The sequence below is a fragment of the Rhinoraja longicauda genome, chromosome 9 (genome assembly GCF_053455715.1).
Source record: "Rhinoraja longicauda isolate Sanriku21f chromosome 9, sRhiLon1.1, whole genome shotgun sequence".
Lineage (NCBI taxonomy): Eukaryota > Metazoa > Chordata > Chondrichthyes > Rajiformes > Arhynchobatidae > Rhinoraja > Rhinoraja longicauda.
Window position 1 is genome coordinate 53027226 of NC_135961.1, and position 72089 is coordinate 53099314.

A 72089-nucleotide genomic window follows, 5' to 3' on the forward strand; every position below is an offset into this window, starting at 1 on the left:
GCTAGGAGGCTGCAGAGTGACTTGGATAGATTAGGCGATTGGGCAAATGCATGGCAGATGCAATATAATGTGGATAAATGTAAGGTTATCCACTTTGGCGGCAAGAACAGGAAAGCAGAGTATGAATGGTGGCCAATTAGGAAAAGGGGAGGTGCACCAGTCATTGAAAGCAAGCGTGCAGGTGCAGCAGGCAGTGAAGAAAGCGAATGGTATGTTAGCATTCATAGCAAGAGGATTTGAGTATAGGAGCAGGGAGGTTCTGCTGCAGTTGTACAGGGCCTTGGTGAGACTGCACCTGGAGTATTGTGTGCAGTTTTGGTCTCCTAATCTGAGGAAAGACATTCTAGCCTTAGAGGGAGTACAGAGAAGGTTCACCAGATTGATCCCTGGGATGGCAGGACTTTCATATGAAGAAAGACTGGATAGACTAGGCTTATACTCACTGGAATTTAGAAGACTGAGGGGGGATCTTATAGAAACATATAAAATTCTTAAGGGGTTGGAGAGGCTAGATGCGGGAAGATTGTTCCCGATGTTGGGGAAGTCCAGAACCAGGGGTCACAGCTTAAGGATAAGGGGGAAGTCTTTTAGGACCGAGATGAGAAAACATTTCTTCACACAGAGTGTGGCGAGTCTGTGGAATTCTCTGCCACAGAAGGTAGTTGAGGCCAGTTCATTGGCTATATTTAAGAGGGAGTTAGATGTGGCCCTTGTGGCTAAAGGGATCAGGGGGTATGGAGAGAAGGCAGGTACAGGTTACTGAGCTGGATGATCAGCCATGATCATATTGAATGGCGGTGCAGGCTCGAAGGGCAGAATGGCCTACTCCTGCACCTATTTTCTATGTTTCTATGTTTCTCTGCACCCTATCCTCCCCCCATCCCCCTCTAACCCCTCCCCCCCCCCCCACCCCCCCTTATCTTCCTTCCTCCCCCTCCCTCCCTCCATCCCCCTCCCCCCACCCTCCCTTGGAAATAGATTTTAACTTTAAAATGTGAATAACTTTAAAAATATAACACCGATTTCAATGAAACTTCTCCCATTATCACCAAAGGGACGACGGTGAGTAAGGTGGGCCTAAAATTGTGTGCCGTTTTGGCTGTAGTTCAGGAACAAACAAACAAGAGTTTTAGTATATAGATGTCATTAAGACACATTGGTGATCTTAAAGGAATTATCAATGAATGTGAGAAAATTCAAGGATTTGGTCAAACACCTCATCAAGCATAAACAGTTTATTGAAAAGTTAATGCGAAAAATTGAACATATTCTGGGATATCTTTAGCAAATTACAAACAGCTTAATCTCAGGCAAATGTGATCCTCGTCATAAGTCTCAATTAAAGCAATTCAAAACAATTCTATTCTAATAAACAAATAATAAATCAGAAATGCAAGATGTTTTACTGAATCACAGAATTAGTAGCACAGGAGGAGGGCAATTGGGTGATTGAGTTAATGTTAGGTGTCTGGCAAGAAATCTATTCAACCTCATCCTTCCACTTTACACAGAGCCCTATAATTTATTTATATGGAGCTTCAATTTATTTAGCTTACATGCCTTCCCAAATCTCCTTGGAAAGCTACAATCAATTATATTTCCATCATCTTTAGAAACAGCAAGTTCCAGATTATAACCACTTTCTGGACGAGTCCTTTCACTCCCAGATCACGTGCCATTTGTCTATTATTTAAAATCAGTGTCTACTGGACTTGCTAATGAGAACAGTTTTATTCTATTTAATTAATCCTGCTGTAACTATTCCTTCACTCTCTCCAGAATCATCAAATCATTCACTACAACACTGGTGAATATTTCAGTTGTGACTTAACCTTAGAAAGGTTCAGACTCAGTGCCTCTGCTTCTGAGGCTCCAGATCCCATTTCGCTCACCACGTTCTTCCACTGTAATAAATTTACGTGAAAATGTTTTGATTCTTAGAGTCAAAGTGTCATACAGCATGGGAGCAAGCCCATCGGCCAAATTCATCCATGTTAACCAAGTTGCCCATCTAAGCTAGTTCCATTGGCCTCGTTTGTGGCATAACTATCTAAACCTTTCCTATCCATGTACCTGTTGAAATATTTTATAAATGTTACTATACCTGCCTCTATGACATCTTTTGACAGCGCATTCCATGTACCCACAAGCCTTTGTGTAAAACATTGCAGCTCGGGCTCCAATTAAATCTTTCCCTTCTTACTTTCAACATATATACTCTCGTTCTTGACTCCCTTGCCCTTGGAAAATGACTACGTGCATTCAATATTTTGTCTATTGTCTAAGATGCTGTTTTTCATGTAACCTGCTGCCCCCTTCACAAAAAAAAGCAACACCCTCTTTATTAAAATATAATGAAGATAGAAATGATAAACTGCATTGATCTTTGGGAAGTGGAAGTGAGGTCTGTGAAGGAGCAGACGATTACTAAAAATCATCAATGACATCCTCTGCTATTTCCACATATCCCTCATGGATGCCTCCTTGCACGGCATTTTGAATTTCTTGAATTTCTTCTGGAGTGGCTGGGGCTAGCAAGGCCTTCATACTGTTATTCATCCTATCTATTCTCGCCTGCACACGTTCTTTATACTGGTCTTTGTTCCTCTGAACAAGATCCTCTATGGCTTTTGATGCTTCATTGCAGTCTGATCCAAACTTCTCATGTTCCCGATCAAACTTAATTATGTCCAGTTTTGGGTCGAGTCCCAGTAATTTCCCCAGGCTGTTGACTCGGTCCATCAGGTGGTGGGTGGAGACTTGCACATAGGTTTCAGCAATCATGTGGACAAGGCTCGCAATGTTAGTGGCCTGAGAGATCTGTGTGTACAGTAGATCCTGTGTCAGCTGGTTCGGTGAATAGCCGGAAATCTTTTCACTGTACTCCGTGAATTTGAGAAGTGATGGGTTCAGAGAGCTTTCGATCAGGTTTGACATCATGGTGAAGAAGAGCACCATCTTCCCCCATTGTTCCTTCACACGGCCTAAAGCATCCAATCCCTTCAAGAGCATCGTCACAGTATTTTTAAAGTCTATTTCATGAACATTACAATGCTGCAGAGTTTCCAGGATCTGTTGGAGCTCTTGGTTATTCTCCTTTACATTCTCAAAGCTTCTTTCGTACATCTCCTGTGAGGTTCGCAGCTGTGCTGCAGACTGCTCCACTTTGACCCTGGCATTGAGACTGGCCATCTGTACACCGCTGTTTCCCCCTGCTGGCTGAGCTGTGGCAATGTTTGGTGGACTGGCAGTTAACCCCATGGACCCTGTCTTTCCCTTGCTACGAGAGGTGAATGTAATTGAATCCTGCATCACTTGTTTGAACTTCGCAGCTGTATCAGCCATTTTCTTTTTGTCAGCCTGTGTAGATTTTCGCATTGTTTCCAGCTCCTCACATATTCCAATTCCTGCATGACAGATCCTCAATGCTGTGTGCTTATCTTTGCAGTCCACTCCATCTGTTGCTTTCTGTTGAAAACCATCCAATCTACTTTTGCAAAAGCTTAAAATATCAGCTGCGCCCGCACTTTTCAACTTATGCAAGTTATTATATTTATCCTTGCTCAGGAAAGAATGAAGGTCTGTTATAACATTTTGTAGAGCCTCCGCTTTATAAATGATATCATTCTCAACTTCTTCAGCAGAATTCGGATTGGAGTTATGATCACTGGAATTATGACATTTTTTACTGCTTTCATTAGAGAAAATAGCCCTGAAGATGCTTCCACTGATGCATTCACTGACACTATTCACAAGTGTTTCTGCTATAGCCATGCGCACAGCATCCCAGCCAACTGGTATAGAATCCATGCTGGCTTTGTAATCTTCCTTTGCTTCCTTCATTTGGGTTTCCATTTTTTTATGATTTTCTTCCATCATGGCTTTTCTTTCTTTCGCTGCTTTCTCCTGCATTTCAGCACGTTCCTTTTCAAATTGTATTTCCTGTAATTGTTCCTCATATACTCCTTTGGAGCTTGTGCAGGCCTCCAGTAGTTCATTGATCAGACGGATGACTGCGTTAAATTTCTCCTCCACAGCCGTGGAAAGCTTCAAGCATTTATCTGCAGAAGATTTGATGTTCTTCAGAGGGATCGGGAGGAAGTCTTCAGTGATCTTTGGATTCTTCTGCATGAGGAACTTCACAACATCCCTCATGTCAGTCGGGACTGTCATGGAGAGAAGCCGGATTTGGTCCATGTTCTTGTGAGCTATCTGAAAAGCCTCCCAGCCCTCATTGCTCACTTGCACTAAAGAGGTACGGAATGATTTGGGATATTTTATGAACTTGAATCCTTCCTTGGGCATACCCTTGTCAATTGCAAAGTCTTCTCTTGCAGAAAGGAATATTATTTCACCTAAAATGGCTACAGAAAGTGGGCCAGGCATCAGGAATTGTTCCCAGTTACTGTATGGCTGCAAGAACAAAGCATTGTCTTCCCTGACATCAGATGCTTTGGTGATGCTCCTCACCGCCGTCTTTATGGGAGCAACAGTTTTACATTCCTCGCTGGCCATGGTGACTCTTCTCCTGCAAGGGAAATAGTTGCAGTAAACACCAAGGATGTTTGAGTACCTAATATTAAAGAGGTAAACCTCTAGGGCAGCACAGTGGCACAGCGGTAGAATTACTGCCTTATTGTGTTTGCAGCGCCAGAGACCCAGGTTCGATCCTGACCACTTTTTTTTTTTTTTAAATATATAAAAGTTTTATTCCAAAGAAAAACATACAAACATACTAAGCAAAATGTGATCAAACAAAAGCCGCCTGTATCGGCAGTTTACAAATTAAACAATTATCACATTAAAATCCCTCCATCTCTGTCAACAATACATTCAACCCCCCACGGCGACCAGCGTTCCCGGAAGGCCTCCAGAGTCCCCGTGGACACCGCGTGTTCCCTCTCCAGGGACACGCGGGCACGGACGTAAGCCCGGAACAGGGGTAGGCAGACGACTTCTGTGAGGCCGTCGACTGCCCGCTGCCTGGACCCGCGGATGGCCATCTTGGCCAGGCCCAGGAGCAGACCGACAGGGAGACCCCCTCCTCCCTCCTGACCCTCCCCCTTCTGTACCGGGTGCCCAAAAATTAAAAGCGTAGGGCTAAAATGGAGCCAGAACTTGAGGAGCAGCCCCTTCAGATACTGGAACAGGGGCTGTAACCTCACGCACTCTGTATACAAATGGTACACGGTCTCCTCCTCACCGCAGAAGCGACAGGCGGCAGACGAGACCGTGAACCGGCTCAAGTACCTGTTACAGGCTATAGCCTTATGCAACACTCTCCACCCCAGGTCCCCGATGTAAAGCGGGAGGACCCCCTTATAGAGAGACCTCCACTGGGGACCGCTCCCGCCGTCAGGTGGTAACACGGACCGCCAGGGCGTGTCCGGACGGAAGACGAGAGCGAGGAAGTGGAGAGTGTGCAGGAGCAGCCTGTACAAAACGCGCCTCTCCGCATCACGGAACGGCACGCTGGGCATCTGGGAAAGGCGGCTCATATTGCGTGGGGCCGGCTCTCGGGAAGGGACCCATGCCGTGGGCCCGATGAGCAATTCCGACGGAGCGGAGGTAAGCCCGGTCGGAATCGCTCCACGCACACGCCTCTCCTCGACACCCACCGTGACAGGGTGAGGACCGGCCCCCCTCACAACCACAGCACCCCCCTCCCCCTGAGGAGCAGCGCCCTGGCTGAAGGTGACCAAATTCCTGGCTCTCAGGAGATCACGGTAAAAACCAGGCAACTCCCGCCTAGCGCGCTGACTCATGCCCGCTACCGGGAGCCGTGATCCCTCCTGGAGGCAGCGCCCCTGGCAGAAAAAGTACGTGGCCAGCGAGTGCCATCTGGGAGGGCACTCGGAGTACACGTACCTCTGCAAGGTCCTGAGTCGGAGGGCTGCCACCTGAGTGCGGACACAGACCAGCGCCTGACCGCCCTCCTCCAACGGGAGACTCAGAACCCCAGCAGAGACCCAGTGGTTCCTCTCACCCCAGAAGAAGTTAACTAACCTCCTCTGTATCATGGCGATGAAACGAGAGGACGGGACCAGAGTGGCCAGCCGGTACCACAGCAGAGAGGCCACCAGCTGGTTTATGACCAAAGCCCTACCCCGATATGATAACACACCAAGGAGGCCTGACCAGCGCCCCACACGGGCGACCACCTTCGTCTCCAGCTCCTGCCAATTCGCCTGCCAAGCCCCCTCAGTGGGACTCAGGTAGATCCCCAGATAGAGGAGGTGCGTGGTGCTCCACGCAAAAACTGCCATCTCCTCCGGCAGGGAGTCTACCTGCCACTGACCCACCAAGAGCCCAGCACACTTCCCCCAGTTGATCCTGGCGGAGGATGCGGCTGAGAACAACCGCTGGCACTCACGCATCCTCCGCAGGTCAACCGGGTCGGTGAACATTAGTAGCACATCGTCGGCGTAGGCCGAGAAAACCACCTCCACCCCCGGCCCCGGCAAAGCCAAACCTGCCAGCCGCCTCCGTAGGAGGCACAGGAATGGCTCCACACAGAGGGAATAAAGCTGGCCGGACATGGGGCATCCCTGACGAACCCCCCTCCCAAAGTGAATGGGAGCCAACAAAGAGCCATTGACCTTGACCAGGCACTCTGCGGCAGCGTATAGGAGCCGGACCCGGGCCACAAAATGGGGTCCGAATCCAAACGCCCGCAGAGTCCCGAGAAGGTAGTCGTGTCCCACCCGGTCAAACGCTTTCTCCTGGTCAAGGGAGAGAAAGGCAACGGACTGACCAGCCCTCTGGCACAGATGGATCAGGTCCCGGACCAGATGGATATTGTCCTGGATGGACCGGCCCGGGACTGTGTAGGACTGGTCAGGGTGGATCACATGGGACAGCATGGGCCCATGGGACAGCATGGGCCCCAGGCGATTGGCCAATGCCCGTGCAAAGACTTTGTAACCCATACTGAGAAGAGAGACCGGGCGCCAGTTCTTCAAGAGGCGGAGATCGCCCTTCTTGGGCAGCAGGACGACGACTGCCCAGCGCCACGAGAAGGGCATCTCCCCGGTCGCTAGGCTCTCCCCCAACACCTTCACATAGTCGCCCCCCAGGACACCCCAGAAGGCTCGAAGAAACTCCACAGTCAGCCCATCCAGCCCCGGAGACTTGCCCCTACTGAGCTGGTGCAGGGCACCAGTCAACTCCTCCAGAGTTAGGGGATCATCGAGGCGCTCGGCCACCTCCCTGCACACTACGGGTAGGCCCTCCCACAGCACCCCTTGTGCCTCCCCACTAGATGTTCCCTCGGAGAACAGAGTGTCATAGAATGACCAAACTGAGGCACCGATCCTCTCCGGATCCGTGACGGGGGAGCCATCGTCCACAAGCAACTCGACAAACTGCCTGCGGGCACGTCGGCACTTTTCCAGGGAGAAGAAAAAGGGGGAGGCGCGGTCCAGATCGTGCAACATCTGGACTCGCGACCTCACATACGCGCCCCGGGACCTCTTCAGCTGCAAGTCCCTCAGTGCCCCTTTTTTCTCCTGGTACTCCTCCCACTCACACGAGTCCCCCTCCGTCTGACCCAGGCGAGACTCCGAGTCGAGCAACTCTCTCTCAAGCCGTCCGATCTCGGAGTCCCGCCCCTTGGTCGACCCCCTCGTGTAGTCCTGGCAAAACAGACGGACGTAAGCCTTCCCTACATCCCACCACTGCCTTAGGGAAGGGAAACGCCCCTGCCTTTCCCTCCACTCCGCCCAGAACTGCTTGAATGAATCCCGGAACCGGCGCTCCTCCAGCAGCCGGTTGTTGAAGTGCCAGTACGCGGACCCTGCCCGTGTGCGCGTCGGGATAAAGTCCACTCGCACCAGGCAGTGGTCCGAGCACGGCTCCAACCGCATGGAGGCTGCCGAGACACAGGACACATAAGCCTTAGACACATATACACGGTCAATACGGGAACCACCCCCCTTAAACCTGTACGAGAAGGCGCCGGAGTTGGGATGGAAATTCCTCCAAGCATCTACTAGCTCAAAAGAATCCACCAACTCCCTTAATGTCTTGACCGCTGCCGGATCGCGCTGAATGCCAGAGCGATCTCTCGCCTCAAGGGTACAATTAAAATCACCGCCCAGGAAAACACACTCCCCCGATCGATGGTGTTCAACAGCGCGGTCACTTCTTGTGTTAACCGCGTCTGCATAGCACCGCTCTTGGGGGCGTACACATTAATAAAATGTAACGGCACGCCATCCAGGCGCACGGCCAGATACAACAACCGGCCTGGTACAATGTCCTGCACCTTGACAATCTCCGGCTGGAAAGATGGGGCCAACAGGAAGGCCACTCCACTCAAAATGGAGGTGAGATGGCTCATGTAGACCCCCCCTTCCCACTCCAGGAGCCAGGTGGGCTCGTCACTAGCCACAGTGTGTGTTTCCTGCAGGAAGCTCACCGCGTACCTCCCGTCCCTCAGCACTGAGAGATGGTGAAACCTACGGAGAGACCCCCTGGCCCCATTAATATTCAGGCTGGTTATAGTGAGCTTCATTTTGAAAGCGCACAAGAACTTTTACCAGCCCCCCGTGACGGAGTGGAGCCTCCCCGAGCCCTCTGCCCTTTCTTTAGGGACTTAAAAAGCTCTTGGAGCTGGCGCCGCTCATTTTTCAATACACCTGCCTCGTTCTCCTCCTCCTGAAGGATGGCATAAATGGACTGCAAGGGTACTGTCAGGTCCGACCAGCGGTCAACAGCCAGATCTGCCTTATTCCTCTTCCCTCTGCTGTCCTTCAGAAAGCTCCGGAGTTCCCCGATATCAACAAGCCGACACACGGGGCTGCGGGTGGGACAGTCCATCAACTCACTGTCGCTGGACTCCACGTCCCCCTCCTCCTCCCACTCAATGTCTGAGCCCGAGTCTGGATAGTTCTGACTCCCAGCCGCCTCGCTCACCCCTCCCTGTGAGGTGGGCGGGTCGGCCACATCACCCGGTCCCTCCTCCGTCACCATCCCACCCCCAGGATCAGTGACGGGGGCAGGTACCGGTACCTCTAACTGTGGCAAGCTGCCTGGTAAATGGCCAGGCTCCTGCACACCCCCACCGCCCTCTGTAACCGGATTGGGGGCCGTGATGTCAGAGGAAGTCTCCGGGGCGGGCAGTGAGAGGGTACGTCTGGAGTCCGACCGAAGGACACGATCCGAAACGGCCCTGTCCTCCTTCGTACCCAGGGCACCCGGCCCAGCACCGTCACCCAGAGAGTCCCTGTCCCCCACCACCAGGGGAACCACCTCGCTCTGGCCCTCAGGGGGCGATGTTCCCGGAGTCTCCCCTGCTCCCTCAGCCGATGGGGCAGCACACCCCTCAATAGGACTCGTAGCCTCAACGGGGAGCATGGGCTGGGGACCCACCCCCACACTCAAGTCCCCCCCATCAATCTTCCCCTGGTCACCCTCTAAGCCAGCGGACGCAATCCCTGGGGGAACAGCCCCCTGGGGTAGTGTGTCACCACTCTCAGGTGGTCCCTGCACTACAGAGGCATCCTCCTGCCCAGAGGAAGCCTGTACTGGGTACTCTGCCTCAACAGGGGAGAAACACCTCCCTTCAGGTCGCCCCTGACCTTCAGGGCCGTTCTCCGTGTCAGAGGACCCATGCCTCCTCTTATAACCACTAGCGTGCGGTGGTACAGTCAGCTCCATTGCTGAAGCCTGTTCCTCCGCCCCGCCATCTACCTGCTCATCCTCTCCAGCCTTCAGACCCTCAGGCTCAGAGGCGAGCTCGATAATATCTACTGCCGGGGGACCCTCATTAAGGTGACCTTCTGCCTGGCGTCCCGCTTGAACGTTCTTCTTCTTCCATTTAGCTTTCTTACTCTTCTGTCTCTCCCAGTGCCCCTCATCCACCCCCCACACTGCACCGGCATCCTCCGCCACAGGTACGGGACATGGGGGTGGTGGGGGAATGGAGGTTGGGGGCAAGGGAACAAAGTCATCACGGGCCACCGTGGCAGAACCAGCAGCCCCAGATGGGCCAGCACTGCCTTCCTGGGCCACCTTGGTAGAGCTGGCAGCCTGGTGCTTGGGACAATTCCTGCGGAAATGCCCCACCTCTTTGCATGCATGGCAGCGTGCTTGGCCCGTGTTCCAAAACACGCGATAGCAGAATCCTTCCCATTCAACCTCAAAACTCCCCTCCATATCAATCCCCTGTGCCAGCTGTATGTACACACGGCGATTGAACGTTAATACATGCTGCATTTCGGGATCATCCAACCTATGCAACAGTTTGGTGGGCCCAGACCGCACCTCCCCCAGCTTAGTTACATGTGGGAGCAGGAGCGCGTCCGGAACATAAGGGGGAACGTTGGACAGCATGACCGGCAGCACGGGCCGTCCCCATGGGTCCACCGCCATGTAAATCCCAGCCACCGTGATCCCCCTTTCCAATGCGGTAGCCACCGACTGCTCAGTCTTTAGGATGACAACAGCCTTCCCACTGACCACCGCGCCTGCGATTATGGCCTTCTTGCCAACAGTCTCCCCCAGCGCGGTTAGCACAGCCTTGAAGGTAATGTTGCCCTGCAAGGTCACTTTCACCCCGTGTATACGCCCCAACAACTCATGGCCCTTAGTCACGGAGACTGCCGACTGAACGGCAGCTGCATAATTCTTGGGGGCCGCCATCTTTAGGGCGTGGAGCAAAACAAAACGTCTCCGTTTTTTATAAGTCAAAGCAGTCTTTCTGCTATTGCTGCACCTCCACGCATTTGCAGCAGTTTAAAGTCGTGAAGGCTTTCCTGGCAAAGCAACAGAAGCAGTCTCCTCCTGATAAGATAGGGAAAAGTCCGTGCCAATCCTCCCGTCGTAGAAAATGGAGCTTCCGGAGGCTTCTTCCCCAGGTCTCGGTCGCCCTCCCGGCTTCAACGAAAATCCAATGCACTGTTGCCGTACTTACCCGGCACACCTGGACCGGGCAAAGTCGGTGTGGGAGGGAGCTTTCCGATGCTACAGACCACAAACACCGGTCCAGACTCATCTCCCACCAGTTCAAGTGCAACTTGGCCTTCCGCCAGCCACTGCCGCTCCTACGACTTTCAGAAAACACGAACAAATCCTCCCCAATTAGAGGACTCTTTCAACAAAGAGAGTCTCTGCTTTCCGACAGAAGTCCAAAAAGCAAATTCTGACTGCTTTCGTTTGTCCTCGCCAAACAAATCCTTCAAAAATAATCAAATCCTCACAGCCAGCGCCACACACCCACATCCGATCCTGACCTCGGGTGCTGTCTACTATGGGTATTGTCTGTTTGGAGTTTGTACGTTCTCCACATGACCTGCATGGGTTTTCTCCGAGATCTTCGGTTTCCTCCCACACTCCAAAGACGTACAGGTTTGTAGGTAAATTGGCTTGGTACACGTGAAAATTGTCGCTAGCGTGTGCAGGAGAGTGTTATTATGCGGGGATCGCTGGTCGGCGCGGACCCGGTGGGCTGAAGAACCTGTTTTCCCTCTGTATCTCTCAACCATGTGACACCGCTCCCCCCAAAATGATAGTGATTCGCAGACAGGAGTATCTCACATCATCCCGATATCCTGTGGAAGTGTCTTCTTGGTGACTGGGATCCCAACAGCTCAATCTGGAGGATGGACTGTGTGCAGAGTCAAATGAGAGATGGGAAACAGCTCACTGCCATTTTTGGGCATCTTTTAAATATTAAACTTATTTCCAGCATCTCGCTGCATTATTAAAATTTTGATGATGGTTTTGACATATTGGAGTACATGGAAGCAATATAACTCCTAAAGTCTGTTGGTGCATTAAATGTGAAGGAGGGTTAATCCGCGCCTTTGCTCCATCCACACACCCATGTTATGTACCCCACGAAACCTTAATGTGTGTCTGTAAATTAAGGACCTGACAGTGTCAAGAATGCGAGGTTGACTTCAGGGATTTGTGGCCTCTAGCTAGTGTCACTGGAGGCATTGTGAGGGGGCATCAGAGTTCTGTACTTTGGTAGAAATAGGTGTTCTGTACTTAGAAGGGTGCTGGCAATCGAGGTGTTAATGTGCTGAAGTCTGATGGATACATTGACGGGAGTTGCGGTCAGGTGTTGCCGAAGAGGCCTGAAACTTGGCGAGTTATGAGAAGTAGTGGGAGAGATGGCGGCAAGAGCAAATTTGGAGATTTATGGAAGTAAGGTGAAGTGACTGGGAATGTGATACACAGAAAGACTTATCAGATTCTAAATTATTTCTAAAATTTAGTTTGGGGTTTTGCAAATCCAATTTTACTTAATTCTGAACTATTAGAATCTGTTACATTGCTTGCTAAATCATTGAATCAAGGAAATTTTAGCCAGAAGTGGTCCTGCTGCTCCTTGTCTCTATCTTGCCCAATAATAGACTTTAGACTTCCCGGCTCAGTGTATAGTCTGGCACATCATGGTTCTTCAAGATGTCATCCGGGTATGTTCTCTCAAGCACCAGCCCACAAGTCAAAGTTCTGAATTGGGGCAAGGCCAGCTTTGATGATATTGGACAGGAACGTGACAAAATTGTTAGAATAGCTTGTCCACCAGCTAGGCCTCAGCTCGTCATTATGTGACTGGATCCTGGACTTCCTGCTGGAACGACCGCAGGCAGTGAGAATGGGCCCGCACCTGTCCTCCACTATCACCCTGAGTACCGGCACACCACAGGGCTGTGTTCTGAGCCCCATGCTCTACTCCCTCTTCACACACGACTGTGTTCCTGCATTCGACACCAACACCATTGTCAAGTTTGCAGACGACACAACGATGATCGGGCTTATCACCAAAGGGGATGAAACAAACTATAGAGCGGAGGTGCAGAACCTGGCGGACTGGTGCTCGGATAACAACCTGTCCCTAAATACCACCAAGACCAAGGAGCTGATCATCAACTTCCGTAGGTCACATAACGGGGAATATGCCCCGATCTCTATCAACGGGGACAGTGTGGAGAGAGTGTCCAGCTTCAAGTTTCTGGGCACTCACATTTCGGAGGACCTAACATGGTCGAATAACACTGCTGCGCTGGTCAAGAAGGCACAACAAAGACCGTTCTACTTAAGAACACTGAAAAAGTCTGGTCTACCCCAACAGCTGCTGACGACCTTCTACCGCTGCACCATAGAGAGCATCCTAACGCATGGCATCCCTGTGTGGTACCTCAGCTGCACGGAGGCAGAAAGGAAAGCTCTACAGCGGGTAGTCCATAGAGCTCAGAGGGCCATCGGAACACAGCTACCAGACTTGGAGGGCATCTACAACACACGATGCCTCAGAATAGCCACCAGCATCCACAAAGACTCTTCACACCCCTGCAACAGTCTGTTCGAACTCCTTCCATCGGGCAGACGATACAAGGCCTTCTACGCCCGCACCTCCAGACTCAGGAACAGCTTCATCCCCAGGGCCATAGCTGCTATGAACCGGTCCTGCTGAGCCGGATGGCCACAACGCATAGATCAACTTGTACTTTACCCTGTCTAAAAACTGTTACAATTGTTTCGTTTCGTTGGGTTGCTGTTAATTACTTAAATTATTGCATCGTATGGGAGGCACATTCCCAATCTCGTTGTACCCCTGGGTACAATGACAATAAAGATATATTGTATTGTATTGTATTGTATTGTATTTGTGGGCAAAGGGACATCTGCAAAATGGGATGCTTTTAATAGTGTGCTGGTGAAAGTTCAAGGCACGCATGTTCCTGATTGAGTGAAAGACAAGGCAGGAGTGAGTAGGGAGGCTGGATGTTGAGAAGGATAAAGAAGGTGTCGGTTAGATATAGGCAGCTGAGATCAAGTTTTTGCCTGGTGGCATTTAGGGGACTGAAGAGCATACTTAAGAGAGAAATTAGGAGGATAAAAAGGAGGCAGGAAATAACTCTGGCAGACAAGATTAAGGAGAATTCAAAAAGATTCTACACCCATTAAGGGAAAGAGGGGATAAGCAGAGACAAAATAGGGCCCCTTAAACTTGAAGTGGTCATCTATGTGTGGAGTCACGGGAGAAAGGCAAGATCCTCGGTGAGTGTTTTTTCTCTGCTTTGACCATGGTGATGAGGGAATTTGGGATCGTTATTAGAGATGTCTTGAGGGCAGTCCACATTATGGTTGAGGAGGTGCTGGGTTTCCTAAGGCATATAAAGGTTCCTGGGCCTGATCAGAAATATCCAAGGACACTACAGGAAGCTGAAACATAAATTGTAGGAGTCCTGTCTGAAATATGTAAATCATCATTACACAAGGGCATAGTGAGGTGACTAGAGGATGACTAATGTTTTCCCTCTGTATGAGAAGGTTTACAAGAAAAAGCCTGGGAACTATAGACCAGTGAGCCTAACATATGTGGTGATAGTTACTTGAGAGGATTCTGAGCAAAAAGATATATTGGCATTTGAGTAGACATGGACTGATTAGGGATAGGCAGCATGGTTTTGAATGTGGCAGAAAGTGTCTTACAAATTTGCTTGAGATTTTTGAAGAAGTAACCAAGAAGGTTGACAAGGCCAAGGCCATCGATGTTGTTTATATGGACTTCAGCGAATCCTTTACCGATGTTCCACAAGTTAAACTGCTCTGGATGGTTAGATTGCATGGGATCCAAAGAGAGCAAGTTAACAGGACATGGAATTAGCTTCATGGAAAGAAACAGAGGATGGTGGTGGAATGTTTTTTGGTCTGGAGGCAAAGGACCCATTGCTTTATGTGGTTTATATCAACAATGTGTATGAGAATGCACAAGGCATAATTATTAAATATACAGATGATATTAAAGTAGGTGGTATCGTGCACAGTGAAGATGTTTATCAAAAATTGCAGGAACTTAATCAGCAGGGCAAGTGGGGTGAGGAATAGCTAATGTAGCTTAATGCAGATAAGTGCGAGGTGTTGCACTTTGGGAAGTCAAACCAGGCCAGGACCTTCAGGGTGAGTGGTAGGTCCCTAGAGAGTATTGTATAGCAGGGGGATCTGGGAGTTCCCTGAAAGTGGCATGACTGGTAGATAGTGTGGGGAAGAAAGCTTTTCTTCATCAGTTAGGGTATAGGGTATAGAGGTTGGGACATTACGTTGTACTTGTTCAAGGCATTGGTAAAGGTTTGGGGGATATGGGCAAATGGATCTAGCTTGCATGGGGCATCTAGGTTACCATGGACAAATGGCTGAAGGGCTTGTTCCCATTCTCTATGACTTTTTATTCCTTTGTCTCGGTCTCCTTTCTTTCAAATAAAATAATCACAGCCTGGATAGTTTCTTTTTATAGCTTTCTCCATCCTGCCAATATCTTTGTAAATCATCTCAGCAACTTACTGGTACTATCACATATGTGGAGTGTGGTGACCAGAATTGTGCACAGTATGTTTCCTGTGACTTAACTAATGTTTTGTACTATCCCAGCATGAGCTCTCTACACTAGCATTCTGTGCCTTGGTCAATAGGACAAGTCTTCCATATACCTTCCCGACCACTTCACCCACATCTCCTGTTACTTTCAGGATAACATGCACCTCTACACATGATATCCTGCCATTTATTACATTCCCTTGCCTTCTTTTCCCTCTGGAATTTGGAAAGAGATACAGTGTGGAAACAGGCCCTTTGGCCCACTCCGAGTCCACTCCAACCACCAATTACCCATACATCAGTATTATGCTATCTCATTTTTGCATGCTACACATTTGGGACAATTTACAGAAGCTAATTAAGCTACAAACCTGCACGACTTTCGAATGTGCGAGGAAACTGGAGCACCCAGATAAAAATCCACGCAGTCACAGGGAGAACATGCACACTCCCCCAGAATCCAACCTGGGTCTCTGGCGTTGTGTGGCATCAGCTCTACCGCTGTGCCACTGTGCTACCCAAGAATGATGATAGGATTGAAGACCATTTATCACCAGATATATGGCATCTTTATGTAGCTTGAATTGTCTTCATAATAGACAATAGACAATAGGTGCAGGAGGAGGCCATTCGGCCATTCGAGCCAGCACCGCCAATGTGATCATGGCTGATCATTCTCAATCAGGACCCCGTTCCTGCCTTCTCTCCATACCCCATGACTCTGCTATCCTTAAGAGCTCTATCTAGCTCTCTCTTGAATGCATTCAGAGAATTGGCCTCCACTGCCTTCTGAGGCAGAGAATTCCACAGATTCACAACTCTCTGACTGAAAAAGAGAGGGCCCCTTGTTGGGGCCCCTTGTTCTGGACTCCCCCAACATTGGGAACATGTTTCCTGCCTCTAACTTGTCCAACCCCTTAATAATCTTATACGTTTCGATAAGATCTCCTCTCATCCTTCTAAATTCCAGTGTATACAAGCCTAGTCGCTCCAGTCTTTCAACATATGATAGTCCCGCCATTCCGGGAATTAACCTAGTAAACCTACGCTGCACACCCTCAATAGCAAGAATATCCTTCCTCAAATTTGGAGACCAAAACTGCACAGAGTACTCCAGGTGCGGTCTCACTAGGGCCCTGTGTGAGGACCTCTTTGCAGAAGGACCTCTTTGCTCCTATACTCAACTCCTCTTGTTATGAAGGCCAACATTCCATTGGCTTTCTTCACTGCCTACTGTACCTGCATGCTTCCTTTCAGTGACTGATGCACTAGGACACCCAGATCTCGTTGTACGCCCCCTGTTCCTAACTTGACACCATTCAGATAATCAACCATACTAGCAGTACTTGGGACTAAGTTACTTTTTGTGCTATGAATTAAGCTTTGTAGAGCCCCACTATACATAGTCATCCATTCACTACAATGGACACTATGTCTTCAGGCACATAAAAATGAACTTACCCCCAGGGCGTGACCATGTATACCTTTGGACATTGTGAGAAGCGAGGGAAGAAACTGCTAGGGTTTCGTTGGAGACTGGTGTATCTTTCTTCACCACAGTTGTGATGCTGGAAAGACTGGAATGTGCAGAATGCTGTGTCATTTTAGAAAGGTTGCAAGGACAAACCCACATCCTGCAAGAAGGGCATACAATTGCCCTAACTGCCATCTCCACAGCATAAAGACCAAGGAAGTGTCACACACACAAAAGAAAAACTGACCATCCTTTCTCCTGCTATCACTCTCTCCTCCGCCTCCTCCATGAAGCCTCATGAGGCAAAGTTTCATCGCTTGCCCTGAGCACAGCATTTGTACCTTAACACACAGCCTCTCGTAACATGCTACTTTCAAAAGGATGCTCTGCTAGTCAATAGGCTGCTGCACTAATTAATTAGTTGTAGGACCTCACGAGGTGTATCATAGGACATTGTGAGAAGCTAGCGAAGAAATTCCTGGGGTTCTGGCTGTGACTTTTGTATCTTTGTTTGCCACGGTTGTGGTACCGGAAGACTTAAAGGTGCACAATGCTCTGCCTTTATTTTAGAAGATTTGTGAGGACAACTATGGAACGACAAGCCAGTGAACCTGGCATCAGTGAAAGGTAAATTATTCAAGGGAATTGTGAGGGATAGATAGGATCTACAAGCATTTGGATAGACAATGGCTGATTAGGGATAGTCAACATGGCTTTATGCATGGAAAATTGTGTCGCGCCATTTAAAATTTATATTTAAAGAGGCGACCAAAAGTAATAGACAATAGGTTGAGGAGCAGGCCATTCGGCCCTTCGAGCCAGCACCGCCATTCAATGTGATCATGGCTGATCATTCACAATCAGTACCCCGTTCCTGCATTCTCCCCATACTCCCTGACTCCGCTATCTATAAGAGCTCTATCTAGCTCTCTCTTCAAAGCATCCAGAGAATTGGCCTCCACTGCCTTCTGAGACAGAGAGTTCCACAGATTTACAACTCTCTGACTGAATTTTTTTTTCCCCATCTCCGTTCTAAATGGCCTACCCCTTATTCTTAAACTGTGGCCCCTGGTTGTGCACTCCCCTAACATTGGGAACATGTTTCCTACCTCTAATGTGTCCAATCCCTTAATAATCTTTTATGTTTCAATAAGATCCCCTTTCATCCTTCTGAATTCCAGCGTATACAAGCTTAGTCGCTTCAGTCTTTCCACATAACACAGTCCCGCCATTCCGGGAATTAACCTCGTGAACCTACGCTGCACGCCCTCAATAGCAAGAATATCCTTCCTCAAATTTGGAGACCAAACCTGCACACAGTACTCCAGGTGCGGTCTCACTAGGGCACTGTACAACTGCAGAAGGACCTCTTTGCTCCTATACTCAACTCCTCTTGTCAAAAAGGCCAACATGCCATTAGCTTTCTTCAGAGCCTGCTGTACCTGCATGATAACTTTAAGTGACTGATGAACAAGGACACTCAGATCTCTTTGTACTTCCCCATTTCCTAACTTGACACCATTCAGATAATAATCTGCCTTCCTGTTCTTTCCACCAAAGTGGATAACCTCACATTTATCCACATTAAACTGCATCAGCCATGCATCTACCCACTCACACAACCTGTCCAAGTCACCCTGCATCCTCATCACAGTTCACCCTGCATCCTCATCACAGTTCACACTGCCACCCACTTTATGTCATCCGCAAATTTGCTAATGTTACTTTAAATCCCTTCATCTAAGTCATTAATGTATATTGTAAATAGCTGCGGTCCCAGCACCGAGCCTTGCGTGACCCCACTAGTCACTGCCTGCCATTCTGAAAGGGACCCGTTAATCCCTACTCTTTGTTTCCTGTCTGCCAACCAATCAAATAACAAGGGCAAAGTCACAAATGTTTCCTCTATAGACCAATATACTGGTAACCAGTGCCTCAAAGTCACAATGTGTAGGAAGGAACTGCAGATGCTGGTTTAAATCAAAGAAAGACACAACATGCTTGAGTAACTCAGCAGGCCAGGCAGCATATCTGGAGAGGAATGGGTGGCATTTCGGGTCGAGACCCTTCTTCAGACAAAGTCACGGGAAAGACAAACGAGAGATATAGACAATGATGCAGAGAGATAGAGAACAAATGAAAGATAGGCAAAAAAAATAATATGATAAAGGAATGTAGAACTCATGGACTTCATTAAAACAGGTCTCACAATTCACTCCCAAGCCTACAAAGACCACATACAGCACTATAAAGATGCCCTCTCCCATGCCCACTCCACCTACTACTCTCAAATAATTCACTCTGGCTCCGGAAACCCCAAAACACTCTTCTCTACAATAAACAAACTCCTCAGCCCCCTGGACACCATCTCCCAATCATTCACAGTTGACAAATGCACCACTTTCCTTTCATTCTTCCAAAGCAAAATAGACAACATCTACAGCACCTTAACCACCAACGCACCTGCTCCCCCTCAAACCACCTGCCCCCCCTTATCCTGTCAGCCCCTGCCTCAGTTCTCCCCAATCTCCACCACCGACCTCTCTGACCTCTTCACAGGAATAAAAACTGCCACCTGCTCTCTGGACCCCATCCCCTCCAGCTTTGTCAAGGCCTGCCTTCCTGCTCTCTCTCCACTTATCACTGCAACAATAAACTCCTCCCTGTCCACTGGCATCGTCCCGCCATCCCTCAAAATCGCTGCTGTCACCCCCATTCTGAAAAAACCTGGTCTAAACCCTGACACCCCAAACAACTTCAGACCAATCTCCAACCTACCCTTTCTGTCCAAAGTTTTGGAACGTGCTGTAGCTTCCCAACTAAAATACCACCTCTCTACCAATAACCTGTATGAAACTTTCCAATCTGGATTCCGCTCAAACCACTGTACTGAAACTGCGCTCCTCAAAATCACAAACGACATTCTCCTCTCCTCCGACGCTGGCAACCTCAACATCCTCATCCTACTTGACCTCAGCGCCGCCTTTGACACCATAAATCACTCCATTCTCCTCACCCGACTTGAAACCTCCCTCAACATCACCGGCACAGCCCTATCCTGGTTTAAATCTTACCTCTCTGACAGACACCAGTTCATCTCCATTAACAACTGTAAATCCCCCATCGCTCCCCTCCCCCAAGGTGTCCCCCAAGGCTCAGTCCTTGGCCCCCTCCTCTTCATCCTCTACCTGTTCCCCCTTGGTCAATTAATCCGCCGTCATGGTCTCAACTTCCACTGCTTCGCCGATGATATCCAGCTCCTCATCTCCACCAAGTCAATCTCCTCCACCACACACTCTACACTGACAAACTGCATTACTGAAATCAAATCTTGGCTTCAATCAAACTTCCTCAAACTCAATTGCAACAAATCTGAAATCATCATCATTGGTCCAAAAATGCTCACCAAATCCACCCAAAACTTCATCCTCAACATTGATGGTCTCCCAGTATCCACCTCACCTCACATCCGGAATCTTGGAATCATCCTTGATCAAACCCTCTCCTTCGACAAACACATCAAACACATCACAAAGACAGCCTTCTTCCACCTCAAAAACATTGCCCGTCTCCGTCCATCCCTCTCCTCCACAGCTGCAGAAACCCTCATCCACGCCTTCATCACCTCCCGTCTGGACTACTGCAACAGCCTCCTCTATGGCGCACCCTCAAAAATCATCAATAAACTTCAATACATTCAAAACTCCGCTGCCCGTCTACTCACACACACCTCGATCCGTGACCATATCACCCCCGTCCTTTATAAACTCCACTGGCTCCCCATCCCCCAGAGAATCCAGTACAAAATCCTCCTCATAACCTACAAAGCCCTCCATAACCTGGCCCCATCCTACCTGACCGACCTCCTCCACAGGCACACTCCCACCTGCACCCTCCGCTCTGCCGCTGCCAATCTCCTATCCCCCCACATCCGGACTAAACTCAGATCCTGGGGGGACAGGGCTTTCTCCATCGCTGCTCCCACCCTATGGAACTCACTACCCCAAACCGTTAGAGACTCCCCCACACTCACCACATTCAAAACATCGCTGAAGTCTCACCTGTTCAGTACTGCCTTCAACCACTGAAGGTCACCTCACCTACTGTCTCCTTTCTCTGTTCATTTATTTATTTACTTATTTATCTATTTATTAATTTCCCTATGTTCTCAAAATCTCTGTAAAGCGTCTTTGAGTATATGAAAAGCGCTATATAAATAAAATGTATTATTATTATTATTATTATTATTAACCTCACCATCAATTTCCATCAAATTGACTTGGACCATCTCTGACACATCCCTTCCCAATCTGCTTCCTGCAAAGACTCTATCCCCTACTCCCAATTCTTCTGTCTACGCCGCATCTGCGCCCAAGATGAGGTTTTCCATACCAGGACATCCAAGATGTTCTCATTCTTTAGGGAACAGGTGTTCCGCTCTCCCATCATAAATGAGGCCCTCACACGTGTCTCCTCGGCACCCCGCAGCTCCGCCCTTGCTCCCCTTACCCCTCATCGCATGTCCTGTATTTACCAAATGCTCTTTGGATACTGTACCAAGAGGATTCCAAGGCAATATACCTTCAGCTAGCCCCACTATTTATTTATCTAGGTGTGACAACCTTTGAGTCACCATACTTCAATTAATCAGTTGTAGATTTATCATAATCAAGGAGAATATAGTCAACTTGAAACTCACTTTATATCAGCGCTGTTGTAATCTACAAATACGGCAGAGTAAATAGAAACTGGAGTTGCCTTTCCAGGAATCAGGATGAGTCACATTTAGTTTTACTTTTACTTACGGGAAAACTGAAGCCTGATTTCCAGGAATTAAAACACACTTTAATTTAGTGAACTTTCACTTATTTTCTGTTTTCATGAAACTTTCTACTTGTACTAAAGATAGACTCAAAGTGCTGGAGTATTTCAACAGATTAGGCTGCAGCTCTTGAGTAAAAGGATAGGTGACGTTTTGGGTTGGGACCCTTCCACAAACTGAAAGTAGCCAGTCGGGTACGGAGAGGGAGAAGAGAAGGCGGGAAATGCCCAGGACAAATCAGGGCTGGCAGCAAATGACCTCAGCAGGGTGCTGCGCGTTTGAGAGCTGGGGAAGGTGTGATTTCAAGAGGGATACATCGTGGCAAACTGTGAACCTGGTTAAATGACCAGGTTGGGGTAGGTGGCACGGGGGGAGGGGAAGGGAGTTTTAGTAGAAGTTACTTAAAATGAGAGAATTCAATGTTCTGCTAGTTTGTAAGCTACCCAGGCGAAATATGAGGTCCTGTTCCTCCAATTTGCATGCGGTCTCACTCTGGTAATGGAGGAGGCCCAGGACAGAAAGGTCAGTATGGGAATGGGAAGGGGAGTTAAAATAGTTAGCAACCGGGAGATCCAGTAGGCCTCGACAAACCAAATGGTTCAGCGAAACGATCGAGATTACAGACAACCATTAAAAGTCTTCTCTTTTATTCATATTTTCTGGCATGCTTAGTTCAATATAATAGACAATAGGTGCAGGGGTAGGCCATTTGGCCCTTCGAGCCAGCACCGGCATTCAATATGATCATGGCTGATCATTCACAGTCAGTACTCCATTCCTGCCTTCTCCCCATACCCCCTGACTCCGCTATCTTTAAGAGTTCTATCTAGCTCTCTCTTGAAAGCATCCAGAGAATTAGCCTCCACTGCCTTCTGTGGCAAATTCCACAGATTTACAACTCTCTGAGTGAAGTAGTTTTTCCTCATCTCTGTTCTAAATGCCCTACCCCTTATTCTTAAACTATGGCCCCTGGTTCTGGACTCCCCCAACATTAGGAACAAGTTTCCTGTCTCTAACATGTCCAATCCCTTAATTATCTTATATGTTTCAATAAGATCCCCTCTCATCATTCTAAATTCCAGCGCATATAAGCCACAGTCTAAGAATAACGGGTAGGCCATTTAGAACGGAGATGAGGAGACTTCCACATCCACACCTCACCTACCCAGGCTTCTAATATTTATTTCATGTCATCAAGAGTTAGATATGATATAATCAACCATACCATATTTTGTACTTACCAAATGCTCATTAGATACTGTACTCAGAGGAGTCCAAGGCAATTCCTTTTGTGCATTCAGTCAGCCCCACTATTTATATGTTCAGTTGTGGATAGTTACTCATTTATCAAGGAGATTACGGTCAACTTGATCGTCACTTTTTCTCAGTAACATTGTTATCTACGGATAGGGCCTAATTAGGGAAGATAGAGCTGCCTTTTCGGGAATCTGGAGTCAGTTTCACTTTTACTTATTGGAAAAAGAAAGCCTTACCTGGAACCATCATCCCTCTGACCACGTAGACACTTATTTCACAGGCAAATTATGTGCCAACAATGCAGAAACTCACAGCAAAAAAAAACTAAGCAGGCATCTGTTCCAGATATTCCGAAAAGCTGTCTCTCCGCTCTTTACCTACTGCCCTGCACATTCGTAACCCCTCCCCCCTTCCAGTGTGAATCTGGTGTGAATATTCCGACCTAAACGCTGACCTCGATAAGTCAAGATTTATTCACAAAATGCTGGAGTAACTCAGCAGGTCAGGCAGCACCTCAGGAGAGAAGGAATGGGTGATGTTTCGGCCACCCGAACCCTCAGGCCTGTGCCACCATTCAATGCGGTCACCGATGACCTGAATGAGTTCTCAACTCCTCCTCTGTGCCAGCTCCCCATTTTGTGTGGGCCCATATTGTGCTGTCATCATTATTGTGCGGGTATTTGTCGACTGCACGACTCAATGGGCACATCTTTAAATTCAGTGAATTTGCTCTCTCTTTCTGTTGTATCAGATCTTTCTATTTGTGCTTCCCATTCCCATTCCCATTCCCTTTTTATTTTTATACTTTCACCTCAATATACACTGCCTCTCCCAACATGGTGTTTTCAATTGTCAAGTCAAGTCAAGCCAAGTTTATTTGTCACATACACATACACGATGTGCAGTGAAATGAAAGTGGCAATGCCTGCGGATTGTGCACAAAAAAGAATTACAGTTACAGCATATAAATAAAGTTAATAAAGTTAATATAGAGAAGACAAAATTTAGTCCCTGGAGTTATAAAAGTTAACAGTCCTGATGGCCTGTGGGAGGAAACTCCATCTCATCCTCTCCGTTTTCACTGCGTGACAGCGGAGGCGTTTGCCTGACCGTAGCAGCTGGAACAGTCCGTTGCTGGGGTGGCAGGGCTCCCTCATAATCTTGCTTGTTCTGGATCTGCTCCTGATGTATAGGTCCTGCAGGGGGGCGAGTGTAGTTCCCATGGTGCGTTCTGCCGAACGCACTACACTCTGCAGGGCCATCCTGTCCTTGGCAGAGCTGTGCCCAAACCAGACTGTAATGTTGCCGGACAGGATGCTCTCTACAGCCCCAGAGTAGAAGCAATGAAGGATCCTCAGAGACACTCTGAATTTCCTCAGCTGTCTAAGGTGGTAAAGGTGCTGCTTTGCTTTCCCCACCAGTGCGGCAATGTGTGTTGCCCATGTCAGATCCTCTGTGATGTGGACTCCCAAGTATTTAAAACTGCTCACCCTATCCACAGTAGACCCATTTATGTCCAGTGGCGTGTACTTCCTTGGATGTTGAGCCCTTCTAAAGTCCACAATCAGCTCCTTAGTTTTAGTGACATTCAAGAGAAGGCTATTGTCCTGACACCAGAGTGCCAGATCAGCCACCTCCTCCCGGTAGGTCTTCTCATCGTTGTCGGAGATCCGGCCCACCACCACAGTGTCATCAGCAAACTTGATGATGGAGTTTGAGCTGAACCTGGCCACACAGTCATGTGTGTACAGGGAGTACAGTAGGGGGCTAAGGACGCAACCCTGGGGGAATCCTATGTTCAGGGTGAGGGAGCTAGATGTGTGTTCCCCCATCCTGACCACTTGGGGCCTGGCAGTGAGAAAGTCCAGGACCCAGGCACACAGAGGGGTGCTAAGCCCCAGTTCCAGCAGCTTCCCAGCCAGTCTGCTGGGGACTATTGTGTTGAAAGCTGAACTAAACTCAATGAACAGCATCCTCACATAGCCCCCCTGGCTGTCCAGATGAGAGAGAGCGGTGTGCAGAACCTGGGAGACCGCATCATCCATGGACCTGTTCGGACGGTATGCGAACTGTAGTGGGTCCATGTTGCGAGGAAGGAGGGCACAGATGTGCTTCTTGATTAGTCTCTCGAAGCATTTCATGACAACCGAGGTGAGGGCCACCGGTCGGTAGTCATTTAAACACGCTGGAGAGGCATTCTTTGGCACCGGTACAATGATGGATCTTTTGAAGCATGCAGGGACCACGGACTTTGCCAAGGAGAGGTTGAATATTGTGGTGAGCACTGGAGCAAGCTGAGTAGCACAAGACTGGGAGAGAGAAAACGGGTAATTATAGACCAGTTAGTCTGACATCAGTGGTGGGGAAGATGCTGGAGTCAATTATAAAAGACGAAATTGCTGAGCATTTGGATAGCAGTAACGGGATCATTCCGAGTCAGCATGGATTTACGAAGGGGAAATCATGCTTGACAAATCTACTGGAATTTTTTGAGGATGTAACTAGGAAAATTGACAAGGGAGAGTCAGTGGATGTGGTGTACCTCGACTTTCAGAAAGCCTTCGACAAGGTCCCACATAGGAGATTAGTGGGCAAAATTAGGGCACATGGTATTGGGGGTAGGGTACTGACATGGATAGAGAATTGGTTGACAGACAGAAAGCAAAGAGTGGGGATAAATGGGTCCCTTTCGGAATGGCAGGCAGTGACCAGTGGGGTACCGCAAGGTTCGGTGCTGGGACCCCAGCTATTTACGATATACATTAATGACTTAGACGAAGGGATTAAAAGTACCATTAGCAAATTTGCAGATGATACTAAGTTGGGGGGTAGTGTGAATTGTGAGGAAGATGCAATAAGGCTGCAGGGTGACTTGGACAGGTTGTGTGAGTGGGCGGATACATGGCAGATGCAGTTTAATGTAGATAAGTGTGAGGTTATTCACTTTGGAAGTAAGAATAGAAAGGCAGATTATTATCTGAATGGTGTCAAGTTAGGAGGAGGGGGAGTTCAACGAGATCTGGGTGTCCTAGTGCATCAGTCAATGAAAGGAAGCATGCAGGTTCAGCAGGCAGTGAAGAAAGCCAATGGAATGTTGGCCTTCGTAACAAGAGGGGTTGAGTATAGGAGCAAAGAGGTCCTTCTACAGTTGTACCGGGCCCTGGTGAGACCGCACCTGGAGTACTGTGTGCAGTTTTGGTCTCCAAATTTGAGGAAGGATGTTCTTGCTATGGAGGGCGTGCAGCGTAGGTTCACTAGGTTAATTCCCGGAATGGCGGGACTGTCGTATGTTGAAAGGCTGGAGCGATTGGGCTTGTATACACTGGAATTTAGAAGGATGAGGGGGGATCTTATTGAAACATATAAGATAATTAGGGGATTGGACACATTAGAGGCAGATAACATGTTCCCAATGTTGGGGGAGTCCAGAACAAGGGGCCACAGTTTGAGAATAAGGGGTAGGCCATTTAGAACGGAGATGAGGAAGAACTTTTTCAGTCAGAGAGTGGTGAAGGTGTGGAATTCTCTGCCTCAGAGGGCAGTGGAGGCCAGTTCGTTGGATGCTTTCAAGAGAGAGCTGGATAGAGCTCTTAAGGATAGCGGAGTGAGGGGGTATGGGGAGAAGGCAGGAACGGGGTACTGATTGAGAGTGATCAGCCATGATCGCATTGAATGGCGGTGCTGGCTCGAAGGGCTGAATGGCCTACTCCTGCACCTATTGTCTATTGTCTATTGTCTATTGTTTAGTACTCGCCCAGATATACCATCTGGGCCTCCAGCTTTCCTCGTGTTCACCCGTGTCAGAGCCCACCTCACGTCATGCTCGGACACCGAGAATGTGTGCACATCCCCGGCGGTGGATCCCCCTCCAGCCTTGCTAGCCAGCGCCCCTTCGGTGTTGTTTTTAGACGGCAAGCTAGAGGTGATGTTACCCTTCTCAAACCGTGCATAGAAAGAGTTCAGGTCATCAGCTAAGGAGGAGCCGGCACTTCCGGTTGAGGGGGTGCTGGACCGGTAGCTAGTTATAGTCCGTAGCCCCTGCCAAAGGTGTCTGGTGTCCTACTGCTCCATCTGTGCCTCCATCCTGTCCCGGTAACCTCCTTTTTGCGTCCTTCACCGCCCTTCGCAGTCGGTAGGACTCGACCTTGTAGTCGTCCATGTTGCCGGATGCCAGGCCAGAGTTGGATGCGGCGGTGCGAGCATTCAAGGCAACGCGAATAGACCTGTCCACCCAGGGTTTTTGGTTAGGAAGGATACTGACCCTTACCGTGGGGAAGATGTTATCGGCTATTGTGGCAATGAAGTCCGTAACCGCTTCCGCAAACTCACTGACGTCTCTGGAACTTGCTTGGAACATATTCCAGTCGACATCGCTCAATTGATGGACACAAAAAGCTGGAGTACCTCAGCGGGACGGGCAGCATCTCTGGAGAAGGAATGGGTGAAGTTTCGGATCGAGACCCTTATCGGCACTTGGATGATCAGGAAGATTCGCTCTCTGCTAAAATCCAGTTCCAAGGCTTTCAGGAGAAATTACCCCGTATTGTACAAGAAAAGCCAAGTATGATCCTGTAAGGCTATCAGTGATGCCAAGAGAGAATTCTAGAACAAGCAGAGGCGCGATTCAAACAATGCTAGGTGACTGTGATGGGGCTTGAATTCCATCATGAGCTATCAGCCAAAATCTCTAATCTCAATGGCAAGAATGTATTCCGACTGGATCTGCTCAATACCTTTTATGCATGTTTTGAACAGATAAATAAAATTGTCAACATTAGTTTAGTTTAGTTTAGTTTAGTTTAGTTTAGTTTAGTTTAGCGATGTAGGGTGAAAACAGGCCCCTCGGCCCACCGAGTCCTCGCCGACCAGTGATCATTAACATTATCCCACACACATTAGGGGCAATTACCAATTTTACCGAAGTCAATTAACCTACAAACCTGCACGTCTTTGGAGTGTGGGAGGAAACTGAAGCACCTGTCGAAAATCCACGCAGGTCACGGTGAGAACGTATAAACTCCGTACAGACAACACCTGTAGTCAGGATCGAATCCGGGTCTCTGGTGCTGAAAGGCAGCAACTCTACCCCTTACTATTTCACTTCAAAAATCCAGTGTCCATTTCTGATACAAGGAAACCTCCATCATTTCAGTCCCCAAGAAAAGTAAAGTAACCTCTCTCAATGACTACCGCCCAGAAGCAATGACATCAACCATAATGCTGTGAACGTTTGGTAATGGCCTACATTCGTGCCAGACTTCCAGAACCTGGACTGAAGATAAAGCCTACAGAGGGTATTATCCCTCTTAGACTACATTCAACCCCTGTTCTTTGTGATAATAAGAACACTTATGTCAGGGTGCTATTCATCAACTATAGCTTATTCATTAACTTCAACACTATAATACCGAATACATTTATCCCTGGAGTGCTGGAGTAACTCAATAGGTCAGGCAGCATTCCTGGAGGATATGGATAGGTGACGTGTTGGCTTGGGACTTCCATTCAAAAATGTATCTGTAAACCTCTGGACCTTGGTCTTGGGGCCTCCACCTGTATCTGGCTTATGGTCCCCTTAACCCGTAGACTTCTGGCAGTTAGAATTGATCCACTACCCTGTTCCTCAACACCAGGTGCTCCTCAGGTTAAATGCTCAGTTCCTTACTTTACTCTCTGTACACCCATGACTTGTGGCCAAGTCTAGTGCCAACTCAATCTTTAATTTCACCAGTGACACCACTAATATCAGCCAGATCAATATCATCGATGAGATAAAGTACAAGAAAGAGATCAGGCACCCTGTGTCATAGTAGTAGAACAACAACCTAGCCCTTAATATCACCAAGAGAGGAGGTGAACACAACCGCGTGCTCATTTATGGAGCCACTGTAGAGACGGTCAACAGCTTCAAACCTCTTGGCATCCATATCATCAGCAGCTTAACCTGATCCCTTCTGGCTCCACCCTCCATAGCTACAGAGCAAGGTCAGCTGCAAATTGTTTGAAGGGATTGGAGGGGATGAGTGGCCTTGTCCTGATCAAGTGCTATTTAAGGAGAGTGATGCTCAGGGTATTTGTAGTATTTGAGATTGTCTCACCCAACGCATGGTCCAGGGAGATCACTGTGTCTGCAGGGACACCACTTGGAGAACAGGGCTTCCAATGTCCATCATCCCACTCAAGGCAGAGAGCGAGGGACCGATACACTAACCCCATGGAACTAGTCCGGCTAATGGGAAATGTGGGCAGGCTAGAGCTCTTTGCTCTTTTGAGGGGTACGGTGGGTGACCTGACAAAAGGCCTACAATGCTACAAAGCATTTCCACCTGTGAGATGACTCGACCAGGGATTTAGCAGCTGAGAGGGGGTACACATGAACTTCTGTCTCACTTGGAAAGATTGCTGGGTCCCAGGATGGAGGCACTTCTGTGAAATGAATAGACAGGTGATAGTTCAGACTGAAGAAGGGACTTGGCCCAAAACTGCTTCCTTCCATTCCCTCTACAGGTGCTGCCTGACCTGTTAAGTTTCCCCAGCACTTTGTGTTTTGTGCAGTTTCTTGTGCCTCCAGTACCTGCCTCTCAAACACTGATGTGCACGTGCACAGATGCAGACACACGCGCACATGCACATACATATACACATGCACGCATACACATGCATGTACACCCTGACACTTGCAAATACAATATGGTCATCTTTCCCCATGACCATAATAATCCGAGTTCTTTACCTTCATTCAGCCTGAATAAATAATACTCCGAACACTGGATGAGTACAACAGATTTATTCCACAGTGTGGTTCTTCCCGTGAGGATCTCCAGATACAAGGCTAGTGTCTGAAAAGATCTCAACTGTGGAGAGGGAAAGAACAGCTTTTTCCAAGATTGATAACTTTTTATACAGAACAGAAAAGGCCTTTACATAGGAATCACAACCAATTACAATCTAAATACAATTCATATGGTTACAGAGAGAACAAAACCATTAATACAGGTGACATGTTTTCAGGGAAACGCATCACCTAGAGTGGATTCTAAACTAACTCTTCCTATTTTCACATATGCCCATATAAGGAGTTGTTATTGAGAAAGAAGAACATTTTAATCTACTATCATACGAGCAATCTCACAGCTGCGAGACCTGGTTTTAAGAACAAAGAACCCCTTTGCGCCTATCTTAGTTTAGTTTAAAGATACAGCGCAGAAACAGGCCCTTCGGCCCACCAAGCCTGCACTGACCAGCGATCCCCGCACATTAACACTATCCTACAAACACTAGGGACAATTTTTACATTTACCAAGCCAATTAACCTACAAACCTGTATGTCTTTGGAGTGTGGGAGGAAACCGAAGATCTCGGAGAAAACCCACGCAGGTCACGGGAGAACGTACAAACTCCATACAGACTGCACCCATGGTCGGGATCGAACCCGGGTCTCCGGCGCTGCATTCGCTGTAAGGCAGCAACTCTACCGCTGCGCCACCGTGACCGCCCCACGGACGTCCCCAATATTGGGAACATGTTTCCTGCCTCTAGCATGTCCAATCCCTTAATAATCTTATATGTTTCAATAAGATCCCCTCTCATCCTACTAAATTCCAGTGTATCCCAGTCACTCCATTCTTTCAACATATGACAGTACCACCATCCCGGGAATTGACATCATGAACCTTCGCTGCACTCTCCCTCAATAGCAAGAATGTCCTTCCTCAAATTTGGAGACCAAAGCTGCACACAATACTCCAGGTGTGGTCTCATGACCCCATGACTATCTTAGCCCCCACATAGACCACTCTTACTTCATAACCTGTCTACTCCATGATCAGCTTGCCATTTAATCTTCTTGCCTCACAACTGTCTTGCCCCCCAACTATCTTAACCTACAAATTTCTTACTCCCCAAATGTCTTACCCTTTTACCCTCTTACCCAACGGCCGTTTTGCATCACGGTATTCTTACCTCATGCTCTTTTTATTCTACGACAGTCATGCCCCACCACTGTCTTGTTCAAAGCAGTCTTGTCCCACGTTCATCTTTCCTCATGACTTTTTTGCCCAATATCCACCTTATTCCACAACTGTCTAACCACACAACTGTCTTGTTCACAGTCCTACCCCATGGTTGAAATGTCCCATGATAGTTTTACGACAACTGACTAGCCCACTGACTTCCCTTCGTGAAATCATTCCCAATAATACTCTTATTGCATGTTTGTCTTACCTCATGACTGACTCCGTGACAGCCTTGCCTCACAGTAGATTTGCCAATTTCTGCCTCACACCACTGTTGTCTTGCCCCACTGCTATCCTGCCCCAAATCACTCTTGCCCCATGATAATCTTGCCCCCACGTAGTGTTGTCTCTCCCACTCCCCAGCAGTCTCTCCACCCAAATGTCCTGCTTACTACTGCATTGCCCCACCATGGTCTTTCTACATGAGTATCGTACCTCGACACAGTCTTGCTCCTGCACACATTCTTATCTTTCCCAGTCTTGCTCCTTGGTTGCCTTGTCCCACCACTGCATTGCCTCCACACAGGCATCCAATGGTGGTCATCATCTTGCTTCCATGGTGGTCTTGTTTCATGACTGTCTTGCCTCATGCCAGTTTTGCCCATAACTGAATTGCCCCATGACTGAATTGCCCAATGTCCATCTTAGCCCTCAATGCCTTACCCCAGGACTGTCTTGTTGACAGTCTTATGACTGTCTGTCCGTGGGCGTGGGGAAGAGAGTGGAAGTTTTGTTGCCTCCATCACAGTGAGGGGGTGTTTGGAGTCACTGTGATGGACGTTTGTGTTGGGGTTATGTGTCTTGTGTTCTTTTTTTTTCTATGACTGCTATGTAGTTTCGTTCGGTACTTCGGTACCGAACGACAAATAAAGCTCTGTTATACCTGTTATCCCATACTTGAATTGCTCCATGATAATTTTACCTCACAACCAATTTGCCCAACCTCAATCTCCCGCAAGACATCATTTGTAATGGTAGTCTTACACCACAGCAGTCTACACTACACTACAACAATCATTCCCCAGGTCAGTTTTAACCCACAATTTACTCGCCCCCCCCAACTGACTACCCCCCACAACCATTGTACGCCAGGATTGTCTTGCCCCATGGCTGAGTTGCCCAGATTGCCTTGTCCATAACTTGACTCCGGATCATACCCAGAACAATCATGTCCCATGACCATTTTACCCCGTACCGTACCTACGTGGGGGCAAGATTATCATGGGGCAAGAGTGATTTTGGGCAGGACAGCAGTGGGGCATGACAGACTTTCCCCATTTTACCCTGCCCTAAGACTCTCTGATACCATGAGTGTCTTATTCCATGGTCATCTTACATCTTACCCCACTGGGTCTTACTTACTTCACGACCGATTTACCTTATAATTGTTTTCCCCACAACCATTTTGCTCCACAATCTTCTTACTCCATGACTACCTTGCCCAACATTGTCTCATTCCATGACAGTCTGAGTTTAGTGTAATTTAGAGATACAGCATGGAAACAGGCCAACCGAGTCCATGCTGACCATCGATCACTCCTTCACACTAGTTCTGCATCATCCTACTTTTGCATCTACTTCCTACACTCTGGAGCACTTCACAGAGACAAATTAACCTAGAGGCACACATGCCATTGAGTTGTGGTAGGAAACCAGAACACCAGGAGGAATACTGGGTGGTCACAGGGAGAATGTGTTAACTCTACTCAGTCAGCACCAGAGGTCAGGGTCGAACCCAGATCACTGGTTCGTGAGGCAGTCGCTCTACCTGCTGCACCACTGTGCCACCCGGCTTGCTTAGTGACCACCTTACCCCACAACTGAGTCACTCAGAACATTCTTGCCCCAGGACCATTGAGCCTAATGACAGTTTTACCCCACAACCAAATTGTCCAAACCTATCTTATCACATAACTACCTTGCTCCACAATGGTCTTGCCTGACAACTGTCTTCCCATATGACCATCTTACCTCTCGACTATCTGACCGGGTCATCCTGTCTTGAGCCGCCCTTTCTGTGGTTGCTGTCGGGCAATAATAGAGCTGATCAGCCTATACTGGGGAGCCATCAAGGATGCCAAAAGAAAATTTGTACCAAGCTAGAGTCCCAGAATAACTACATGGACAGCTGTCGATTATGGCAAAGCTTGCATGTTTTAACAGATCACAAAGTGAAGTTGGGCAGAATTGCTGTCAACAGCACACCCCTTGTGCACTCAATGCATTCTATCCTCATTTTGAACAGAACGTCAGTGTAATGATGTTCCCAACGTCAGACTCCTCAGATGCAACTCCACCAGTAGCTCTGGCATCCATCATCATGAAGTGCTTTGAAAAGTTGGTTATAGTGCACATCAACTCCAGCTTCCAAGAATCATTGACCTCAAGAAAGAGAGGGGAGTACATCCTCTAGTCTGCATCAATGATATTGAAGTGAAGATAAGCAACAGATTCACATTTTAGAAGCCATTTTAGAAGCTCCTTCATTTTGCTGAAATTGAGGTGGAGGTTGTTGACTTGACACCAGGTTATAATGCTCTCTATTCCTTTCCATACTCCATTTAGAAACAGAAATGAACAGATTTAAAATTCTTGCTATCTCACTTTTAAAAGCTCCTCACTTGCTCAATGCCCACTGGTACGAAACAACCTAATTCAATCAACATTTGCAATTACCTGTCTAACACCCACCGTCAAAATTGCCTTGCTACAGTTTAGAGGTTTAGTTTATGGATCAGTTCAGTTCTTTTCCAAAATTATTTAAAAACTAATAGAATAATGGTCACTAAAACCAATATGCTCCCCACTGACAACTTGCTCACTTCCCCCTACCCTATTTTCTCCAGGTGAAGTATGGAAAGGAATAGAGAGTGTTTGACGGCACTGGGCCTGTACAAACATAGCAACAGACTGAGTGAATACTATGAAAGAGAACGCTGGAAGAAATCAGCAGGCCAATCTGTATTTGTTGAGACCAAGGTTGGGTCAACGATTCAAGTCAAGACCCTGAATCGGGACCAAGAGGCAATAGGAAAGATGGAATGGAGGCTGCTGGATGATAGGTGTACCCAGGTAAGGGAGAAAAGAAAGGATAATGGAACCATGTTTGACTTGTCCAATGCACTCAGTTCCTTGTCATTGGCATTCGGAACACTCACTGAGATCTGAACGTCCAGCGGAGAAGAAGTTGGTCCTTAATCTGGTGGTACGTACTCTCAAGCTTTAGAATCTTCTGCACCTCAGGATTTGGGAGAAGAGAGAATGATTGGGATGTGAGTGGTCTTTCTTTATGTTGGCTGCTTATGTGGGGCTGCGTGGTGTAGATGTAGTCATTGGCGGGAAGGCTTCATAAAGTGATAGATTGACATCTACAATTCTCTGCAATTCCTGCACATTTTTAGAGCTGAAGGGTTAGAAAATCATGCACTGATTCATCACCATAGGATGCTTTCTATGATGCATCTGTAGAAATTACTAAGGGTCAATGGAGCTAATTTCAGAATTCCCTTAATCTTCTGAGGAAATAGACAATGCGATGGGCTTTCATGGCATAATTGTAAAGTTGCATAGAAACAGGCCAGTGAGAATAACCGGTCCACAGTGGTGAATGTGCTGCATTGGAACCAGCTGCGATCCTTCCTCACGTAACTCATGGCAGCATACATCTGTCCCCTTGTCCCTTATCTGATTTCCCATGAGGGACATGAGACTATTCACCTCAGCCATTGCTGCAGGACTGAATCCACATTTCCTCCAAACATGACAGGAGACCTGAGTCAGGTATTTGGGGAATAACTCGCAATCTGAAATCAGCAGGTCAACCCCAAGAGGTTCATCTAGAGTTGTCAATATTTGAATACAAGTAATGAGTTTTGAGAGTTGTGAAATGAAACTTTAAATTTACTAGAGTCATCAGGTAACAAAAGAGATAATGAGTTTTCAACAATGCAACCTTTGAGTTGTCCATAAAAACATTGATAATGAAGTGTAGTACTTAGGAAATTATTTTATGGCACGTTTTATTGGGTGCAGAATCTAATTGGCAGCAGTATCTATGATGGCGAAGAATTGTCAGGAACACTGCCGCTAGTACAAACCTGTTGGATGGATGATCATGATCAAAGTTCTGTTATAATGTGTACCTCACAGTCTATGCAATTTGTAAGTGTTGGAAGTGCATTCATCATCACAGAACCGTTCATACCTGAACATTTGGAGCCTGGAATCCTGTCCCAGCATAAAACCGCAAAGTATGGGAAATGTTGATAAATAAAGGTAAATAGTATGTGGGAGCAACAAAGAAGAAGCAAAGCAACAGACTGGGTGAACCTCAGGAAAGAGAACGCTGGAAGAAATCAGCAGAGCAAGCTGTATTTTTCGAGGCACAGGTGTACATCAGCAATTCGATTCGTGAACCTTATTCAGAAAGGAGAGGCAACAGGAAAGATTCCAGTAAATAGCAGTCGGAGGTGGGATGGGATGGAGGCAGCTAGGTGATCGGTGGACCCAGTTAAGAGAGAGAAGAAAGGATGATGGAACCGTGTTTGACTTGTCCAATGCACACAGTTTCTCTGCCGTCAGCATTTTGGAACCAAATGTGAAGCAAATTCAATTGGTCTGAGTTGATCACTGAAAGTTGTCAGTGTTTCCACAGTTGTCACACTCAGAAGCAGCATCCGGTGAATCTCTTCCCGTTTCTCCTCCATGCGTATGACGCAGGATTGCAGATTCCATGTGTATTTTGAAACTTGTTTCTTTCCTCTCTACGCCCCGTCACTGCTCAACCAACAATTGTTCCCTGTCTGAGCTCTGAGAGCTTCAAAACTAATTGCATTTATAGCTCCTGTTTGCAGAATTTTTAAAAACTGAATTAAATACTTGGTTTTCAATATTAAATGTCACAGCCCTTTGTGATGAACTTGCTGTGCTTTGGATTCAAACATTGATATCTGGCCAATGGACAACACAATGAATGAGATTAGAATAGTATCAATATTTATTGTCACGTGTAATGGGAAAAACTTTGTTTTCCGTGCAACCTAATCAAATCATATCATACATGAGTGTATCAAGCTATGAAAAAATAGGGAGGAAAAAGAATGCAGAGTATAGTGCAACAATTACAGAGAACAATATAGATGCAAAAAACTGCATCAGTCTACAATCAGGTGGATTGGAAGATTGGAAATACAGCCTTGGTTTCTGAGCACCGTTCAAGAGTCTGTTAACAGCTGAGAAGATGTTTTTGAATCGGGTGGTAGGTAATTTCAGGCTTTTGTATCTTCTGTCTGACTGGAGAGGGGAGAAGAGACAATGAACAGGGGTGTAAGTGGTCCATGATTATGTTGGCTAATTTCCAGGGCAGTGCGAAGTATGCAATGAGTCATTGGGTTTGGGGGCTGGTTGGTGCGATGTATTGCGCTGCGTCCACATCTCTCTCTAATTTCTTATGGTCTTTGCTTGAGTATTTGTCATTCTGACTGATAAAGGCCAATGTGCCAAATGCCTTTTTGATCACCCTATCTACCTGTGGTGCCACTTTCAATGAATTATGTACCTGCACTCCGAGATCCCTCTGCTCTCCAACATTCCCCAAAGTCCAACCACTCACTGTGTAGGTCCTGCCCATATTAGTCTTCCCAAAGTGCACCATTTCACATTTCTCAGTATTAAATTCCATCAACATTGCACAGCCACCTGATCCTGCTGCAATTTTTGACAACCATCTCCACTACCTACAATACCACCCACCTTTGAGTCATCTGCAAGCTTGCTAAACATGCCATGTATGTTCACATCCAAATCATTGATATAGATGGCAAACAGCAATGGGTCCAGCACCAAACCCTGAGAAGCCACAGGTCTTCAGTCAGAAAATCAATCTTCCAGCATCACCCTCTGCTTCCTTCCATGAAGCCAATTTTCTATCCATTCAGTCATCTTTCCTTGGATCCCATGGGATGTAGCCTTCCAGAGTGGCTTACCATGCAGAACCTTGTCAAATGCTTTGGAGAAATATAGAAATACAACGTCTACAACTTGGCCTTCATAAATCTTTTTGGTCATTAGAGACACTACTTCTGGAGTCAAAAGAGATTATACATACATACATACATACATATATATACAGCCGGAAACAGGCCTTTTCGGCCCTCCAAGTCCGTGCCGCCCAGTGATCCCCGTACATTAACACTATCCTACACCCACTAGGGACAATTTTTACATTTACCCAGCCAATTAACCTACATACCTGTACGTCTTTGGACGTCTTTAGTTGTCATATATTGACAATGGAACAATTAAATTCCTATTTGCAGCACATAACACACAATACTCAGAGATAATATATAATACATTTAAAATTCATGTAATTAATAACCACCATACCTGATCAAAAAAATTAAGTTCCTAGTGCAATCAAGGACAGACCATAGAAGTTCATAGTTGAAATTGATACATGGATAGGACAGGTTTGGAGGGATATGGACCAAATGCTGGCAGGTGGGACAAATGTAGCTGGGACATGTTGGCCGATGTGGGCAAGTTGGTCCGAAGGGCCTGTTTCCACTTTGTATCATTATGACTCTCTATGACTCTGCTGTTATTTAGTGTTCAAGAGCCTGATGATTGTTGAGAGAAAGCTATTCTTGAACATGGCTGTCATGGTTTTCTGACTATACAGACGGTTGCAGACAGAGCACAGATGCTCTGCAAAATGGTTGCTTAGCTTGGACCTGCCTATGTAGAGGAAGCCACATTGTGAAACTGAGTGCAGTAGATGATGTTGAAAGAGGTGCAGGTGAACCTCTGCCTTGCCTGGAAGGACTGTCTAGGCCGCTGGAGAGTGCTGAGGAGGAAGGTGAAAAACCATGTGAGAAACTTAGGGATGATGCTAGGTAGTGCAATGATCAGACCAACACACCGACACTCACAGTAGTGTACATCGATTAGTGTAGAGACGGGGAGAAATAATCAGCTGTGGACATAATATGGTGGTTGGCGAACTGCAGTGAATTAAGGCTGTTTGGCAGGCATCACCACTATTAGCAGTTATAGCTCTTGTTTTTAGAAATTTAATTCATTGAATTAAATACTTTGTTTTCAAAATTAACTGTTATATTGCACAGTGAAGATCTTGTTGTGCTTTGGATTGTAATTTTGATATCTGGCCAATATACATGACCATTGATGAGAATGGATTAGTATTGTTATTGATCGTCATGTGTACTGATATACAAAAAACATTGTTTTATGTGCAATCTGGGCAAATCACTCCATGCATGAGTACATTAGGTAGTGCGAAAAGAGAAAAAATGCAGAGTGCGGAATATTGTGTTACAACTACTGAGAAAGTGCAAGTGCTGAAAGAGCATGGGCCATAACACAGTAGGTTGGAAGATAGGGAATACATCCTAACTCCTTTCGCAAACGCAAACTCCTTTCAAGATCTGGATAATAGCAGGGAAGTTGTTGTTCCTGAATCTGGAGGTATATGCTCTCAAGCTTTTGTATCTTCTGGCCATCGGGATTTGGGAGGAGAGATAATGATTGGGATGTGAGTGGTCTTTCATTAAATTGGCTGCTTTTCTGGGGTAGCACGAGGCAGAAATTAGGTCAATGGAGAGAATAGATTGGACGATATCTAAATTATCTGCAAATACTTGTCTTAGGTGGAAGAGTTGCCAAATTAAGCAACCACAATAGGATAAAATCTGTCGAAATTGGTAAAGGTCAATGGAGACAATTTCAGAATTTCCTACTCATCTGAGAAACTAGAAACATTGGTCTGCTTTCTTGACCATAGCATAAAGTTGCATTTTTTTCTGCATAAACAGAAGCCAGTTAGAATAGCTATCCACTGTAATAAATATGCTACATTGGAATCATCGGCTTTCCTTCCTCGCGTAACACATGACAACATATCTCTTTCAAAATGCAGAAGTAACTCAGCGGGACAGGCAGCATCTCTAGAGAGAAGGAATGGGTGAGGAAAGAACAGCAGATGCTGGTTTATCTCTTGTTCCCTTCTCCCTGGTACATTTATCTGATTCTCCATGAGGGACATGAGACTATTCACCTCAGCCACTGCTGCGGGACTGAATTCACAATTCCTCTAAACACCACAGGAGACGAGCCAGAGTCAGGTATTTGGAGAAGAACTTGCCAATTCAAACTCAACAAGTTTATCTAAAGTGGTCAATATTTGAATAAAAGTAATGAGTATCGAAGGTTGTGAAACTAAATATAATATAGTTGCCAAATATAATATTCAGGTAACAAATGAGGTAATGAGTGTTGAAACGATGCAATCAATCTTTGTTTGTACAAACAGTGATTTATAATGAAAGGTAGTTCATAGGAACTTATTTAATGGCATGGTTTATCTGGTGTGGAATCTAATGGGCAGCAGTATGCAGGTTGATGAGGCTTGGCAGGAGTATAGACACGTTGGAGAGATGACCATGATGAAAGTTCTGTTCTGTGCACCTCATGGTGTATGCAATTTGTAAAGTTGTTTGTAAAAACATTTATAATGAAGTATAATACTTAGGAAATTATTTAATGGCATGTTTTATTGGGTGCAGAATCTAATTGGCAGCAGTATCCAGGATGGCGAAGAATTAGCAGGAACACCGCCACTAATACAAATCTGTTGGATAGATGATCATGATCAAAGTTCTGTAATTATGTGCAGGAAAATGTGACCAGCTTAATGTGGTATATTAGTCGGCATAGATGAGTTGGGCTGAAGGATCTGCTTCCATGCTGTATGACTACATAAAAGATCTATCATTTTCCCCGTTGCAGACGTTGAGCTGACTGACTTTCTATTCTGATGGAACCTTCCAAGATTCTCGGGACTTTTGGAAAATTAATACAGCTGTGTCACTGGGAACTCTTCATTATCCACTCCTTGACAGAGACTGGAATGTTCCATCAGGATCTGGTGTCATGTTAGCTCACGTTCACTCAGTGTCTCAGGGTGACTGTAATTTTCCGAAGTTCCCGTTTGACCGACAATGACTTACAGCTAATTTTGTAATACGTATGTCTTCTGCCATCAACTGCCAATTAAAACCGCACTCATCCATATCCACCAAACTTTATCTTGCACCACCTATTTTCCAGCTGTCCTTCTCCTTTCTACAACCTTTGTGAAGAAGGTGTCCTGACCTGAAACGTCACATATCCAAGCTCTCCCGAGATGCTCCCTGACGCACTTACTCCATCACTGTGTATCTTTTTTTTCTATTGACTCCCCCCAGATTCAACCCCTCACCCACTAGCAAGGGGTAATTTACAGCAGCCAATTCACCCACTTGATACAGGCAGAGAGGAATTAAACACTGTGCACACCCTCTGACCAGAGAGGAGCTGGTGGGAGTGGAGGGTTTGTGGTGGAGTAACATTGCCACACAGAGGCAGAGTAAGGAACTGCAGCTGTGAGCCCTTCACCAAGGTATTCATCGTGGTCGCTAGCACAGCCTTTCGTCAAATGAGGAAAAGGGTATTTGAAAAACAAGCCCTCAGACCTAGCAGAAACCCATAGTTTCAGGCAGTATGAACACTGTCCTCGAATGTGTTTCTGAGTCCTGGATTACCTACACCTCATAACAAAGCGTGAAGTAGAACTTGTCATTAGAACGGAGCCTTTATTTGATTATATCATCAACACTATCACTGAAAAATTCACCAAATTCATAGAGTCATAGAGTTTATTCAGCAGAGAAACAGGCCCAAGAACCTGAAGCTTTTTGCCCTCTCTACTTTGATGGCATTAATGTATGCCGGGGTGTGTGTACTGTTCCTGAGCCAATCATTATCGATTTGAACCGGCCTCTGCCTTCCTTCTTACACAATCTCCTTTCTCTTACTGATGTTGAGGGAAAGGTTGTTGTCTTGGCACCGGGTTAAGAGGTTCTCAATCTCCATTCTCTACTCCTTCTTATTTGATAACTGGCCCACCACCGGTGGTGTTGCCTTTGACTCCTCCCACTTCCTCCAAACCAGAGGCGTAGCTATGGGCACTCGCATGGACCCTAGCTACGCCTGCCTCTTCGGGTACGTCGAACAATCCCCTGTTCCGGGCGTACACCGGCCCCATTCCCGAACTCTACCTCCGCTACATCGACGACTGCATCGGTGCTACCTCTTGCACCCATGCAGAACTCACTAATTTCATACAATTCACCTACAATTTCCATCCTGCCCTTAAATATACCTGGACTATCTCCGACAACTCCCTCCCGTTTCTGGACCTCACCATCTCCATCACAGGAGACAGACTAGTGATGGACATTTACTATAAACCCACTGACTCGCACAGCTATCTGGACTACACTTCTTCCCACCCGGTCCCCTGCAAAAAGTCTATCCCCTACTCCCAATTCCTCCGTCTACGCCGCATCTGCGCCCGGGATGAGGTGTTTCACACTCGGGCTTCAGAGATGTCCTCGTTCTTCAGGAAACGGGGCTTCACCTCCTCCATTATAGATGAGGCTCTCACTAGGGTCTCTTCTACATCCCGCAGCTCCGCTCTTGCTCCCCCTCCCCCCACTCGCAACAAGGACAGAATCCCCCTCATTCTCACCTTCCACCCCACCAGCCAGCGGATCCAACAAATCATCCACCAACATTTCCGTCACCTACAACGGGACCCCACCACTGGCCATATCTTCCCATCCCCTCCCCTCTCTGCGTTCCGCAGAGACCGTTCCCTCCGTAACTCCCTGGTCCACTCGTACCTTCCTACCCAAACCACCCCAACCCCGGGCACTTTCCCCTGCAACCGCACAAGATGCAACACCAGTCCCTTTACCTCCCCCCTCAACTCCATCCAAGGACCCAAACAGTCTTTCCAGGTGAGACAAAGGTTCACCTGCACCTCCTCCAACCTCATCTATTGCATGCGCTGCTCTAGATGTCAACTTATTTACATCGGCGAAACCAAGCGCAGGCTCGGCGATCGCTTCGCTGAACACCTGCACTCGGTCCGCATTAACCAAACTGATCTCCCGATGGCCGAGCACTTCAACTCCCCCTCCCATTCCCAGTCTGACCTTTCTGTCATAGGCCTCCTCCAGTGCCATAGTGAGGCCCACCGGAAATTGGAGGAACAGCACCTCATATTTCGCCTGGGCAGTTTGCAGCCCAGTGGTATGAACATCGACTTCTCCAACTTTAGATAGTTCCTCTGTCCCTCCCATCCTCTCCTCCTTCCCAGATCTCCCTCTATCTTCCTGTCTCCACCTATATCCTTCCTTTGTCCCGCCCCCCTGACATCAGTCTGAAGAAGGGTCTCGACCCAAAACGTCACCCATTCCTTCTCTCCCGAGATGCTGCCTGACCTGCTGAGTTACTCCAGCAGTTATCTTCTTATAAAACTTGTAAATGGTGTTGGATTGGTATTTAGACAATAGACAATAGACAATAGAAAATAGGTGCAGGAGGCCATTCGGCCCTTCGAGCCAACACCGCCATTCAATGTGATCATGGCTGATCATTCTCAATCAGTACCCCGTTCCTGCCTTCTCCCCATATCCCCTGACTCCGCTATCCTTAAGAGCTCTATCTAGCTCTCTCTTGAATGTATTCAGAGAATTGGCCTCCACTGCCCTCTGAGGCAGAGAATTCCACAGATTCACAACACTCTGACTAAAAAAGTTTTTCCTCATCTCTGTTCTAAATGGCCTACCCCTTATTCATATACTGTGGCCCCTGGTTCTGGACTCTCCCAACATTGGGAACATGTTTCCTGCCTCTAACGTGTCCAACCCCTTAATAATTTTATACGTTTCGATAAGATCCCCTCTCATCCTTCTAAATTCCAGTGTATACAAACCTAGTCGCTCCAGTCTTTCAACATATGACAGTCCCGCCATTCCGGGAATTAACCTAGTAAACCTACGCTGCACGCCCTCAATAGCAAGAATATCCTTCCTCAAATTTGGATTTGGCTGCACAGTCATGAGTGTCTGATGAGTTTAGTAAGGGGCTTGGAACACATCCTTGCGAGGCACCGATGTTGAGGATTATGGTAGAGGATGATTTGTCTCCTGACCTCACTGATTGTGGTCGGTTGGTCAGGAGGTCAAGGAGCCAGCTGGAGGGGGAGGGCTGACTCCAAGTTCTATGAGTTTGGGGATAAGTTTGATTGGGATAATGGTATTGAAAGCAGAGTTGTAGTCTATGAATAGGAGTCTGACATATGTGTCCTCCTTATCTTGGTGTTCCAGGGATGGATGTAGGGCCGGGGAGATGGAATCAGCCCTGGACATGCTGTGATGGTAGGCGATCTGCAGTGGATCAAGTTTGCTTGGCAGGCTTCACAACCATTGGCAGTTATAGCTCGTTTGTAGAAATGTTTTCAATGATTTAAATACATATTTTTCAATTTCACTGTTATAATGCACAGTGAAGAGCTTGTTGTGTTTTTGATTGTAATATTGATATATGGCCAATGGCGAGACTATTTATTATATTGGATTGGTATTGGTATTGGTTGTCATGTGTACTGATATACAGTGAAGAACTTTATTTTATATGCTAATCCCGGCAAATCTTACCGCACATGAGTACATCAGGTGGAGCAGAATGAGAAAGAATGGAGAGTGCAGAATACAGTGTCACAGCTATTGAGAAGGTGCAGGTGAAGAAAGTGTAAGGGCCGTAACACGGTAGATTAAAAGATAGGGGATACATCCTAAGGTTATGACAACTCCTTTCAAGAGCCAGATAACAGCGGAGAAGTTCAAGTCAAGTCAAGTCAAGTTTATTTGTCACATACATATACAAGATGTGCAGTGAAATGAAAGGTCACCCACAGTCCAGCAATAGAGCAATAAAAATAAACAATTTCACACAATCACAACCAACACAAATTTTATTTTTATTTTTTAAATCCATCACAGTGAGTCTCCTCCAGTCACCTCCTCACTGTGATGGAAGGCCAGAATGCCTTTTCTCTTCCCCTGCTATCTTCTCCCGCGGTCAGGCTGTTGAAGTTGCCACGTTCCAGGCCGCGCCGGACGGTGAAAATTCCGCAGCGGGCCGACCTAAGCCCCGCGATCTCTCAAGAATTTGTATCTTCTGCCTGTCGGAATTTGGGAGAAGAGAGAATAACTGGGATGTGAGTGGTCATTGATTTTGTTGGTTGCCTTTCCGGGGTAGCGTGAAGCGGAACTGAAGTCATTAGAACGAAGGCTCTTTTATGTGATAAACTGGGTGGTACTGGGCTGAAGGGTTGCCAAGCCAAGTGATGCTTTCTATTATGCAGCTGCGGAAATTGGTAAGTGTCAATCAAGATAATTGCGGAATTCCCTTACTCTTCTGGGGAATTAGAGATGGTGGTGGGATTCCTTGGTCATGGTGTAAAGTTGTATATTTTCACTACATATAAACAGGCCAGTGAGAATATCTAGTCCATGGTAGAATATCTAGTCCATGGTAGTGAATATGGTACATTGGAAACAGCTGCACCCCTCCCTCCCTTCCCCCCCCCCCTTTCTCACGTTAGATCGGGTGGCGCCGTACATTGTCTATTGTCTATTGTACATGGCAGCCTCGCCAACAGCCTGTCTCGTGTCTTTTTTCTTCTTTTATTGTTTTGGTCTGTGTCTACTTGTATGTTTTAGTGTATCTTTAGTTTTTTGTATTCTGTGGGGGGTGGGGGTTGGGTTGGGGGAAACAGTTTTTAATCTCTTTCCTCGATGGAGATGCGACTTTTTCCATTCGTATCTCCATCTGTACTGTGGCCTTGACATCGTGGAGCTGGCAAAGGGACCACCAGCTCCACGATGTTAGGGATCGTCCGTGGGATTGTCTGCGGGAACTCCAACCGCAGGAGCTTTGACTACCTCGATCGTGGGAGCTTCGATCACCCCGACTGCGGAGGTTTCAATTGCCCCGATCGTGCAGAACATCGTAGAGCTGGCGGTCCCTTTGTTTGGGATCGACAGAGGGAGCTTCAACTGCAGGAGCTTCGACCGCCCATTGCGGGAGCTTCGTTTGCCCCGACGGCGGAGGTTCGATTCCACTGACTGCGGGAGAAAGGGAAGAAGATAGATATACGTTATTTGCCTTCCATCACAGTGGGAAATGTGAGGTCCCCGAAAAATCCATGGGATTTTTACACGCCGTTGTGGTGGCTGTTTATGTTTAAGTTTATGTTTAATTTTTATATAAGTATGTATCTTTTGTTGCTTTTTTTGGTATGCTGTTGGCAAATCAAATTATTTGTATGTTTACATACTTGGCTAATAAAATTAATTACAATTCCAATTCCAAGTTGGATAGGGCAGCATTCCTCTGTCCCCTTCTCCCTTGTGTGTTTATCTGAATCCCCATGAAAGCCATGAGACTATTCGCCTTTAGCCACTGCTGAGGGACTGAATCCACATTTTCTCTGAACACTGCATGAGATGACCCTGAGTCAGATACTCGCGAAGTCACACCCAAGAGATTCATCCAGAGTGGTCAATATCTGAACACAAGTTATGAGTTTTGAGAGATGTGAAACTAAACTTCAGAGTTGTCAAATATAATATTCAGGTCACAAGAGTTTATGAAGGTTGAAATGTTTGAGTTGTTTGTATAAATAGTGATTCATAATGAAATATAGTTCAGTGAACTTTTTTAATGGCATGTGTTATCAGGTGTGGAACCTAATTAGCAACAGTATGTAGGATTGTGTTGACTTGGCAGGAGCACCACCACTAGTATAGACCTGTTGGATGGATGCCCATGATCTAAGGTCTGCTATTCTGTGCACCTCACGATCTATGTAATTTGTAAATGGCATTAATGCATGTACGATTCATCAGAAAATGATCTTTGCATGAACTGCTGTAGCTTGGAATCCTGTATCAGCCGAAAGCTGCAAAGCATGGTAAATAAGTTGATAAATAAAGGTAAAAAACTATATGCCAGCGACAAATAAGAAACATTGCCACAGACTGGGTGAAGGTTAACAAAGGGGATATTGGAAAATATCAGCAGCTCATGCTGTATTTGTCGAGGCAAAGGTGTGGGTCAACGATTCGAGTTGAGACCCTAAATTAGGACCGAGAGGCAGCAGGAAAGATTACCAGTAAATGGCAGTGGGGGGTGGGATGGCATGGAGGTTGGTGGAAGGGAGGTGCACCCAGGTAAGGGAGTGAAGAAAGGAAGATGAGACCATGTTTGACCTGTTCACTGCACACTGTCATCGGCATTAGGAACATTCGTTGAGATCTGAACTGGATTCAATTGGTTTGAACTGATCGTTGAAAGTTGTCAGTGTTTCTCCAGTGGTTACACTCAGATGCAGCATTCACTGAATCTCCTGCCATTTCTCCTCTAAGTGTGTGACACAGGATTGCAGATTCCCTGAGTATTATGAAACTTGCTTCTCTCATCTCTACACCTCTTCACTGCTTGGTCGACTTTTGAGTCCTTCCTGAGCTCTGTGGGCTTCACAACCAATGGCAGTTATAGCTCCTGTTTGCAGACTTTCACTGAATTAAATATATATTTTTCAATATAAACTGGTATAATGCACAATTATGAGCTAGCTGTGCTTTGGATTTTAATACTTATGCCCAGTGGACAGCACCATTAGTTAGATTGGATTGGTACTGGAATTGTTTATTATTGAAACATGTAGAGGGAAATCTTTGTTTTGCTTCCTATCTAAGCAAATTACTCCATACATGAATGTGAACTTTATTGCCTTCCATCTCAGTGGAATCCACTGTGGTGGATGTTTATGTTAACTTTTATGTGGTTGTGTGTCTTGTTCCTTTTCACTTAGTATGGCTGTATGGTAACTCAGATTTTGCTGTACCTTAATTGATACATGTGACAATAAACTGAACTTGAAACCTTGAATCAAATAGAGCAAAAAGAGAAGGGAGGCAGAGTGCAGAAAATAGTACTCCAGCTACAAAGAATTAAAAAAGTGCAAGGGTCTCGATGAGGTAGACTGGAAGACTAGGAATACATCCATTTCTTCTGAACACTGTGGTCAGGAGTCTGATAGCTGTTAAGATGATGTTTATGAATCTCTTGCTGCAATCTTATTTATCTTCGGCCCAATGGGAGAGGGAATGGCGGGAATGTGAGTGGTTCTTGGTTATGTTTGTGCTTTCTCAGTGCTGTGGGGAGGCTGTTTCATAGGATGAATTGGGCTGCATCTGCAACTCTCTGCCATGTCTGGCAGTCTTGGACAGAGCAGTTGCCAAAGCAAGCTGTGATGCATCCAGATAGGATGTTTTCCAAAGTCGCATAATTCCAGCAAATTTCCATTGGAATAGAAATTCGCAAATCCCTTTATTAACCCCTTAATAAAGTGATCCCTTTATTCCAAAAAGGCAGACAAAAAGTAGAAAATGACAAGCCAATTAGCTCAACGTCTGTGACAGGAAAAATGTTAGAATCTATCCTAACAGGATTGATCCTGACAGCGGGTGCTGTCTGTATGGAGTTTGTACTTTCCACCCTGCGTGGGGTTTCTCCGAGATCTTCGGTTTCCTCCCACTCTCAAAAGATGTACTGATTTGTAGGTTAATTGGCTTGGTGTAAATGTAAAGTTGTCCCTAGTATGTGTGGAATAGTGTTAATGTGTGGGGATCGCTGGTCGGCGCGGACTCGGTGGGACGAAAGGCCTGTTTCTGCGCTGTATCTCTAAACTAAACTAAACGATCATTAAAGACATTGTACTTATAGCTAATAAGACAGAGAACAGGAATTGAAGACATAACAAACAACAGTATAACAAAACTTTATTGTCATTCGGTATAAATACCGAACGAAATTTCAGCAGTCACAAGACACAGCAAAAAAAGAAAAGAACACAGGACACACGACCCCAACACAAACATCCATCACAGTGACTCCAAACACCCCCTCACTGTGATGGAGGCAACAAAACTTCCCCTCTCTTCCCCCCGCACCCACGGACAGACAGCTCGACCCCTACCGAGGCAACCGACACGCACAGCCCCCGCAAGGGGATGGAAGGCCCCGCGGCCGAGCCGCCCCAGACACTGAAACGTCCCGCGGCTGCACCAGGCGATGTTAAGTCCAGCGGCCGAGCCGCACCGGGCACCGAAACGTCCCGCGGCCGAGCCGCACCGGGCACTGAAACGTCCCGCGGCCGAGCCGTGCCGGCGATGTTAAGTCCTGCAGCCGAGCCGCGCCGGGCACTGAAACGTCCCGCGGCCGAGCCGCGCCGGGCACTGAAACGTTCCGCAGCCGAGCCGCACCGGGCACTGAAACGTCCCGCGGCCGAGCTGCACCGGGCACTGAAACGTCCCGCGGCCGAGCCGCACCGGGCACTGAAACGTCCCGCGGCCGAGCCGTGCCGGCGATGTTAAGTCCTGCAGCCGAGCCGCGCCGGGCACTGAAACGTCCCGCGGCCGAGCCGCGCCGGGCACTGAAACGTTCCGCAGCCGAGCCGCACCGGGCACTGAAACGTCCCGCGGCCGAGCTGCACCGGGCACTGAAACGTCCCGCGGCCGAGCCGCACCGGGCACTGAAACGTCCCGCGGCCGAGCCGCGCTGGCGATGTTAAGTCCAGCGGGCGAGCCGCGCCGAGCGATGGAAGGCCCCGCGGGCGGGCTACGCCCCGGGGAAGAGACCTAATAAAAGAAAGGTTTCCCCTGCCCCACCCCACCCCACCCCGCCCCACCCCACACACCCACCCCCCCCCCACACATACACAGCCAAAAACAGAAACAAAAACCATCCCAACACCGACACAAACAAAAAAAAGAAAAAAAGACAAACAGACTGCCAGAGAGCCGCAGCCGTTAGGCGCAGCCAACTCCTCCAACTAAATGTGTGCCTAAGGTCCTGGTGCAGGGGGAGGGCTTTGGGTATATGGAACATTGAGCTTTCTTCCAGGGAAGGTGAAACCTGTAGAAGAGGTAAGGTTTGCGCATGTAAAGGAAGTACACTGATATTCTGGATGGGATTTGCTGCTTGGGAGCATTTAAACTAACCTGGCTGAGGGGTCTGACCCAAAACATTAGGGTGGGAGATGGGGAAATAGAGGCCGATATAGATGTCAGTGTGAGTAGGTGCAGCCGAGAGGATGGGCAGGGGCACAACAGGGAGTGAGGAAGGTCTGATAGATTAAACTGCTTAATTTAATGCCAGATGCCCGGCGGGTAAGGCAGATGAACTCAGGGCATGGATTGGTATTTGGGACGGGGATATTAGTCAAAACATGGCTGGGAGAAGGGCTTGGATGTGATCAGTTGCACAATTACATTTACCTATGTGTTGATGTCATTAACCCACCTTGGATCTGGAGATCTGTAGATCTTCCCTTGGGGAGAGAAATCTCTCTTTGACTTGACGTATAAGTGTGTATAAATTGCTTCCTGCTTCACTTTTGAATGACCATCTCTGAGGTTAAGGCTATGCCCAGCTTAAAACTCAGCATCACTGTCCAGCTGGGTTGGACCATTCCTCCCTCTCTCTATTCTCATCCATCTGCTCACAGCTGGAGACTCGGCAGCAATGATTTCCTTGCCGCACATCATTTTCAGTTTCAGAAACTGGCCTTGGTCTTCATTTCTGACCATCAGCGATTTCCTCCAGAAAATACAGAATCACTTTCTTTCAGTATCATGTGAGCTCCCAGGTCTCTCAACCCTCTGCTGTCCCTGAACCGTCAGCATGCATGTCTCGTATACAGTACTGGGTAAGTGGGAATTTCCTTCAACTCAACATTGGAGGATTGAAACCAAAATTTTTGGTTCTTGCTACAAGCTCTCTGATCAACCACTGATTCCAACCTCTCTGCCTGTTACTTCCCCAATTCTTAGCTTGTTTGTTGGTCTCAGTCAGTTTCAGTTTAGTTTTAGTTTAGTTTATTGTCACGTGTACCGAGGTACAGTGAAAAGCTTTCCTTTGTGTGCTTACCAATCAGCAGAAAGACAATACATGGTTACAATCAATCCATTTACAATGTACAGATACATGCCTGATCTCTAGACTTGGTAGCTCCACTGCACCCACGGATTGCCTTTCTTGCTTATCTCTGTGCACACAGGGTGTTCATCAACACTGCTGCTATGCTCTAACTCTCACCACTGTTTAACTGGGAAATTATGTCTGACAGCAAGCACAAAGATTTAATCGTGATATTTTTGTCCCCTTTCCTCGCTCTTGCTCCCCTGTAATCTGAGTCTCTGAAATCTGCTTCCATTCTGGAACCTTGCAAGATCACTGCTCTCCTCCAGTTCTGGCACCCTGTACATGACCTATTTTGATTCTCACAACCATAGGTAGATGCCAAGTGCCCAAGCTCAGGAACTTCCTCGACCCTCCTTCCTCCGTTAAGATGCTCCCTAGAACCTGCAGCTTTGACACAGCACACAATAATCTGCTGCCTCATCAAACCATCAGACATCACCCAAACTGTCTCCACTGCACAGCTGCACGCCGAGTGAATGAATGAGATCTTTCTCACTAAATCAGTAATGAAGACCAACTGCAAATCATGTACTTATTCATATTTAATTAAAAGCTCAGCGTTACATAGATCATTTAAATCACCACGCAAACATTTCAGTCTAATGAATGCAGAAAATTGGTTGATATGATTTAGTCATGGCCAGCTGGAAACTTAACAAGGCTTGTTAAGCATACTGACCAACTGCATCTCTGTCTGGTCTGGGGACTGCAACGCCTCAGACTGGAAGTCCGTGCAGAGAGTGGTGAGGGCGGCTGAAAAATTCATCGGGACTTCTCTTTCTTCCATCCAGGGCATTGCACGCAAACGGTGCTTGTCCAAGGCCAAGCATTGGCCCCACCCATCTCCATCATGGACCCCACCCATCTCCATCATGGACTGTTCACCCTGCTGCCCTCTGGTCAAAGGTACTGCAGCATACGGAGCAGAACAGCCAGGTTCTGCAATTGCTTCTTCCCCCGAGCATTCAGACTCTTGAATTCACAATGATCCGCCGCCATTATTTTATGTGCGAGTTATTTATTTATTTATTTTTCTTTAATCAATTTTTATTATTTGGTGTTACATTGAAGCCAGTTGCAACGGAATTTCATTCAAATATGCACTCGTCTGTATAGTTTTGAATGATAATAAAGTTATATTCATTTATTCATTCATTCAAGGCTGCACAGTGCCATGTATCCGACTCAATTCACTATGAACGACATGTGGCTTAGATCAGTGCCTGAAGTGATTATAAATGGTCGGAATAATTTAGAAATATCTGGACTATGTCCCTCAATATCAAAGTTAAAGTTCACCTAGCTTGTTAAATATAATTGGGTAGTATTTGGGTTTTTATGCTGGTATCAACCTAAACATCTGTTTGTGTGGTTGTAAAAATATACATCATATGTGCCAGAGACCCGGGTTGTGTGGGTAAGTTGGAGGATCTGTGGTGAGTTAGAGAACAGGAGCCAAACATATAAATGCGTGCCCAAGGAGCTGATGCAGGGAAGGGGCTTAAGGTATGTGGAACATTGGGCTTTCATCCAGGGAAGGTGAAACCTTGTACAACAGGTACAACGGTTACAACAGGCACATGAACAGGAAGTAGACTGATATCCTGCAGCGGAGATTGCTGCTTGGGAGGGTTTAAACTAATTTTGCCGAGGGGTCTGACCCAAAGCATTAGGGTGGGAGATGGGGAAATAGAGCCCAATACCGATGTTAATGTGAGTAGATGCAGCAGAGGAGATGGACAGGGGCAATTCAGAGGAAGGTCTAACAGATTAAACTGCATTTAATTTAATGCGAGAAGCCTAACGGGTAAGGCAGATGAATTAAGGGTGTGGATTGGTACTTGGGCTGTGGATATTACAGCCATAACATGGAGAAGGGCAGGTCCGGCAGCTCAAAGTCCTGGGTTGCCTGAAGTCGCCGAACTTTGAGGACTGGGGGCCATTCAGATGCTTGGATGTGATCAGTTGCACGATTACATTCACCTATATGCTCATGTCATTGACCCACCTTGGATCTGGAATAGATCTGTAGATCCTTTGGGGAGAGAAATCCATCTTTGACTTGGTTTGTCTCTAAAGTGTTTCCTGCTTCACTTTTGAATGAACATCTCTGAGGTTAAGGCTATGCTCAGCTTAAACCTCAGCATCACTGTCTAGCTGGGTTGGACCATTTTTCCCTCTCTCTATTCTCATCCATCTGCTCACAGCTGGAGACTCGGCAGCAATGATTTACTTGCCACGCGGTTCATTTTAACTTTCAGAAACTGGCCTTGACCTTCATTTCTGACCCTCAGCAATTTCCTCCAGAAAATACCGAATCACTTTCCCTCAGGATTTTCTCAACACCCAGGTCTCTCAACCCTCTGCTACCCCTGAATAATCAGCGTGTTTGTCTCATATACAGTTTGGGGTAAGTGGGAATTTCCTTCAACTCAATATTGGAGGATCGAATCCAGTGTTTTAATTGTGATATTTTGTCCTCTCCCTTGCTATTGCTCCTGCCTAATCCATGTCTCTGGAATCTGTTTCCATTCTGGAATCTTGCAAGATGACTGCTCTCCTCCAGTTCTGGCACCCTGTTCATGCCCTATTTTAATTCTTACAACCATGGGTAGATGCCAAGTCCCCAAGCTCAGGAACTCCCTCAACCCACCTTCCTCCATTAAGACGTCCCTAGAACCTGCTGCTTTGACACAGCACACGGGCATCTGCTGCAATACTCCTTTGTGGCTCAGTCCCAATTTTGGCACGACAGCTTATGTGAAATCAATCGAGTTGTTTCACTGCGTTAGAAGCGCTGTCTCAAGTGATGTTGTTGGAGGAATTGGTGTCTGAATCTGCTTCATCAACTCATCTGACATCACCCAAACTGTGTCCACTGCACATTTACAATGCCGAGTGAATGAATGAGATCTTTTACTCTAAATCAGTGATGAAGTCCAACTGCAAATCATGTAATTATACATATTTAATAACAAGCAAAGCAAAACATTGATCATTAAAATCACCGTCCAAACATTGAGGTATAATGAATACAGGATATTGGTTGATATGATTTAGTCATGGCCAGCTGGAAACTTAACAAGGCTGCACAGGCAGTGCCATGTATCTGACTCAATTCACTATGAATGACATGAGGCTTAGATCAGTGCCTTAAATCATTATAAATTGTGGGAGTCATTTAGAAATATCTGGACCATATCCCTCAATATCAAAGTTCAACTTCACCTAGCTTGCTAAATATATTTGCCTTGAATTTTTATGCTGGTATTAACCTAAACATCTCTTTGTGTGGTTGTAAAAATATATATTAATGTGCAAGAGACCCAGGTTGTGTGGGAGTGTGTGAGTGTGTGTGTGTGTGTGTGAGTAGGAGAGTGGTGGGGATGCGGGAAAAATTAAACAAGAATCTTGTTGAGGATTATTGTAAATTGTTGGCCTGGACTCGGTGCTGGATGACTCAATGATTTGTGGAGATAACATAGCATTAGGGACGCGAGGACAGAGAGGGAGAGTCGAATAAGACAACTTTGATCACATCACTGCAGTGACTCGGTGCTTTGTGGAAATGTGGGAGGAACAATAAATGAGATTAATGCAGGGTCATTGTAAATGGGTGGGTTGTGATTGTCTCAAACCAAAGGGCCTGTTTCTCTGCTGGATGACTCGACACCTTCAAAATATAACTTCATCACGAACCACAGGGACAGAAAGAGAGCGAGGAATAAGAAAGCGTTGATCACATCAGTTGCGTGCAGTGACACAGTGCCATGTGGCACAATCCAGTGCACAAAGTTACCCTGCTCATTGGCATTAGGACCATTGGCATTAGGACCATTCATGAGATCTGAATCTGACCACTCAATCGCTCGCAGCTGATCACTGAAGGTTGTCAGCATTTTAACAGTGTTTGGCTCCAAATGCAGAATCTTCCCCTCTAGCAGGTTTGGCAGCTTTAATATGTGGGCAATTATGTCCTGTACAACAATGATCAGACCATCCAAATTCAGGAATCTCTCACTGCGCCACATCAGCACTTCCACTTTCCCGAGCAGTTCACTCACACTGAGTGTTCCATGTTTCAGCTGGCAGTCGATTGTGAAGAAACGTTCCAGTTGCTGTTGCTGCCTGTTCAGTTGATCCTCCACAGCTTGTATTCTATTTGCAGTCTGGTGGATCTCGTTTATCACCTGCTCTATGCGTGATATACAGGATTGCAGATCTGATGAACATTTTGAAACTTTCTCCTCTCCTCTCCGCATTTCTTCACCAAGCGATCGACAATTGCGCACTGCCGCAGCTCTGCTGACTTCACAAACAATGGCAGATAGACCTCCTGTGGGCAGAAAAGATTTTACTGAATGAAATATTTAATTTTCATTATTAACTGTTATAACATTCAATGACAAGCTTGCTGAGCTAGTGACGTTATACTGATATCTGGCCAGTGGACAAGACCATTCATGAAAAATTTTGCTCAATAAGCAGCAGTTCACCAAATTGTGTGAATTTTGCAGCACAGAAATTGGCCCGTTAGCCAAACTGTTCCCTGCTGGTGAATAAGTAACATTCAAACCATCTCCTATCTTTCCTCATCTAACTTCATCTAACTTCTGCCAGCGTATCCCGAATTTTTACACAGTTTAAAAAAAATGTCCACCAGATCACACCCTTCCTATCTTTCTTCAAGCCCATCATATTTTGATGGAAAATGCAAGTTTATAGAAGAATCTTTGTAAATCATCCCTTTCCACACAGTTAGGCACAAAATGCTGGAGTAACTGGGTATCCAGCGATGCTGCCTGTCCCACTGAGTTACTCCAGCATTTTGTGTCTATCTTCGGTTTAAACCATCATCTGCAGTTCCTTCCTACACATCCATGCACACATATTTTACATCCTCTGCCAAAATATTCTTCATTCAAAATAATGATCAGAATTGTACATGGCTTTCCTCAGTGTAGCCTAATCAAGATACAGATTAGAACTATCTCTCACTGACTATGTAATATGTAAATGGAAGGAGGGCAGTATCCATCAACAAACAGTCCATGCAAGAAATGTCTGTCTCAACGTGAATGTTATATGAACTTTGCAGGGTGACTTGGACAGGTTGTGTGAGTGGGCGGATGCATGGCAGATGCAGTTTAATGTGGATAAGTGTGAGGTTATCCACTTTGGTGGTAAGAATAGGAAGGCAGAGTATTATCTGAATGGTGTCAAGTTAGGAACAGGGGACGTACAACGAGATCTGGATGTCCTAGTGCATCAGTCACTGAAAGGAAGCATGCAGGTACAGCAGGCAGTGAAGAAAGCCAATGGAATGTTGTCCTTCATAACAAGAGGAGTTGAGTATAGGAGCAAAGAGGTCCTTCTGCAGTTGTACATGGCCCTAGTGAGACCGCACCTGGAGTACTGTGTGCAGTTTTGGTCTCCAAATTTGAGGAAGGATATTCTTGCTATTGAGGGCGTGCAGCGTAGGTTTACTAGGTTAACCAAGCGCAGGCTCGGCGATCGCTTCGCTGAACACCTGCGCTCGGTCCGCATTAACAAAACTGATCTCCCGGTGGCCCAGCACTTTAACTCCCCCTCCCATTCCCAGTCTGACCTCTCTGTCATGGGCCTCCTCCAGTGCCATAGTGAGGCCCGCCGGAAATTGGAGGAGCAGCACCTCATATTTCGCCTGGGCAGTTTGCAGCCCGGTGGTATGAACGTCGACTTCTCCAACTTCAGATAGCTCCTCTGTCCCTCCCTTCCCCTCCTCCTTCCCAGATCTCCCTCTATCTTCCTGTCTCCACCTATATCCTTCCTTTGTCCCACCCCCGACATCAGTCTGAAGAAGGCTCTCGACCCGAAACGTCACCCATTCCTTCTCTCCCGAGATGCTGCCTGACCTGCTGAGTTACTCCAGCATTTTGTGAATAAACCCTTATAATCTTATATGTTTCGATAAGATCCCCTCTCATCCTTCTAAATTCCAGTGTATACAAGCCTAGCCGCTCCAGTCTTTCAACATATGACAGTCCCGCCATTCTGGGAATTAACCTAGTAAACCTACGCTGCACGCCCTCAATTGCAAGAATATCCTTCCTCCAATTTGGAGACCAAAACTGCACACAGTACTCCAGGTGCAGTCTCACTAAGATCCTATACAACTGCAGAAGGACCTCTTTGTTCCTATACTCAACTCCTCTTGTTATGAAGGCCAACATTCCATTGGCTTTCTTCACTGCCTGCTGTACCTGCATGCTTCCTTTCAGTGACTGATGCACCAGGACACCCAGATCTCGTTGTACCTCCCATTTTCCGAACTTGACACCATTCAGATAATAATCTGCCTTCTTATTCTTACCATCAAAGTGGATAACCTCACAGTTATCCACATATCGCTTCAAACTGAAGTAAGTAGAACCTTGAGGAGAAAGGTCCGAAGAGGGGACTCAACCTGAAACGTCATTTATCACTCTGAAGAAGGGTCCTGACCCGAAGCGTCACTTATCCATTTTCCCCAGAGATGCTACCTGACCCGCTGAGTTACTCCAGCACTGTGAGCTGTTTGAAGTAAGCAGATGTTCTCTCTTACAGCAGCAGGATAAGGCCAAGATCCCTTAGGTCTGTCCCCTCATCTAATGTAATTGTGGCCAGTCTGTGTTGACCTCAACTTCAGACATACTTCCTCCAATACCATGAGCTCTTCATTTATGCACCAGACTTTTATGTGGCATCTTGTCAAATGTGTTTTGGAATTCTAGAGGGCCACAGAGAACATAGAAAAGTACAGCACAGGAACAGGCCCTTTGGCTCACAATGTCTGTGCCAAACATGATGCCAATCTAAACTAATCTCGTGAGCCCGCATGTGATTTATACTCCTCCATTCCCTACATATCCATATGCAATCTAAAAGCCTCCTAAACGTCATGAATGTATCTGGCTCCATCACCATTCTTGGAAGTTTGTTCCAAATACTCACCATCCACTCTGTAAAAAAAACTTTAATAAGATTCTGGTTCACTATTCCACCTTGGGTAAACCAGCACCCTCTCTGAAACAAACATTGGGGATATATTGTATTTATTAACTTTCCCTATCAAACAGAATATTCCGGAAACACCCAGCAGTTCAGGTGTAACTGTGGAAAGAGGGGCAGGCAGTGTTTCAGGTCATAGACCCTTCATCAGAACATAGCTTGTAATGTTAATGTTTTTTCTCTGTCCACAGATCATGCCTGACCCACTCAATGTTTCCAGCAGTGTTTTTGGAAAGGAAAGAGTCAGTGTTTAACATCTTTTCATTCACTCTCAAGATCCTTTGCAATGTCCGTAGTCTGAGAACAACTGCTGGATGTTCTGAACTTCCCTCTCACTCGGACTTCTGATAAATCAAAACCAGAAGCAATCTCGTGGATAAACTAATACATTCAATCTATATTTGGATCTTCACTTGGCAATAACTCACCTGCTATGGTGCCAATAATGGGAATAATCATTATCCACATGCTTACATTCCGCGCGTTTTCCATAGCCCTCTCATGTTCCCTTTGTCTCTCCAATGCTTTCTCTGCCACTCCCAGTGACTCTCTTAAGCTACTCATGTACTGTTCTTGCTTGTCCTTCTCCTGTCTAATGGTTGGTAGCTGTACTTGTAACGCGCTCAGTTCCTGTTTCTTCCGTTTCATCTCTTCTTGCATTCTGCCTTTCTCTTCCGTTAACTTCTCACAAACTGACTGAACTTCTCTCAGGTAGCCAAAAGCCGCATCATAAGCATCGTTTGCTTCACGGTGTGCTTTCTGAACCAGCCGCTGGATCACACCAACATCCGCTGCACTCAGGGCTCTGTTCCCAATTCTGGTCAGGTTGCCGGCCAGCAACTCCACAGTTTTCACCTGTCTTGAGAGACGCTCTCCAATCTTGTTGGCAGCTTCTCCCTCCATAAAACACTTTGCAACCGCCATGGTCCCTTTAGAAATACAGAGGGGGAATATTAACAACGTTGGGGGCTCCAGGGTCCTGGAATATCCCTATTTTCTCTTTTGAACAAAATATATTAGCTGCTCTCTAATCCTTCAGGACCTGGAATGTTAATATTGAAGATGCAAAGATCTTCACCTGGGCCCCAGCAATCTCTTGTTTTGCCTCTTTTAATAACCTGCAATAGATCCACATGAGGACATGTCCACATGTAATGAGGTCCTTCTGCAGTTATAAAGGGCCCTGGTGAGACCACATCTGGAGTATTGTCTGCAGTTTTGGTCTCCTAATTTGAAGAAGGTCATCCTTGCTATTGAGGCAGTGCAGCGTAGGTTAACGAGGTTAATCCGCGGGATGGCGGGACTGCCATATGAGAAAAGATTAGAAAGACTGGGCTTGTATTCCCTGGAGTTGAAAAGGATGATGGGATCTTAGAGAGACATATAAAATTATGAAAGGACTGGACAAGCTAAATGCAGGAAAAATGTTCCCAATGTTGGGGGAGTCCAGAACCAGGGGCCACAGTCTAAGAATAAAGGAAAGGCCATTTAAAACTGAGGTGTGAAAAAACTTTTTCTCCCAGAGAGTTGTGAATTTGTGGAATTCTCTGCCGCAGAAGGCAGTGGAGGCCAATTCACTGGATAAATTTAAAAGAGAGTTTGATAGTGCTCTAGGGGCTAGTGGGATCAAGGGGTATGGGGAGAAGGCAGGCACAGGTTACTGATTGTGGATGATTATCCATGATCACAATGAATGGCGGTGCTGGCTCAAAGGGCCAAATGACCTCTTCCTGCACCCATTTTCCCTGTTTCTACGTTTCTATGTTTAATGCTCTTCAAAACACCCCAAGCACCATGTCCTGTGTAGATTAACTTAGTTTAGTTTAGTTTAGAGATTTTGGATAGAAACAGGCCCTTCAGCCCCCTGAGTCCATGCTGTCCATCAATCACAGGATCACACTGGTTCTATGTTATCCAACTTTCTCATTCAATCCCTAGATATGAGGGACAATTTACAGGGACCACATCACCTACAAACATACATGCCTTAGGGATGTGGGAGGAAAACGCAGCACCTTTGGGAAGCAACCTGGTCATTAGATCGTGTAAATTTCACACAAACAGCACCCAAGGTCAGGATCGCACAGGGGTCTCTGGCTCTGTGAGGCAGCAGCTCTACAAACTGCACCACAATTCACCACAATTAATTTCCAGTCCTCCTTTACTGAGATTTTACCTGATAGCAAGCAGGAGAGTCTGGATCACCCACACACACTGACATGGTCTCCCTGCTCCTTCAAGATGAATGAAATTCCTCGAAAGGTGGCTGAGGAATGGCATCATTAGTGCCATTCATATTGTCTTTCCGCTGACTGGATGGCATACAACAACAGCTTTTCTCTGTACCTCGGTGCACGTGAAGATAAACTGAACTAAACGAAAGTCCCACCTGCCCTGGAAATGAGCTCAATGATCCATAAAGACAAAGCCCTCCCTCCTGCCCCAGCTCCACTGCACTATCTTCATATTTCTTGCCTGACTAGCATGTGGCATGGACAGTAATCCTGAGATTACATTCCTGAAAGTCCGGCTTTTTAGCATGTGCCTCAAATTCTCTTTGCAGCACTTCATCTCCATACCTACCCGTGTCAATATAGACCCAAACATCTGGCTGCTCACGCTCCCCTGTCAACGTCCTGTGCCATTTACAGATATGGGTGGAGAAACGGCAGATGGAGTTTATTTCAGGCAAGTATGAAGTGTTGGACTTTGGAAGGTTAAATGTTAAGAGGAAACTAAACAGTTAATGGCAAGACCCTTAACACATTTGATGCACAAAGCGATCCCGGGGTGTGTCTAAATCTACCTGAAAGTGGCAACTTAAGTAGATATAATGAGAAAGACAAATGCTATGCTTGCCTTCATCAGTCAGGGCATTGAATACAAGAGGCAGGAAGTTGCATTGCAGCTTTATAAAAGGTTCGCTGGCTCGTATTTGGATGTCTCCTTGCACGACACAAACTTCTTTAATATCTTCTGCAGTGGCTGTGGATAGCAAGGTCTTCCTGCCTATTCTTGTCTGCACACATTTTTCATACAGCTCCTTGTCCATCTTAACAAGATCCTCTCTGGCTTTTGATGCTTCATCACAGTCTGATCCAAACATCTCATGTTCCCATTCCCATACCCGATAACTTAATTCTGTTCCCAGTTTGGGTCCCCTTCTAATCAACCTCCTCCATTCAGAGAGTGGTGAGTGACAGGAACACATTGCCGGGGGTGATGGTAGAGGCAGATATGATAGTGGCATTTAAGTGGCTTTTGGATAGGTCCATCTATATGCAAGGAATGGAGGGATATGGATTATGAACAAACAGATAAGAGTTGGTCTTGGCATCATGTTCAGCACACACATTGTGGACCGAAGGATTTAGTGCTGTGCTGTAATACTCTATGTGCTATGTTCTATGTGGCTGACCTTGGTTTTGAGAGTAGGAGTGCAGGTTGAACAGTTTCCAATTGTCCTGATGAGTGCCTCCTCTTCTGCAGACTTTTGTTTGAGGTGGATTCAATATTTTGGCAAGAAAGACAATTACAATTGATGAAATCTTCCAAGTTTTGCTTCAAATAGATGTCAACTCCATCACTCTCTGCTGAATTCACACCCATTCTGAGCAGTCAGAAAGTTGAGCATTAGGTGTTTGGGCCATGGATGGCTTTTACAGTGCTGAGGAACCAACACCCGTTTAAGTCTGACAACTAGTTGCTGAGTCTCCTATCCTCTGGAAGGGCCATTTCCTGCTGCACTTTGTTAAGAATATAATTTAAACAATTATTCCTTTAAGTAATTGACCTTAAAAGTAAAGTTCATCTGCAGGCTTCAAAATCTTTTGAATGTACATAGTTTTTATTCCCAGTTGTCCTCAGATGAGTATGGGTCAGATACTAGAAAGAACTAGACCAAGTGGGTCCATTGGGCCCAAACATCTACTGCACTGGGCTGGAATGGAACCAATGTCCTTGGGAGAGTGTTTGCTAGTGCTGTCGGGGAGGATTTAAACTAATATGGCAGGGGGATGGGAACAAGAGCAGAGAGACAGAGGGGTATAAAATGAGGGTAGAAACAATAGGTAACAAGGTGAAAAGTAAAAGTGGCAGGCAGACAAATCCAGGGCAAAAATCAAAAAGGACCACTTTGCAACATAATTATATAAGGGGCAAGAGTGTTATAAAAACAAGCCTGAAGGCTTTGTGTCTCAATGCAAGGAGTATTCGTAATAAGGTGGATGAATTAAATGTGGAGATAGTTATTAATGATTATGATATAGTTGGGATTATGGAGACATGGCTCCAGAGTGACCAAGGCTGGGAGCTCAACACCCAGGGATATTCTATATTTCAGGCGGAATAGACTGAAAGGAAAAGGAGGTGGGGTAGCGTTGCTGGTTAGAGAGGAGATTAACGCAATGGAAAGGAAGGACATTAGCTCGGAGGATGTGGAATCGATATGGGTAGAGCTGCGAAACACTAAGGGGCAGAAAACGCTAGTGGGAGCTGTGTACAGGCCACCTAACAGCAGTAGTGAGGTTGGGGATGGCATCAAACAGGAAATTAGAAATGCGTGCACCAAAGGTGCAGCAGTTATAATGGGTGACTTCAATCTACATATAGATTGCGTGACCAAATTGGCAGGGAAGAGGATTTCTTGGAATGTTTGCGAGATGGTTTTCTAAACCAACATGTCGAGGAACCAACGAGAGAGCAGGCCATTCTAGACTGGGTAATGAGGAAGGGTTAGTTAGCAGTCTTGTTGTGCGAGGCCCCTTGGGCAAGTGTGACCATAATATGGTGGAGTTCATCATTCGGATGGAGAGTGACAAAGTCAATTCAGAAACAAGTGTTCTGAACTTAAAGAAAGGTAACTTTGAGGGTATGAGACGTGAATTGGCCAAGATAGACTGGCAATTGATACTTAAAGGGTTGACGGTGGACATGCAATGGAAGGCATTTAAAGATCGCATGGATGAACTACAACAATTGTTCATCCCAGTTTGGCAAAAGAACAAACCGGGAAAGGTAGTGCATCCGTGGCTAACAAGGGAAATCAAGGATAGTATTAAAACAAAAGATGAAGCATATAAATTAGCCAGAAAAAGTAGCATACCAGAGGACTGGGAGAAATTCAGAGTCCAGCAGAGGAGGACAAAGGTCTTAATTAGGAAAGGGAAAATAGATTATGCGAGAAAACTGGCAGGGAACATAAAAACTGACTGAAAAAGCTTTTATAGATATGTGAAGAGAAAAAGACTAGTTAAGACAAATGTAGGTCCCTTGCAGTCGGAAACAGGTGAATTGATCATAGGGAACAAGGAGATGGCAGACCAATTGAACAACTACTTTGGTTCTGTCTTCACTAGGGAAGACATAAACAATCTGCCGGAAATAGCAGGGGACCGGGGGTCTAATGAGAAGGAGGAACTGAGGGAAATCCAGGTTAGTCGGGAAGTGGTGTTAGGTAAATTAAATGGATTAAAGGCTGATAATGGCAGGCAGTGACTAGTGGGGTACCGCAAGGCTCAGTGCTGGGACCCCAGTTATTTACAATATATATTAATGATTTGGACGAGGGAATTGAATGCAACATCTCTAAGTTTGCAGATGACACGAAGCTGGGTGGCAGTGTTAGCTGCGAGGAGGATGCTAGGAGGCTGCAGAGTGACTTGGATAGATTAGGCGATTGGGCAAATGCATGGCAGATGCAATATAATGTGGATAAATGTAAGGTTATCCACTTTGGCGGCAAGAACAGGAAAGCAGAGTATGAATGGTGGCCAATTAGGAAAAGGGGAGGTGCACCAGTCATTGAAAGCAAGCGTGCAGGTGCAGCAGGCAGTGAAGAAAGCGAATGGTATGTTAGCATTCATAGCAAGAGGATTTGAGTATAGGAGCAGGGAGGTTCTGCTGCAGTTGTACAGGGCCTTGGTGAGACCGCACCTGGAGTATTGTGTGCAGTTTTGGTCTCCTAATCTGAGGAAAGACATTCTAGCCTTAGAGGGAGTACAGAGAAGGTTCACCAGATTGATCCCTGGGATGGCAGGACTTTCATATGAAGAAAGACTGGATAGACTAGGCTTATACTCACTGGAATTTAGAAGACTGAGGGGGGATCTTATAGAAATATATAAAATTCTTAAGGGGTTGGAGAGGCTAGATGCGGGAAGATTGTTCCCGATGTTGGGGAAGTCCAGAACCAGGGGTCACAGCTTAAGGATAAGGGGGAAGTCTTTTAGGACCGAGATGAGAAAACATTTCTTCACACAGAGAGTGGCGAGTCTGTGGAATTCTCTGCCACAGAAGGTAGTTGAGGCCAGTTCATTGGCTATATTTAAGAGGGAGTTAGATGTGGCCCTTGTGGCTAAAGGGATCAGGGGGTATGGAGAGAAGGCAGGTACAGGTTACTGAGCTGGATGATCAGCCATGATCATATTGAATGGCGGTGCAGGCTCGAAGGGCAGAATGGCCTACTCCTGCACCTATTTTCTATGTTTCTATGTTTCTCTGCACCCTATCCTCCCCCCATCCCCCTCTAACCCCTCCCCTCCCCCCCCCCACCCCCCCTTATCTTCCTTCCTCCCCCTCCCTCCCTCCATCCCCCTCCCCCCACCCTCCCTTGGAAATAGATTTTAACTTTAAAATGTGAACAACTTTAAAAATATAACACCGATTTCAATGAAACTTCTCCCATTATCACCAAAGGGACGACGGTGAGTAAGGTGGGCCTAAAATTGTGTGCCGTTTTGGCTGTAGTTCAGGAACAAACAAACAAGAGTTTTAGTATATAGATGTCATTAAGACACATTGGTGATCTTAAAGGAATTATCAATGAATGTGAGAAAATTCAAGGATTTGGTCAAACACCTCATCAAGCATAAACAGTTTATTGAAAAGTTAATGCGAAAAATTGAACATATTCTGGGATATCTTTAGCAAATTACAAACAGCTTAATCTCGGGCAAATGTGATCCTCGTCATAAGTCTCAATTAAAGCAATTCAAAACAATTCTATTCTAATAAACAAATAATAAATCAGAAATGCAAGATGTTTTACTGAATCACAGAATTAGTAGCACAGGAGGAGGGCAATTGGGTGATTGAGTTAATGTTAGGTGTCTGGCAAGAAATCTATTCAACCTCATCCTTCCACTTTACACAGAGCCCTATAATTTATTTATATGGAGCTTCAATTTATTTAGCTTACATGCCTTCCCAAATCTCCTTGGAAAGCTACAATCAATTATATTTCCATCATCTTTAGAAACAGCAAGTTCCAGATTATAACCACTTTCTGGACGAGTCCTTTCACTCCCAGATCACGTGCCATTTGTCTATTATTTAAAATCAGTGTCTAATGGACTTGCTAATGAGAACAGTTTTATTCTATTTAATTAATCCTGCTGTAACTATTCCTTCACTCTCTCCAGAATCATCAAATCATTCACTACAACACTGGTGAATATTTCAGTTGTGACTTAACCTTAGAAAGGTTCAGACTCAGTGCCTCTGCTTCTGAGGCTCCAGATCCCATTTCGCTCACCACGTTCTTCCACTGTAATAAATTTACGTGAAAATGTTTTGATTCTTAGAGTCAACGTGTCATACAGCATGGGAGCAAGCCCATCGGCCAAATTCATCCATGTTAACCAAGTTGCCCATCTAAGCTAGTTCCATTGGCCACGTTTGGGGCATAACTGTCTAAACCTTTCCTATCCATGTACCTGTAGAAATATTTTATGAATGTTACTATACCTGCCTCTATGACATCCTTTGATAGCGCATTCCATGTACCCACAAGCCTCTGTGTAAAACATTGCAGCTCGGGCTCCAATTAAATCTTTCCCTTCTCACTTTCAACATATATACTCTCGTTCTTGACTCCCTTGCCCTTGGAAAATGACTACGTGCATTCAATATTTTATCTATTGTCTAAGATGCTGTTTTTCATGTAACCTGCTGCCCCCTTCACACAAAAAAGCAACACCCTCTTTATTAAAATATAATGAAGATAGAAATGATAAACTGCATTGATCTTTGGGAAGTGGAAGTGAGGTCTGTGAAGGAGCAGACGATTACTGAAAATCATCAATGACATCCTCTGCTATTTCCACATATCCCTCATGGATGCCTCCTTGCACGGCATTTTGAATTTCTTGAATTTCTTCTGGAGTGGCTGGGGCTAGCAAGGCCTTCATACTGTTATTCATCCTATCTATTCTCGCCTGCACACGTTCTTTATACTGGTCTTTGTTCCTCAGAACAAGATCCTCTATGGCTTTTGATGCTTCATTGCAGTCTGATCCAAACTTCTCATGTTCCCGATCAAACTTAATTATGTCCCGATTTGGGTCGAGTCCCAATAATTTCCCCAGGCTGTTGACTCGGTCCATCAGGTGGTGGGTGGAGACTTGCACATAGGTTTCAGCAATCATGTGGACAAGGCTCGCAATGTTAGTGGCCTGAGAGATCTGTGTGTACAGTAGATCCTGTGTCAGCTGGTTCGGTGAATAGCTGGAAATCTTTTCACTGTACTCCGTGAATTTGAGAAGTGATGGGTTCAGAGAGCTTTCGATCAGGTTTGACATCATGGTGAAGAAGAGCACCATCTTCCCCCATTGTTCCTTCACACGGCCTAAAGCATCCAATCCCTTCAAGAGCATCGTCACAGTGTTATCAAAGTCTATTCCATGAACATTACAATGCTGCAGAGTTTCCAGGATCTGTTGGAGCTCTTGGTTATTCTCCTTTACATTCTCAAAGCTTCTTTCGTACATCTCCTGTGAGGTTCGCAGCTGTGCTGCAGACTGCTCCACTTTGACCCTGGCATTGAGACTGGCCATCTGTACACCGCTGTTTCCCCCTGCTGGCTGAGCTGTGGCAATGTTTGGTGGACTGGCAGTTAACCCCATGGACCCTGTCTTTCCCTTGCTACGAGAGGTGAATGTAATTCAATCCTGCATCACTTGTTTGATCTTCGCAGCTGTATCAGCCATTTTCTTTTTGTTAGCTTGTGTAGATTTTCGCATTGTTTCCAGCTCCTCACATATTCCAATTCCTGCATGACAGATCCTCAATGCTATGTGCTTATCTTTGCAGTCCACTCCATCTGTTGCTTTCTGTTGAAAACCATCCAATCTACTTTTGCAAAAGCTTAAAATATCAGCTGCGTCCGCACTTTTCAACTTATTCTTGCTCAGGAAAGAATGAAGGTCTGTTATAACATTTTGTAGAGCCTCCGCTTTATAAATGATATCATTCTCAACTTCTTCAGCAGAATTCGGATTGGAGTTATGATCACTGGAATTATGACATTTTTTACTGCTTTCATTAGAGAAAATAGCCCTGAAGATGCTTCCACTGATGAATTCACTGACACCATTCACAAGTGTTTCTGCCATAGCCATGCGCACAGCATCCCAGCCAACTGGTATAGAATCCATGCTGGCTTTGTAATCTTCCTTTGCTTCCTTCATTTGGGTTTCCATTTTTTTATGATTTTCTTCCATCATGGCTTTTCTTTCTTTCGCTGCTTTCTCCTGCATTTCAGCACGTTCCTTTTCAAATTTTATTTCCTGTAATTGTTCCTTATATACTCCTTTGGAGCTTGTGCAGGCCTCCAGTAGTTCATTGATCAGACGGATGACTGCGTTAAATTTCTCCTCCACAGCCGTGGAAAGCTTCAAGCATTTATCTGCAGAAGATTTGATGTTCTTCAGAGGGATCGGGAGGAAGTCTTCAGTGATCTTTGGATTCTTCTGCATGAGGAACTTCACAACATCCCTCATGTCAGTCGGGACTGTCATGGAGAGAAGCCGGATTTGGTCCATGTTCTTGTGAGCTATCTGAAAAGCCTCCCAGCCCTCATTGCTCACTTGCACTAAAGAGGTACGGAATGATTTGGGATATTTTATGAACTTGAATCCTTCCTTGGGCATACCCTTGTCAATTGCAAAGTCTTCTCTTGCAGAAAGGAATATTATTTCACCTAAAATGGCTACAGAAAGTGGGCCAGGCATCAGGAATTGTTCCCAGTTACTGTATGGCTGCAAGAACAAAGCATTGTCTTCCCTGACATCAGATGCTTTGGTGATGCTCCTCACCGCCGTCTTTATGGGAGCAACAGTTTTACATTCCTCGCTGGCCATGGTGACTCTTCTCCTGCAAGGGAAATAGTTGCAGTAAACACCAAGGATGTTTGAGTACCTAATATTAAAGAGGTAAACCTCTAGGGCAGCACAGTGGCACAGCGGTAGAATTACTGCCTTATTGTGTTTGCAGCGCCAGAGACCCAGGTTCGATCCTGACCACTTTTTTTTTTTTTTAAATATATAAAAGTTTTATTCCAAAGAAAAACATACAAACATACTAAGCAAAATGTGATCAAACAAAAGCCGCCTGTATCGGCAGTTTACAAATTAAACAATTATCACATTAAAATCCCTCCATCTCTGTCAACAAAACATTCAACCCCCCACGGCGACCAGCGTTCCCGGAAGGCCTCCAGAGTCCCCGTGGACACCGCGTGTTCCCTCTCCAGGGACACGCGGGCACGGACGTAAGCCCGGAACAGGGGTAGGCAGACGACTTCTGTGAGGCCGTCGACTGCCCGCTGCCTGGACCCGCGGATGGCCATCTTGGCCAGGCCCAGGAGCAGACCGACAGGGAGACCCCCTCCTCCCTCCTGACCCTCCCCCTTCTGTACCGGGTGCCCAAAAATTAAAAGCGTAGGGCTAAAATGGAGCCAGAACTTGAGGAGCAGCCCCTTCAGATACTGGAACAGGGGCTGTAACCTCACGCACTCTGTATTCAAATGGTACACGGTCTCCTCCTCACCGCAGAAGCGACAGGCGGCAGACGAGACCGTGAACCGGCTCAAGTACCTGTTACAGGCTATAGCCTTATACAACACTCTCCACCCCAGGTCCCCGATGTAAAGCGGGAGGACCCCCTTATAGAGAGACCTCCACTGGGGACCGCTCCCGCCGTCAGGTGGTAACACGGACCGCCAGGGCGTGTCCGGACGGAAGACGAGAGCGAGGAAGTGGAGAGTGTGCAGGAGCAGCCTGTACAAAACGCGCCTCTCCGCATCACGGAACGGCACGCTGGGCATCTGGGAAAGGCGGCTCATATTGCGTGGGGCCGGCTCTCGGGAAGGGACCCATGCCGTGGGCCCGATGAGCAATTCCGACGGAGCGGGGGTAAGCCCGGTCGGAATCGCTCCACGCACACGCCTCTCCTCGACACCCACCGTGACAGGGTGAGGACCGGCCCCCCTCACAACCACAGCACCCCCCTCCCCCTGAGGAGCAGCGCCCTGGCTGAAGGTGACCAAATTCCTGGCTCTCAGGAGATCACGGTAAAAACCAGGCAACTCCCGCCTAGCGCGCTGACTCATGCCCGCTACCGGGAGCCGTGATCCCTCCTGGAGGCAGCGCCCCTGGCAGAAAAAGTACGTGGCCAGCGAGTGCCATCTGGGAGGGCACTCGGAGTACACGTACCTCTGCAAGGTCCTGAGTCGGAGGGCTGCCACCTGAGTGCGGACACAGACCAGCGCCTGACCGCCCTCCTCCAACGGGAGACTCAGAACCCCAGCAGAGACCCAGTGGTACCTCTCACCTCAGAAGAAGTTAACTAACCTCCTCTGTATCATGGCGATGAAACGAGAGGACGGGACCAGAGTGGCCAGCCGGTACCACAGCAGAGAGGCCACCAGCTGGTTTATGACCAAAGCCCTACCCCGATATGATAACACACCAAGGAGGCCTGACCAGCGCCCCACACAGGCGACCACCTTCGCCTCCAGCTCCTGCCAATTCGCCTGCCAAGCCCCCTCAGTGGGACTCAGGTAGATCCCCAGATAGAGGAGGTGCGTGGTGCTCCACGCAAAAACTGCCATCTCCTCCGGCAGGGAGTCTACCTGCCACTGACCCACCAAGAGCCCAGCACACTTCCCCCAGTTGATCCTGGCGGAGGATGCGGCTGAGAACAACCGCTGGCACTCACGCATCCTCCGCAGGTCAACCGGGTCGGTGAACATTAGTAGCACATCGTCGGCGTAGGCCGAGAAAACCACCTCCACCCCCGGCCCCGGCAAAGCCAAACCTGCCAGCCGCCTCCGTAGGAGGCACAGGAATGGCTCCACACAGAGGGAATAAAGCTGGCCGGACATGGGGCATCCCTGACGAACCCCCCTCCCAAAGTGAATGGGAGCCAACAAAGAGCCATTGACCTTGACCAGGCACTCTGCAGCAGCGTATAGGAGCCGGACCCGGGCCACAAAATGGGGTCCGAATCCAAACGCCCGCAGAGTCCCGAGAAGGTAGTCGTGTCCCACCCGGTCAAACGCTTTCTCCTGGTCAAGGGAGAGAAAGGCAACGGACTGACCAGCCCTCTGGCACAGATGGATCAGGTCCCGGACCAGATGGATATTGTCCTGGATGGACCGGCCCGGGACTGTGTAGGACTGGTCAGGGTGGATCACATGGGACAGCATGGGCCCCAGGCGATTGGCCAATGCCCGTGCAAAGACTTTGTAACCCGTACTGAGAAGAGAGACCGGGCGCCAGTTCTTCAAGAGGCGGAGATCGCCCTTCTTGGGCAGCAGGACGACGACTGCCCTGCGCCACGAGAAGGGCATCTCCCCGGTCGCCAGGCTCTCCCCCAACACCTTCACATAGTCGCCCCCCAGGACACCCCAGAAGGCTCGAAGAAACTCCACAGTCAGCCCATCCAGCCCCGGAGACTTGCCCCTACTGAGCTGGTGCAGGGCACCAGTCAACTCCTCCAGAGTTAGGGGATCATCGAGGCGCTCGGCCACCTCCCTGCACACTACGGGTAGGCCCTCCCACAGCACCCCTTGTGCCTCCCCACTAGATGTTCCCTCGGAGAACAGAGTGTCATAGAATGACCAAACTGAGGCACCGATCCTCTCCGGATCCGTGACGGGGGAGCCATCGTCCACAAGCAACTCGACAAACTGCCTGCGGGCACGTCGGCACTTTTCCAGGGAGAAGAAAAAGGGGGAGGCGCAGTCCAGATCGTGCAACATCTGGACTCGCGACCTCACATACGCGCCCCGGGACCTCTTCAGCTGCAAGTCCCTCAGTGCCCCTTTTTTCTCCTGGTACTCCTCCCACTCACACGAGTCCCCCTCCGTCTGACCCAGGCGAGACTCCGAGTCGAGCAACTCTCTCTCAAGCCGTCCGATCTCGGAGTCCCGCCCCTTGGTCGACCCCCTCGTGTAGTCCTGGCAAAACAGACGGACGTAAGCCTTCCCTACATCCCACCACTGCCTTAGGGAAGGGAAACGCCCCTGCCTTTCCCTCCACTCCGCCCAGAACTGCTTGAATGAATCCCGGAACCGGCGCTCCTCCAGCAGCCGGTTGTTGAAGTGCCAGTACGCGGACCCTGCCCGTGTGCGCGTCGGGATAAAGTCCACTCGCACCAGGCAGTGGTCCGAGCACGGCTCCAACCGCATGGAGGCTGCCGAGACACAGGACACATAAGCCTTAGACACATATACACGGTCAATACGGGAACCACCCCCCTTAAACCTGTACGAGAAGGCGCCGGAGTTGGGATGGAAATTCCTCCAAGCATCTACTAGCTCAAAAGAATCCACCAACTCCCTTAATGTCTTGACCGCTGCCGGATCGCGCTGAATGCCAGAGCGATCTCTCGCCTCAAGGGTACAATTAAAATCACCGCCCAGGAAAACACACTCCCCCGATCGATGGTGTTCAACAGCGCGGTCACTTCTTGTGTTAACCGCGTCTGCATAGCACCGCTCTTGGGGGCGTACACATTAATAAAATGTAACGGCACGCCATCCAGGCGCACGGCCAGATACAACAACCGGCCTGGTACAATGTCCTGCACCTTGACAATCTCCGGCTGGAAAGATGGGGCCAACAGGAAGGCCACTCCACTCAAAATGGAGGTGAGATGGCTCATGTAGACCCCCCCTTCCCACTCCAGGAGCCAGGTGGGCTCGTCACTAGCCACAGTGTGTGTTTCCTGCAGGAAGCTCACCGCGTACCTCCCGTCCCTCAGCACTGAGAGATGGTGAAACCTACGGAGAGACCCCCTGGCCCCATTAATATTCAGGCTGGTTATAGTGAGCTTCATTTTGAAAGCGCACAAGAACTTTTACCAGCCCCCCGTGACGGAGTGGAGCCTCCCCGAGCCCTCTGCCCTTTCTTTAGGGACTTAAAAAGCTCTTGGAGCTGGCGCCGCTCATTTTTCAATACACCTGCCTCGTTCTCCTCCTCCTGAAGGATGGCATAAATGGACTGCAAGGGTACTGTCAGGTCCGACCAGCGGTCAACAGCCAGATCTGCCTTATTCCTCTTCCCTCTGCTGTCCTTCAGAAAGCTCCGGAGTTCCCCGATATCAACAAGCCGACACACGGGGCTGCGGGTGGGACAGTCCATCAACTCACTGTCGCTGGACTCCACGTCCCCCTCCTCCTCCCACTCAATGTCTGAGCCCGAGTCTGGATAGTTCTGACTCCCAGCCGCCTCGCTCACCCCTCCCTGTGAGGTGGGCGGGTCGGCCACATCACCCGGTCCCTCCTCCGTCACCATCCCACCCCCAGGATCAGTGACGGGGGCAGGTACCGGTACCTCTAACTGTGGCAAGCTGCCTGGTAAATGGCCAGGCTCCTGCACACCCCCACCGCCCTCTGTAACCGGATTGGGGGCCGTGATGTCAGAGGAAGTCTCCGGGGCGGGCAGTGAGAGGGTACGTCTGGAGTCCGACCGAAGGACACGATCCGAAACGGCCCTGTCCTCCTTCGTACCCAGGGCACCCGGCCCAGCACCGTCACCCAGAGAGTCCCTGTCCCCCACCACCAGGGGAACCACCTCGCTCTGGCCCTCAGGGGGCGATGTTCCCGGAGTCTCCCCTGCTCCCTCAGCCGATGGGGCAGCACACCCCTCAATAGGACTCGTAGCCTCAACGGGGAGCATGGGCTGGGGACCCACCCCCACACTCAAGTCCCCCCCATCAATCTTCCCCTGGTCACCCTCTAAGCCAGCGGACGCAATCCCTGGGGGAACAGCCCCCTGGGGTAGTGTGTCACCACTCTCAGGTGGTCCCTGCACTACAGAGGCATTCTCCTGCCCAGAGGAAGCCTGTACTGGGTACTCTGCCTCAACAGGGGAGAAACACTTCCCTTCAGGTCGCCCCTGACCTTCAGGGCCGT

At 47.2% G+C, this 72089-nt stretch overlaps 1 protein-coding gene across 1 annotated transcript; it reads right to left on the reverse strand.

Moving 5' to 3' along the window:
• Nucleotides 1-1315: 1315 nt before the first annotated feature.
• Nucleotides 1316-22905, reverse strand: LOC144596866 (uncharacterized). The gene is made up of 2 exons (XM_078405730.1): nucleotides 22868-22905; nucleotides 1316-4528 (listed from the first exon to the last, which is right to left on the reverse strand). Exons 1-2 carry the CDS (start codon nucleotides 22876-22878, stop codon nucleotides 2428-2430), a joined length of 2112 nt encoding a protein of 703 aa, XP_078261856.1. The 5' UTR covers nucleotides 22879-22905; the 3' UTR covers nucleotides 1316-2427.
• Between the last annotated feature and the right edge of the window lie 49184 nt (nucleotides 22906-72089).